Source organism: Lutra lutra, chromosome 9, assembly GCF_902655055.1.
Source record: "Lutra lutra chromosome 9, mLutLut1.2, whole genome shotgun sequence".
Classification (NCBI taxonomy): domain Eukaryota; kingdom Metazoa; phylum Chordata; class Mammalia; order Carnivora; family Mustelidae; genus Lutra; species Lutra lutra.
Genome location: NC_062286.1, coordinates 122295391 through 122365914, shown reverse-complemented (window position 1 = coordinate 122365914; position 70524 = coordinate 122295391). Strand labels below are relative to the sequence as shown.

The following is a 70524-nucleotide window of genomic DNA, read 5'->3' as shown; positions in this document are numbered from 1 at the left end:
CGAGCTTCAGAGGCTGTGAGCGCTGCCTCTGCCCCCTGCTCCCAGCACACCCCAGCTCCCAGGGACATCATCCAAGTCACCGCAGGCTAGTGGAGGGGGCCTACGAAAGTCCGAAAGTCTGTGCTGTGCCAAGGCCAAGGCTGGGCAAGGGGAGGGGCTGGGGGTGGGGGAGGTATTTCAGGGAGTGGTTCTGGGGACAGAATTGGCAGGAAGCCGTGAAAGCCAAGAGCAGGTGTTGGAAGGCAAGAGGCAAGGAGGGGGCCCTGCTGGGGGCTGACAGCATGTGACTGGTACCGGCCTGGGGAGACCCCAGATGGCTACTCAAGAGGGGAGTAGTGGGGTCCCTGAGACAAGGACTGGGAGGGAGCTGGGCCAGAGCCCACCCTGGGACTCCTGGAAACATCAGCAGCTGTGCACACAGACATGTTCTCATCCAGGCCCAGTACGAGCCTGGAGCTGGGAAAGAAGTTGTGTGTGGAAGAGGGGGTGGGGAGGAGAGAGGGAGAGGCATGTGAACGGGATCTGTGATTCAGGCAGAAGAGGGGAGGGCAGCTCGGACGCAGCCAGAACTGGCCAGCGAGTTGGGAGCCCTTGCTGCAGGCCCAGCTCTGTGCTAAGCATTCTTTACATGAACATTTACATTTGAGCCTCAAAACTCTAATTATCCCTATTCTTCTGTCGAGGACACTCGAGCTCCAAGGAGGTCACTATTCCGAGGGCCATAGTAAGATGGGAACCAGGTGTCAGGCACCAAAGTCCAGAGGCTTCTCTACTGTGTTCCCTGAGAAATAGAGACAGAGCAGGAATGGAGATGAGAGCCCTCGAGGCAGGTGCACTTGGAGGGAGACAGCTTTGTTCTCAGAGGGAAACAGCCTGGGCCTTGGGGAGAGGCTGTGAGGGTCCAGGCTGCCCCACTCCTGATCCCAGGAGCCATGTCCCACTTCCCAGCCCTTACAAGGGGGGAACAAGAGGCAGGCCCTCCTTGCCCAGACCCCGCTCCTCTCCCACCTTTGTCTTGCAGGCTGCCCAAGGAGACCTTCCAGAAAAACTGCCCAGGTTCCAGCTTCCCCTCGCTGGAGGAAGCTGTGCCCTCTGCCTGCATTACTCTACCCGCCCTCCCTAACCCCAGCCTCTAGCTCTTCTTCATTCTTAGGGAACTAGAGAACAAAAAGACAGGCAGGAAAAGGAACAGAATGGCACAGGCAGGCCCCCCATCATAGTGGGTCCTGCGTCCACAGCAGGACAAAGACAACTAAGAGAGGGGAAGGGACATGGGCTCTCTCTCTGTCTCTCCTCCACCCCATTTCTTTCTGCTCACTTTCTCTGTCTAGCTCTCTCTCTCTCTCTCTCTCTCTCACACACACACACACACACACACACACATCTGATAAAGCCCAAGAGAAAAGTAGGGAAGAAGAGAGAAAGGCAGACTGTCAGACAGACAGACCTTCCCAGACAAAGACATCCCAACTGTTCTGCTGGACTTACAAAGACATATGGGGGTGTCCCAAGTGGGGGGGCGGGGCCCAGATGCTTTTGAAGGAATGAATGAGTGAGAATACAGTGAAATAGAGTGCAGAGAGAGACACACACGGTGAGAAAAGGTACCCAGGCACCTGTTAAAAGACCCTCAAAATTAGCAGTGGTTTCTTTCTCTCTGGGAGGTGAGATTACAGGGAATTTTTATTTTATTCTGCACGTTCTTTTTGGTATTTTCCACCTTTTCTGCAGTGAACGTGTATTACTTCTGGAACCAGAGGAAAACAATAAATGTCATTTCTAAAAGAAAGAAAATGTCCAAAGATGGGGAACAAAGGCTGTCAGAACTACAGAGGCAGCAAGGCGTGGGGGAGGGGAGTGAGCACACGCTCACACACACGCTCATACACTTACACACACTCTTGCTCACGCGCCCACACACAGTCTCTTGCTCGGTCACACACACCTACACAGGTACACATACACACACACACACACACACACACACACACACATACAAAAACCCATTCTTTCTGCTCACAGCAGGAGCAGCCAGAGTGAAATTCCAGAAATCTCCAAGGTAAAGGGTAGAGAAGAAAAGAAAGAACAAGCGGACCAGGAAGACTAGAGACGGATGAAAAGACAGACACACGCAGATCAAGCCCAGGGCATGATTCAGCCTAGATGTTAACAATGGGCATCCTATACCCTCGTTCTTACGGTGGTTGTGGTTCTAACTTGAATGCGTTTCTCTTATTACAAAGGTAATAACGCAATTTGTGTTCCTGACAGACACCTTTTTTTTAATGATGCTCTGTTTTTTGAATGAGCAAAAGAACTTATGAATGAGAGTGACCAACAGAGACAGAGGGAGAGCAAACTGGGAAGAAGCCAGCAAGGAAGCCAGCAAGGCAAGTACTTCATGGAGGGAGGCACACATATGTGTGCATGCACACATGCACACACGCACACACACACACGGGATGAGGCCAGAACAAGACAGCAATTCAAAAAGGCTGCAGAGAGAGGGAGGTGGCAACAGACAGACAGCCTGATGGACGTCCGGGGAATCAGACCCATGGACACACTCCCAACAGGCACCCCAAGGTGCTCACAGAGTGGGGACAAAATTCAGAGACCCGGACAGTGGGAGGGGCACCCTCTCTCATAGACACACATTCCCTGGTCTGCAGAATGAGTTTTATGAATGAATGAAAGTGAGTGTGGATGGAATCCCCAGGGCAGGGCAGTGGGACAGGCTGTGAGGGACACAGAGACAGACCAGAGAGTGCCAGCCGCAGGCAAGAACCAAGTGCAAGGCAGAGAAGAGGGACAGTGGAGGGCATGCAAGGGACAGGCACACATACGGGGTGAGGTGTCCAGGGTACAACCCTACCCTGGGTCCACTCCCCAGTATGCACCCAGGAGCCCCTTCTCCTGGGAAATGGGACTTCTATTGTTCCTCCGGTGTTCTCTGTATTTTCTAAACTCTCTATCATGAAGATGGATGCGTTACCTTCGAGATCAGGAAAAAAAACTTGTGCTTTGAAAGAAAATGAAAAGAAAGAAAAACTAGAGAGAAAGAGAGTAGAGATGAAGCTAGAAAGAGGGAGCAGGGGGAGGTGATCAGGTGTGCACACACGCGCGCGCGCGCGCGCACACACACACACACACACACGCAGCCTAAAACCGTGGGGAGACAGGAGGAGGGGAGCAGGGAGGCGGGGAGGGGGGGGAAGTGGGCAGACTGAGACACTGAGCCCCAAATCCCCACACATGCAAGCTCCCGCAGGGAGAACACACCCCTGGAGACTGGCAGTGCTCCCAGGGTTCAGTTGGTGCTGCGTGCTGCGTCTGGGCTGACCCAGAGAGGGGGCAGGGGAAGGGTTCTGGGGCCCAGAAAAGGGTTCTGGGGCCCAGGAACTCAAAGCAGGGCTCTGGGGGAGGAAGAAGTCTTGGCGTAAAGGTGGGCCAGCTGGCCAGGCAGAGGGCAAGGCTTGAGCACAAGGGGAAGAGTGAGGCAAGAGGGAGAGAGAGAGAGAAAGCGCGTGCGAGAGAGAGAGTACGGGAGGAGGCTGCAGGGACAGGCAGGGCCTGGAAGCTGGCTTTGTTGCACAGTGTTTAAGATCTAGAGGTGGAGGGTGTTCCTGCTCCCTGATGGCAACAGAAACAGAGAGACCACAAGGCAGCCCAGGGAAAGATGGGGCAGAGAGAGGAGTCAACTGAGAGCTGCTTAGGGGACAATATCTGCATGAAGGTTTTCTATGGGTGTGGGGAGCAGAGGAGGAATGATGAAGGTCCCCAGCATGGAAGCCCTTGGGACCAAGTCTCAGAAGGAGAACATGAGTTTAAATTCATGGCAAATACGAGGGTGTGAGGAGGGGTGAGGTGACGGCTGGGGAGGGGGTACAGGTGGGAAGATAAGACTCCCAGGCAGTGCCCCCTTGTAGCCCCAGCAGATTGGGAGCAGGCAGAGCGGGTGGGAAGAGGCCCAGATGGGAAGGCACACTGATGGGGGGCACGTGCACGCGAGCACACACGCACACAGGCACACATACACATGCACCAGAGACCAGGAGGAAGGGGTGAGGACAGAGCCTGAGAGGAGGGAGGGAGGGAGACACTTGGCATGAGACAGAGTCAGACATGGGCACATCTGGAAAAATCAAGGAGGAAGGAGAGGGAGGCCCAGAGAAGGAGAAAGAGGGAGAGAGCAGGGGAGCAGAGATACGGAGAGGCAGAGAGGCACAGTGGGGACAGAAGGAGCAAGGGATAAAGTGAGTGTGGAGGAGGAGAGAAGGATAGACCCAGAGAGTCAAAGACAGAGCTGGAGAGGCCAAGTGCCTGAGACCTGGGCGCCAGCACAGATCTCAGTGTTGCTTTAGAGAGGAGAGAGGGCAGAGGGAGGGAAAGAAACACTCCCTCTCCCTCCCTCCCTGCCCCCTTCCTACACACTCGCAGTGGGGGCGCAGCCCAGCAGCCCACGGGTGTTGACTGAACAGAGGGATAAAAGCCAGTGACTCACAGACCCACTCACAGACCAAGCACAAAAGTGAGAAGCCAGCAGAGAGGGGCTCTGCAGGGGGCTCTCTCTCACCCCCTCTCTCATTCTGGAGGGGCGGGGGTGTATGTGTGCGCGTGCATGTGTCTCATACACACACAGGGAGTGACAATGACTCCTGGGGCTAGAGCAGGGAAAAAGCAAGACTGCAGTATGGAGGGACAGTCGGATGCACAGACAGACGGACCTAGAACAAGAGGACAGTGTGTGTGCGCAGCACAGTGAGACAGACACACGCGGGAAAACATCGGATGCTCAAAGTCCGCTAGTGCTCCAGAGAAGGAGGGGTGACAGACAATCAGATGGACAGAAGACACCCTCACACAGGCGCAGAAGAAACTGGGGCCTCGGGCTTTCAGAGCAAGAGGGGAAGACAAGGGAGAGCAGGGGCTAAGGCGCCAGGCACCACGGCCACTCTGCCGTCCCTTCTTTTCCTCATCCACGAGTCGCTCCCGCACCTGCTCGCCCCGAGCGCCAGCCAGAGCCAGGGTGACCCAGAGCCTGGACCAGTACACAGTAGGGCAGGAGTTTTTCTGGAAGCCCCTTCCTTCCAGAAGCCACAGACAGAAAAGGCATGCCAGCCCAGGGTAGCCCAGATTATCCCAGGAACATGAGGGCCAGAGAAGGGAGAGTCTGGCCTTTGACAGGGGACCCTTTGAGACTCAAAAGCCATTGCGGACCAATTGTACCATGCATTATTCTTCATTCCATAAAAAAAGGAATGAGTCTTGATGTGTGCCACAGAGTGGGTGAACCTCAAAAAACTTAACGCTCAGTGAAAGAAGCCAGACTCAAAAGGTCATGTTTTCTCTGAATCCTTTTATATGAAATATCCAGAATAGATAATCCACAGAGCAGAAAGCAGATCCATGGTTGCCAGGGACAGGAAAGGGGAGGAGAAACAGGGAATAACTGCTTAATGGGTATGGGACTTTATTTGGGGGCGATAAAGAAAGGTTTTGGAACTAGACAAAGGTTGCATAACATGGGAGACACACTAAATGCCACTTAGCTGTTCACTAAAATGGTTAATTCTGTTGTATGAATTCCACCTTGATAAAAAAAAAATGTGTTTCATTTTTTAAAAAGTAGGAGTTCGCTAAGCAGATGCTCAGGAAGGAATTTCCAGGTGGAAAGACCAGCACGTACAAAGGTGTAGAGGCGTGAAGGCAGGGGAGCGGGGAGGTATGGCCGAGTCGGGGGAGGGGTTTTGAAGCTGGAGACTGTAGAGGAGGTTGGCGGGGGCACTTGACCACTTTTTGGAGGTGGGAATATATGATCCATGCTGCCTTGCCAGGAGAATGGGGGAAAACCCGAGATGGGGAGACTGAGAGGAGGCTGGGGTCTGAGCCACCAAGTGCAGGCTGCTGGAACTAGTTAGCCAAGGTCAGACTGGGAAAACCAGGCTGGATCTAAGAAATGGGGTGAACAGGGAGAGGCACTCTTCTGCATTCGGGCCAGACTGGGCTTAGAAATTCGATTGGTCACTCAGTCATCAAACGTGAATGCCTTCTGCTTGCAGGACAGTGTTCTAGGAGCTGGAGACACAGCACTGAACAGAAAGACTCTCCCTGCCCTCCTGAGGCACACAGCATCCTAGCAGGAAGGACAGAAGATAAGCCAATATATCATATATACATATATACATACATATATACATAGGATGACACCCAGCAGCGAGAAGCGTTCTAAAGACAAATCGAGCACGGCAGGGTCAGAGAGGCATGGGGGATGCTATTTTAGACCAAGCGGTCCAGGAAGGCCTCTCTGAAGAGGGGACTTTGGAACAGAGAACTGAAGGGCATAAGCAAGCATACAGATCTCAAGAAAGAGCCCTCCAGGCAGCAGGGACAGCAAGTGCAAAGGCCCTGAGGCGGAAGCAGTGTGTTACATTTAGGGAAAGACAAGGGCAGGGAGGCTGGAGCAGCATGGGGTGAGGAGGGAAGGCAGAAGAGGAGCCAAAAGATCTTCCCATAGGTGGAGGGGAGTGGTTTTGATTTGGTTCTACAGAGACATGCCCTTGAGGGAGGTGGACCCTAGTGAGGACAGGAGGTAGAAAGGACAAAGGGAGTCACGTCAGGCTCCCAACCCCACCCTCCCGCAGGAAGTGAGAGCAGGGAACTTCAGATAGATGCCCGCACACAGATGCAGAGCTGCCACATGAAGGAAGAGGAAGAAAGCTCAGGGAAGGCTCAGACAGAGGGCGGGGGGGGTGGGGGAACTAGAGGAGTGCCTGAGACCTGGGCGCCAGCACACAGCCAGGGGCTCCAGGATGACGCATAAGGGGACAGTGGTGGCAGCCGGGGCTCTGCACGAGGTGTGACGCACGCCGCCTGCTTGCAGGCTTGCAAGGCGGCCAGACACAGACGGTGACGTGCAGCCCCAACAAAGCCCCCAGGAGAGGGGGGGGTGTAGAGAAGGAAGAGCGGGGGATGGGAGCCATGAGGTAGATAGAAGGGCAGCGGGATCTGTGGCCAACTGGACAGACAGGAAGCCCGTGGCATCTCCAGAGCCCCCAGAGAGAGGACACATGGATAAAATCACCCAGACAGACCCCTACCCTCCGGGAGACACAACCAGAGACACAGCAATCCTCACAACACAGGGAGACGTGGCCAGGAAGAACTCTCCCTGACACACAGACAGACATCCCCGCGCGCTCCTCACTGCTCATGGACGGGACTAGCCAACACACACACACACCCCGCGCGCTCCTCACTGCTCATGGACGGGACTGGCCAACACACACACACACACACAGGAAGAACAGCTCCTCACACACTCTGGTACATGGGGACAGGTGACCAGGCAGACCTCAAAAAGCCTGACATGAACAGACTTGTAAAGACCCTCCCTCTCAGACAGACGGAAAGACACTCTCTGACTCTGGACACAGATTAGGGGGGACTGCCAGAAGGGTGAGACGGAAGGAAAGGGAAGTTGGTAGAAGAGAGATGAACATGAGAAAGAGTAGCAATGGCCACGTGCCGCACCACAGCCTCCCCACCTCCCAGCTCTGGGTCCCCCTGCCACTCTAGGGTACCAGGCCATGCAGAGGCTTTGACCCTGAGGCCTACCCCACTGTGGGGGCACAGTCACTGTTTGTTGACTGAACACGTGACCGAATTTGCCTGATGTCTGAAGGTCACTCTGGGAGGCCAAGTGCAGACTAGATCATGGCCACAGGTGGCAGGGGCAGAGAAGCCAGTGAGGACACTGGAGCATAGCCCAGGGGAGGCGACAGAACCCAGGTGAAGGCAGGGTGCTGGAATGGAGAGGAAGGAATGGGGCAAGGTCCATTTGGGGGACCATGTGAACAGGAAGGAGGTAAGGAGGGGAAAAGGGAGCGAGGACAAGGCCTGGGGTGGACCTGGGTGCTGGATAGACGGTGGTGCCTATGGAATGTCCTGGAGGCTAGTATATAGGAAGATCTGCCCCCTGGGGGTGGTCCCGCAAAGGGAGTGGTGAGGTCCAGAGTGAGTGAGGTCAGCAGGCTGGGGCGGGAAGGGAGAAGAGGGCAAGACACAGAGAAAGAGCCATCTGGGAGGTAGGGGGAGAGCATGGGGATGCAGAGTCACCAAGGTCTGCAGAGGCAGGACCCAGGTTTGCTGGCAGGTGGGAGAGGTCGCCATGGGAGCTGTTTTGGGGGGTTGGGAACAGAATACAGCTGGACAGGGAAGGAGAGGGAAGTGAAGTGCTGACATGAAGACAGCCCTGGGACGGGAAGGGGAGGAGAAGGATGGGGCCTGGAGGAGGCGGTTCTGCCCTGGGAGATATGGACCTGGTGTGTGGACAGGTCAGGGGCTTAGCTCCAAGATCCTGGCTAGAGACCCAGTGGCAATGGGTTGACTGTGGGCAAAGAGAATTTGCAAAGGGGGCTGGGGAGATGTGAGGGACAGCAGGCAAGGGTGAGGCCAGAGCTGGAGTGGACACACACCCTCCCCCAGCACCAGCCAGCTCTCAGCCACCACTCGGAGACAGCGAAGGAAGAAAGGAGGAGAGAGAGAGAGAGACAAATAGAGCCAGACTCACCTGGAAAAATCTAGATGGAGCCCCCAGGAGCAGGAGAGGAGAGGCAGAGGTGGGGGAAGCAGTGAGCGAGGGGGAGGCGGTGGATGAGTGGGGACACACACACACACACACACACACACACACACACTCCTGTAGTGACTCACAGAATGGAAGCAGAATTCAATAATGGCTTAGAGACAAAGCAGGGGGAGCGGGAGAGAGGGAGGGCGGAAGACACACAGCCTGGTCTTAAGAGGTACAAACAATTGCTGAGGGAAAGAACAAAGATGAGGAACTCTGGGAAGGGAAGCAAAACTAGGGAAGTTCTCAGACAGTCAGAATGTCACCCAGTGAGAACCGCACCGCCCCCCCTGCCCCCCCAGTAAACAGTAACAGTAAAAACAGGACAGGGTGGGGTGGTGGCAGTCATGGAGGAGGAGGCTGTTGGGCACTGGGAGATCTGGGTCTTACTCAGGAAGGTGGATCCACAGGTGTAGACACATGTAAAATTCACTGAGGTTTTTCATTTAAGGTTTGTGCATTGTGTGGTATGTAAGTTATTTTATTTAATTTTTACTGAGAGAAAGGATAAGAGAGGGAAGGAAAGAGGTCTGTGTCAGACAGGGAGAGAGGAACAGAGACACACACACACCACAATGCCCAGGTAGGAGCAAACCCTGACAAAGTCTGATGAAAAGGGACATGAAAAGGTAATGGGACCAAGGAACACTGACGTCTAGACCCTCATATGGAAAGGGTGGGAGACTCCAGGAAAGACTTGAATGAGGTGGGGGTCCCACAGGGCAGGAAGGAAATCACTAACACTGGCCCCTGAGCTAGGGGCACCAAGGATGGAGTCTCCTGGAGCAAGTGTCTATCCCCGTGGCATGGCCCAGCCAGGGTGACCTGCTCGGGGCAGTGCCACAGACATGTGGGGCCAGGGGTGGGGATGGTGCTGAGGCTGGGGTAGGCCTCAAGGGGTGCAAGGGGTGTGTGTGGGGGGTGTTGGCGAGGGGCCCAGGAGCTCACCCAGAAGGGCAGGGGGGCGATGGAGGCTGATGTGGGGGCCGAGATGGCTCAGCAGTGTGCAGGGGAAGACAACAGGGGGCCCAGCAAGGGGGGTTAAGAAAAGGGCCTAGAACTAACTCCCAGACACACAGACGGACGGATGGATACACAGACAGATCACCGTATGCTTATCCGCAGAGTGAAAACAAATGCCGGACAGAGCATGGACGTGGAAGGAGAAAAAGAGAGTTTGGGGATGTGGGAGAGAGACAGAAAATCCAGATGGAGCCGGAGAGGGGATGGGGAGTAGAGAGCAAGAGGGTGAGAGGAGATCTGTCACACTCACACATACACACACACACACACACACACACATATACACACAGCTGGGCAGGAACAGCTGTCTCATGATGAATGTTCTAGAAAGAGCCGAGGACGAGGACCTCCCGGGCGGATGGCAATGACCGTCCAAGTGCTGAAGGGGCAGCAGCTGCCCACCCTGGAAAGCCAGCAAGCCTGCAGGGACGGGAGGAGGGGAGCAGGTTCAGGGACCCCCGACTGGGCCACACAGATGCGAGCCTAAGCCTGCGAGGCTCCGAACAAGTGTTGCAGGCCGAGTAGATGAGGGGAGAGCCTGTTGCGGGACACAGCCACACACGTGTGTGCACGCGCACACGCACACACACACACATGGCTGTGTGGTCACATCTGGGTGGGAAAGCCTACCTCCTGCTGGGGAACGCAGACTCACTCTAAAGCTCAGAGGCAGACAGACGGACAAAGAAAGACAGACAAAGAGAGGGAGAAAGACCGAGAGGGGGAGGGGGAGGGAACAGACAGACACAAACACAAGCAGGACACAGAGGTCTCAAACCAGGCTGTGCGACGGCCCTGAGGGAGGAACTAAGAAAGAGAAGACCGAGAAGGAGACTGAAGGAAGGAGGATGAAGAGAAAGATCGACTGAGGAGGAGAGAGATGCACCCGAGGCCCCCTGGGCCGCCTCTTGGAGCGGCTTGAATGAGGATTTTATATCCGAATGAATGAAATGTCTGAATGCATGTGAGGTAGAGCCTGTGCTGGATTCAGGCAACAGCGAGGGAGTTGGGGGGCCATATGCCACACACAGCACCCTTCCTCACACACACTACACACCACACACACACACACACACACACCCCACACATACACACACCACACACATAACTCCCCCTCACACACCACCCCTCATGCACACCACACACATGTACCACACACACACTCCTCGTCACACAACGTCCCTCATGCACACCACACACACACACCACACACAATCACACACCACTCCTCCTCACACACTGTCCCTCACACACACCACATAGTACCCTTCCTCGCATACACCACATACACACACCACACACACACCACTCCCCCTCACACACTGTCCCTCACGCACACCACACACACACAGTACTACCCCTCAAACACTACCCCTCATGCACATCACACACCACACAGCCACTCCACCTCACACGTCCCTCACACACACCACACACCACACTACTACCACTCACATACCGTCCCTCACACACACCACACAGCACCCCTTCTCCCTTCTCACACACACCACACACACACACCACACACACCACTACCCCTCACACACTGTCCCTCGCACACACACCACATATATCACCCCCCACACATCGCTCACACACCACACACCACCTCTCACACACACACATCACTACCCCCACACACCACACCCCCACACACCACTACCCCTCATGTACACCACACACACACCACACACACACACCACTACCCCTCACACACTGTCCTTTACACACACCACTACCCTTCACACACTGTCCTCACACATGCCACACACCACCCCTCACACATGCCACATGTACCACACACACTATACTACATACTTGCCACACAGATGTTATGTACACCCCACATGTGCTACACCACACGTGCCACACACATGCCGCATACACACCATACACATACCACACATGCATGCACACAGACAAATGTAGGAAGCTCAGAGAAAAGACAAGACTCAGATAAGCCCCCGAGATAAAAGGGAAGGAGAAAAATGGGAGATAAACACAGAAAAGCAGGAGACTTCCATGGGCCTTTCTCTCCCTCTCCCAGTGTCCATCTGGATGTCTGTCTGTCTCCCTCTTGGGCTTTTTCACACACCGTCCCAGCCCCAGGACTGAGAAGATGTGGTGACTCGGTGGCCATCCCACCTTGGCTCTGCTGGCCCCCACCTCCGGGCCTTTGTCCCCTCCCTTGCCTGTTGCTCCTCACCCTCAGGCCTTGCTCGGCCCTGCCTCCTTGGGGAACCCCTGGGCCCTCTGTTCACACTCAGGACCCCATCCCTCCTCTCCCGGGACCATCTGCTCTGCCTGCTCATCGGTCCCAGACAAGGAGTGCCATGTCCAGCCTGCTTCCCAGCGAGGAGGGCAGAAGGCCAGAGGGACAGACAGCAGGACCACATGTTTATTGGGGGGATGAACGAATTAGTGGGGGGACCCCAGAGAAAGGGACAAAGCTGCTAGAGCAAGAGAGAGCTGGACAGACAGAGACAGAGACAGCGGGGAAGTGGGGGACACACTCCACTGAAGTCAAGGGCAAACCACCGGGGGTAGAATGGAGCAGGAATTGCCAAGAGGGTAGAAGGCGAAGAGGACACAGGGTCTGCCAGAAGCAGCATTTACCAAGGCCAGGCACAGAGGAGATGCTCAGGAAGCCCACAGCCCACAGTACTTTTAGGGACCCACAAAAAAAAAAAATTAATTGCTCTTCAAATCAGAAGACAATCTTTTAGCTCAAATTTTTTTAAGTAAACCCTGCACCCAACATGGGACTCAAACTCATGACCCCCTGAGGGTGCGACAAAGAAAAAGATGAACATTTAATGAGACCACCGCAAGGCGGAGGCCTGGGAGGGAGCAGAAGCAGACAGATGACAGACAGATGGACACACAGGCAGAGCTACATGGAGAGACACAGACCCAGGACCCCATGGGTCACCCTCGGAGGCCGGCACAGGTCTGGACACTGGGTGGGACGAGCCCTTGGGTAGGAAGGGCTGGGGACACCGAGGGGTGGAGGAATGACAGACAGATGGACAGAGCTCCATCCACCCCCCACCCAGACCTCCTTTCCCAGCTGTTCCCATCTCTGTCTCTGTGTTTCTCTCTGTCTCTGTTAGTCTCTGTCTCTCTGCAAACCACAGCTTCTTGGAGCCCGTGAGAGAAAAATGGGGAAAGATGAGATGAGAGCAAATGCAGACAATAGGCCTCATGGGTGGGTGTGTGTGTGCACAGGTGTGGTGTGTGTGTGTGCGCGCGCACAGGTGTGTGTGTGTGCGCATATGTGCGTGTGTGTGTGTGCACATGCCTTCAGCACAGAGTCTGGTCAGAATTTCAGGAGGTGGAGAGGAGATGAAAGGAGCAGAGGATGAACGAAAGAGCCACAGCCGGGAGGCAGCAGGGAGCAGGGACGTGCACGTGCCCCACACACACCCCCGCCCCACACATACATGCACACACTGCATGCATTGGAAGTGCAGCAGTGGAAAGGAGGCTGGTGAAACCACGGGGAGCAGAGGCAGGGAGGGGCTGAGAAAGACACACCCGGCACAGAGGGCCTGCCACAGAGACGCAGGCAGGCGCAGGGGCTCACATCTCTGCACGGGCCACGGCCACATGGGCCACGGCCACATAGGCCCAGGACAGATCTTCACTCCGAGCTTTCCACATGAATGTCTGACCGAATGGGCCAGTAACCCACAGCAAGAACCAGTGACCATAAGCCAGAGCACAGACAGACAGACACATTCTGAGAGAGAGAAGAGGACACGGGGGCCAATGGGCAGAGAACAGATTACAGACCCCGATTGACACACACACAGACACATGCCCCACCCTCTCTAGGTGGGAGGGGATGGGATGGGCGCACCAATTACGGTGTTTTTGTGGGGGGTTCTCTGTATCTTTCCTACTTTGTGATGAGGATTATATATTATTTTTTTCATGGGGAAAATATCTAATTTTCCTCCAAGAAAAAAATGTATGCAGAGTAAGAGGTAAACCACTGAAGGTGCCTGGGGGGCTCAGTCAGTTAAGCATTTGCATTCAGCTCAGGTCATGATCCCGGGGGCCTGGGATCGAGTCCCATGTCAGGCTTCCTGCTCCACAGGGAGTCTTCTTCTCCCTCTGCCCCTTCTCCCTCTCCTTCTCTCAATCTCTCTCTCTCAGATCATTAATTTTTTTTTAAGAGAAAAACCAGTGAAATCAGGAAGGGAAGGTGGAGAGGACAGGGGGTACCAGGGTCCCCGGTCCCCTGGAGTGGGCTCAAATCTGGACAGTGCTGTGGGAGGAGCAGGCAGCGGGGCTGTGAGACAGTGGTCCCAGGGGACTGCACACCTCTCACCTCTACATTCTGTCTCTCTCACGACAAGTCACGCAAAAGCAAACTGGACAGAGGCCCAGAGGAGGGAGTCAAAATCAGAGAAGGAGCCAGAGACCAGAGGTGGGAGAGAGAGAGGCTTTCCTGCCTCCCTTCTCTGATCGGACACCATCCATGTGAGACCATCTGGGTGCATCAGCTAGAATTTCCCCAGTCCTTTAACTCTTGTTCTAGTCGGTGAGCTTCGTGAACTGATTCAACAACCCTTTCAAGGTCCAGGGGGTTGGGGAAAGCTCCAGCAGGTGGTCTGTGGCTTCTGAGATGTGTTTTGAAGGATGAATAGGAGTTTGCCAGGTTGCAGAGAGAAAAGAAAGGGCATTCTCCATGGGCAAAAGCATGGAGGTGTGGGAGCACCTGAGGAAGAGTCAGAAGCTAGAGAGATTGATAAGGAAGAAAATCTGTGCGACAGAGACACAGAGAAACTGGAGAAATAGACAGCGGCCAGGCACAGAGAAGAAGAGAAACCAGCAATGGCCCGAAACAGAGAGACACATATAGAAACAGAGATAGAAAATCAGAAGCACACACAGCTGCACTGGAAACTATAGAGAAGTGGGGGAAGGGGGTGAGTAGGGAAGGGAATAGAAAGAAACAAAGAAAAAAGTGTTGAGACTGAGAGCAAGGGCCAGACAGCCAGAGAGAGCTGGTGAGGCAGACAGAGGAAAGAGATGGAGAGAGACAGAGAGACACAGAGGGAGACACATGCAGAGAAACGCAGAGCGAGATAGAGAGGTGCAGAGAAAAGAGGCTCCGACTTCCCCCACACCCTGGGAATTGGAGGGGGGTCCTGACCACCCTCCAGCACTGTGCAGGTGCCCTCTCCACCTACCGTACGGGGTGAGTGCTTTGTCCCTGTCCCTATTGGGGCTGAGACACATCCCTGGCCTGCTGGTGCCTTCCTGAGCATGGCCCCTGACCGCCCCAGCACACATGGGCCCTTCCAGGAGTGGTCAGTGCTGTGTATGCCCTCCATGCCCACAGAACCAGCTGTACACTTTGGGGTCCAGGCCCCAGGAGCCCGGAGCTGAAGCACCAATTTCCTGGATTTGTGTTCACGTGATACACACACCACTGGAGAAAACAGAAACATGGGCTTCGTACCCCATGGATTCCCAGGTCCACGCTCACCCCAGGAGCCTGCAGGCTATCAGACACCCAGACAGGTGTGCATACAGACACACACAGCCCTGGGCAAACAGATGCCCAATCTCCCAGTCACATACCCATGTGAACAAAAGGTTGACACCACGAGACACAAAGTCCTGGGAGCCCAGACTCACAGAAGACCTGCACACATGCCCACACATACCCACACAGCCGCACATGAATAAACGGGCCCACGCACACAACCTCATGAACATGAAGGCATACACGTCCTAGGCACACACTCCCAGGAGCAAGCAGAAGACACAAGCCACCAACATCCATGTTCCCATGGTCCCAAGAGCGCACACACCCATGGTGTCTCTGGGTGTCCATGCTGACCTGGGTACCAGGGGATTCAGCCTGTGAAAATCCTACTGCAGAGAGACATGTCCGAATTTTGAAATTTGCTTTTAATTAGACCATTATTATGGCCAGAGGTGACACACAGATGCACGTGTGCTCTGATGTAAAAGAAATTTCTTCCTATAGGCTGTTGCACAGAACTACCCAGTTGGGTCCCTTTGTGGTGGGGGAAAAGGGGAGGAGAGGAAAGGTCTTTGGATTTTTCTAGAGGGCCCAGGAATTTTTGTGGCTCCAGCCCCACGCCACCCCAGCACTCTGCGGGAACACACAGCAAACCCAGACACATGACCCCTTAAACACACCCACAACCCCACACCGGCCCAACCGTCCCACCAGGCCCCCAGGGTGCTAACTGCCACCACACACCCAGGGCATCTGCGACCTAAACTGCTCATGCTCTGGGAGTCCTGGCTTCGTGGCTCACACAAAAGCCAGCCTTCCACCAGGTGCAGATACCTACACACAGCAGCCACATTCCAGAGTGGCTCTCTCCAGCCTGATTGTGTCTCCCCCTGGCCCGGAGCCCTCTAGCCACCAGTGGGGCCTGAACAAAGGCCCCTCTGACCACAATCAGACCTCACATCCTTCCCCACTCACTCTGCAGCACACGGTAGATGCTCAATAAACCACTGGTCAAATTCTGAGGTCTGTTTGTGTTTAATCAGACAATATGCAAAGTATTTACAACCAATTCTGGATCCCCCCTCCCCACCAAGCCTGGGCCGTGAAATGTGGGACCCCCAGGCCCCACCCAGCACTGGGGGGGGGGTCCCCTAGGCCTCTGCATAGTCATCTGAAATCTACAAAACACTGTTTATTTTTAAAAAAAGAAGAAGAAGAAGAAGAACAGTTTTAGGACACCTTATACAAAGGGCCCCGGGCAGCTGGAAGGGGGCTTGAGAGTGCACCGGGGTAAGTGAGCCCAGATTTGACCGGGACAGACAGCAGACTTGCGTCATAAACATGGATGAAAGGAAAAGTTGAAATTTCATGGGCAGGCCCCACGTGGCCTCCTTCCCTGCTGGCGGGGCCCGCCTGGCTCGAGAACCCCCAGCAGCAGGGGTGTTATTGCTATGGTGGGGGGCTGTGTGGGGGGAGAGGCACAACATGTCCGGGGAAACAGAGCAGGGGAGTGTTTTTACATGTTAAATATGGACACACATGGAGGAACACACACGTGCACACACACAACACACATACACATACGTAGGGGCCCTGGGCAGCAGACCCACAAACCGTCAGCCACCCATTTTAAGATGGGCACACTGAGGCCCAGGGAGAAGCCACCACATACCCCAAGGCCAAACACCAAAGCGAGGGCCAGTGCGCCTCTGGACACCCCCGGCTGGGCTCACCAGCTGATGCCAGGCCACAGGGGTCTGGAGCAGAGCAGGTGCAGGGCCCACAGCCTCCAAGGAAGACAGACACTGCAGCCCAAAGAGGATGCAGGGGCCACCCGCAGTCCCACAGCCAGGTCTGGGGCCTGGCAGCAGATGCTCACCCTCTCATTAGGTACTCCTTTCTCTACTCATGAGTTATGGGGTGCCCCCCTTAGGGAGGAGAGCAGGCGCCAGGCATTGAAATGACACAGGACACACTGGGGGAAGGAAGACTAGGGGTTCTCTCCTGAGGCCACGGCCTCCCAACCACTTGGATCTTCTATTTCTGTTTGATTGCCTCCAGAGCCCGGGAGCTCACTCTCTTTCATGGCTGGCTAGCTCCAAGGATGAAAATCCACCCACGTTCTGATTGACATCTGCTACCTGACTCCTGCCTCGACAGCCCTCATTCCTAGCTCCACCCTCCGTCTGCCTCCACTCTCTCCCTGCACTACAGGCCTGCTAGGCGGGTGGTGGCAGCAGCCTTGGGCCCCTGGTCCCCTGGGCTGCCCCAGTCTGTCCATGACACCTCCAAGAACAATCTTGTTGGTTCCTGAGGAAGACAGAGGGAGCACTGGGTTCCGAACCCACCTCAACCCTGAACTGCTCTGTGGTTTTGGGCAAATCACATCCCCTCTCTGGACTGTCTTCCCATGGGTACTGTGAGGACAAGGAATTGGTGATCTCTAAGGGTCCCTCGGGTCTAAGAACAGGACTCGAGGGGGGTGCCTACGCTCCCCACCAGCATGAAGCCAAGCTACACTTCAGCTGCCCAGCCTGGGAGCCACGGCAGAGGAGTCTGGACCCAGCAGCTTCCACCAACAGGTGTTTCTGAAATGGACGGCAAGGGGCAGGGTGGCAGACAGGCTGAGGGCCGGGGCCTGCCGCTCCTCTTTGGAAAGGCTCTTCGGCCAGCTCTGGAGGCAGACCTGGGGGCACATGGAAGTGGGAAGGGGCCAACGCGAGGAGCAGGCTGAGGCTGGGAAAGGGTGTCATCAGCCTGTCCTTCTCCCCGCTTCCTCCCGCTGAGCTGCACAGAGCCCCATGAGGGAAGGCTGGGAGGATGCAGGTGGCTGGAGCAGGAGCCTGGATGCAGTCACCGTGCCAGCCTTGGACCCTGTACCCAGGGCTGCCCCGGGCCCCAAACCCTTCTGTGCCACAAAAGAGGGAGGGGCCTCATCACTGGCGAGTCAGCCCCACAGAGGGGATCAACGTGGGCAGGCAGAGGGAGGCAAGACCTGACATCGGGGCCCCCCAGCCCAGGATCCAAGCCAAAAAGCCCAGCTGGCCCTGCAGCCTGCCCCCTATAGGTTCTCTCCGGGCTGGTACTGGGGCTCGGTGGACGTGAAGTAGTCCTCCAGGAAGGCCTGCAGGTACTCGAAGGTGGGCCGTTCCTCTGGCTCTTTCCGCCAGCACTGGCACATGAGGTCGTGCAGGGACTCGGGACATTCGGGCGGGCAGGGCATCCGGTAGCCCCGCTCCACCTGGTCCAGCACCTCTCGGTTGACCATCCCTGTAGGAGGGGGGAGGCGTGAGGGGACGGGCTCCAGTGAGGAAAGTCGGGTGGGGGGAGGAGGATGAGGACAACAGAGAGGGCCTCTCGCCCAGGATGGGGGAGGGTGACCATGGGTAACTCCCCTCCCCAAGGCTGAGAGCCCCGACCAGAGAGCTCCTAAGATCAGATGCTCAACCTCTTTGTTATACAGATGGGGAAACAGGCCTGGGAAAGGGTATGGCTTGCCCAAGGTCACCAGGGCAGAGGGGATTCAGGGATCAAAGATAGGGCACGAGGAAGCCCTCTTACCAGGATAGGGCACCCGTCCCTTTGTCGTGAGCTCCGTCAGCAGGATCCCAAAGGACCACACATCTGACTTGATGGTGAACCGGCCGTAGAGGGCCGCTTCTGGAGCCGTCCACTTGATGGGGAATTTGGCACCTGCAGGAGGGAGAAAGGTCAGGGGAGGCTCAGGAGAACCTTAGGACAGCGCTGCCAGGAGATACCACTTCCATCCCCTGCTGGACAGACGCAGAAATAGGCTCAGAGAAGGCCAGATGGCCCTGACCCGGACCCTGCGCACCTTGTCGGGCTGTGTACTCGTTGTCCTCGATGAGCCGAGCCAGCCCGAAGTCAGCCACTTTGCACACGAGGTTCTCTCCAACCAAGATGTTGGCAGCACGGAGGTCCCGGTGGACATAGTTCATCCGTTCCACATAGGCCATGCCTGAGGCGATCTGCAGGCAGAACGCCAGAAGCCCAGCTCAGGGACCATCCCCACCCCCGCACCACCCCCCATCCCCGCCCTGCCCGTCCCACCCCGCTGGGTCACCCTATCCTTCCCAGTCTTCTGACTAGGGAAGTCAGCTTCCAATAAACACCGCTGGCAGAAGAGGCAGGACCAGCGCTCGGCAGAAAGAGGAAATGCAGGACAAAGGGCAAGGGCAAAGGGGAAACACCGTCAAGACCAGCCTGGAAGCAGGGCAACCGTAAAAAAGAAGCCCCAGAGGCCCCACAGACGAGTGCCAGGCCGTGCCTGCTGTCCCCAGTCCCCCCTCTGAGCCTGTTTTCTCATGTCAAATGGAGGGACAGCCATCCCCGCCTCCCCTGATTGGGAGAAGGATTAATGAAGAAATGACTGTTGAGCACCACCTACAGCAAGCAAGTACTAACGCATGTTTGTTGAGTGACTGAGTAACCTTTACAGAGAAGAAAACTGAGGCCTGAGGTCCTACAGCATGTTGCTGACCTCTGATACCCAGCGAAGGGCTCTTTCCTCACCCAGGGTTAAATGTGGTGGGGTCAGAGGTGGGGGGGCAGTCAAGGCATGCCGCCTGGAGAGGGCGCTCAAGAGGCAGCAGCGGCGGAGGTGAGCGGGACTGAGGCTGTGGGAGGTGGAAGGGGCAGACTCACCTGAGCAGCCATGTCCACCAGCTGCGGCAGCCGCAGGTACTTCCCTGTCTCCCCCTTGAGAAAGTCCAGCAGGCTCCCTGGACAGAGAGGAAGCAGCACTAACTAGCCCCTGCCCTGCCCTCCCAGAGCCAGGAAGCAATGACTCCCGGATCCCGTCCGCCCGGGGCAGGTCAGCCTCGGTGTAAGCGGCGCTCATTTCAGGCAAACCCACCTCTGAATAAAGTCTCCCTCAGTATCTGTCACTCAGCAGGCAAAGCGGGATAGGAAGCAACCAAATGTCTCCAGGAGAACAGAAACTGTGGTCTGTCCCCATCACAGATATTACCCAGCAATTAAAAAAGGGACAGACCACGGATACATGGGACAAGGACAAACCTCGGATGTAAAAGATAGCAATGTGAAGTTCTAGAATAAACACACCTATGATGGCAGAGGGCATGAGTTACTGCCTGGCTCTGGGGCTGGAGGCCACTGCCTGCACGGGGCAATGGAGAGCTCCCATAGCTCGACTGTGGTAAGGGATCCCCGGAGGGTCCATTTGTTAAAACTCACGGAACTGGACCCTTAACATGGTGTATTTTATCATTTGTAAATTATGCCTCCAAAAGGCAAATTTTGAACAACTGAATTAATTTAAAAATTAAGTACAGGTCAAGCCAGGACCTTGACCTAGATGTGGCCCAGCTTGGACGGCTGGAGGACTTCTCTTTCAGCCGCAAAGCAGCAGGTGGCGTTGGAAAACCAGCCAAGGGGAGGAGACAAAGTACATTGTGGGAAATCATTAAAAACAAAAGGAAATGAGAAAGGCAACCATTGGCGTGAGAAGTTGGTTCTACTCCATTCCACCTTTTAAAACATACACCCTAGATCTGGGGGGATGGGAAGTGCATGCCCCCCCCCCATCTGGCAAGGGGCTGCCCCATGCATCTTTGTGCCGGTCACCTGGGCCTTACCCTTGCTCATGTACTCCGTAACGATGTAGATGGGCTCCTCGGACACCACAGCGTACAGCTGCACGAGCTTCTCGTGCCTCAGTTTCTTCATGACCTGGGCCTCCTGCAGAAAGGCCTCTGGAGACATCGTGCCTGGCTTCAGGGTTTTGATGGCCACTCTGGTGGTTCCGTTCCAGGTCCCTGCGGGGGCAAGGGGTGCAGCAGGCTGCCTCAGTGACGGTGTCCTTAATCCCATCCCACGGGGCCCCAGAGGGGCCTGCCTAGCCATGTGACCAGTCCAGCCGAGGCCCACGGGACACTCCACAGGAGGCTATTACAAGGATGAGATGAGTCTCTGGTACACGGTCAAGAAACAGCAGTCGCTGAGCTGTTGCTGGGGCTGCCGTCAGTGGGAGTGTCCCCAAAAGCCACACAGGTGCCTGACAGATGGAAGATCATGGCTCTAACTCAACCACTGTCTCCAGAGAGACCACATTCCTTCCAGGAAGCATGCAGAAGGTGAGTCGGGAGTGAGCACATGAATGGGGCTGGGGAGGGGAGGCAGAGCCGGCCTCAGAACAAAGCCACTGCAACAAGAACATGTCTTGAGCCACGCTCTCAAAAAGTAAGGCCTGACCTGGGCCAGGCCCACAAGGGCTCAGAGGTCAGACCAGCCAGGGTCTGACTCCCAGCTCTGCCTCCTGACAGCCGTGAGACCGTGGGGCGGTCCTTTCCCTCCTCCGGGCCTGTTTTCTTGCCTGGGAAATTTGGATGTTAGAGTGTCTCCCTGGGGGGCTGTTTGAGAATTAAGTGAGATTCTAGGCACTGGGCCCAGCCCGCCATGAGGGCTCCATAAATAAGAGCTACACTTGTCATTTGATTATTATCACAGTTTTCAAACTGTGCGGCTTTAGGGGAAGCTGTGTGCCAGCCCAGCGTGTTGAATCCGAGTTCTTGTGCTAACTGGACCCAAGGTGCTTTGATGAGTGGCCCAAGACCAATTCCTCCCAGTCTCTGGGCCTCCACCCGAGGGCTGGGGCCCAGGCCTAGCTCTAGGGTCCTTGCAGCACAGGATGTCTGGGGATCTGTACCTGGCTCTCCCTGAGTTGGCCTGCTGCTACCACACACACAGGCCAGGAATGCATTTTTCCAGCCCCTGGAACATCCCTCTCCCCTCTCCCCGGCTCAAAACCAGCACCTCCCCTTTCCTGACTTGGCCTGACCTCCAGCCTGCAGGCCTTGGTCCCTGCAGGGCCTTCCACCCAGCAGCCCTCTCTGCTCTTCCCCGAAGGGAGGAACATGGATGCCAAGTGCACGCCAAGTGCACGCAGTGGCTTACGAGACTGGCGCATGGTGATTCCACGGCAGAAGCCACAGGCTCCTACGCATCAGGCCTGCCTCACGCCAGCCTCCCCGATCCCTCCGCGTCAGCAGGAACCAGGCAGCAGAAGGTGGCCTGGGTTTTGTCAGGGCTGCATGGTGTTTGTTTTCAAAAGACAGTTTGCCATTTCTCCAGGGTTAGACAGGAGAGAGTGAACAGGCCCAGAACATGCCAGACCCTGGGCTTCCAAGCCCTCCCTCTGTGAGCAGAGGCGTCTCTTCCCATGGCTAAGTGCTAACGTGTGGATGCATGGGGCGGGGGGCAGCGTTCGCTCACACCCCATAGTGGATCCTTTTATCCCCGCCCCCATTTCACACTGAGGAAGACAGACACAGAGTGGAGCCAGCTGGCCCAGACCACACAGCGTCTTCGGGGAATCGTGATGCCCAGCCCCATGCAGCTCTTGGCAAACAGGTGCCATGGTCTGCAGAGGTGTGGGGGAGCTCCACATGTAAAAGAGAGCCCAGTGTTCAGTAGGGGCAACAGAGATTCATGGTGGTAAAGCACGGGGGCCTCGGGCTGTCCCGTGGGATGGACATCCGCCTGGTTCTCTGCTGGGGACACCAAAGCCCCCCCACAAGAGGACCATGGCTTCTTCTGGGGGGCAGGGTCAAGGTCTTACCCATCCACACCTCTCCGAAACAGCCCTGGCCCAGCTTGACCTCCAGCCGTAGGGACTCCCGAGGGATCTCCCAGGCATCCTTGGCCAGGCCCTGAGTCTGGGGCTTGGATGTGGGGCACACGGTGGTGAGGCGGTGGCACAGGCCGTCAGCATGTTCTGAAGACAGAGGAAGGGAGGTAGAGTTCAGGCCAGGCATCTGCTCTGGGGCCTCTCTGTCCCACGGTGTGACATACACATGGGATGCACGCAGGCTCTGGGGACACGTGGGCTGCCCTCGAGGCCAGGCAGGTGTCACCAGGGGGTGTCACCATCCCCTCACACTGCCTCGCGCTTCTGCTCCCGGAGTTATTCACTTATTCATTAATCAGACTTTAAGGGGCGGTCACCTCAGTGAGCACCAAGGACACAGTGGGGGACAAGTCCAGGGGAATCCTGCCCTCAGGGAGCTCCCAGTGCAGGAGGAGCCCAGCTTCCCTTCATCATCTCCCAGGGCCACGAGTGCGATGGAGGAAAGCAGTGTGTGCAACAGCAGGTGAGCTGGGTGGAGTCTTGGAAGGCTTCCCAGAGGAAGTGGCACCTGAGCTTGGAGCTGCAGGAAAGTGAGTGGTTGACTAGGGGCCACTCCAAGCAGAGGGCACACCACCTCGTGCATGTGCCAAGGTCCCGAGAGAGAAACAAGCCTCTAGGTTGCATGAACAGGAAGGAGGCCACAGGGGCTGCAAAGGAGTGAATGGGAACAAGGGGCCCTGGGGAAGGCAGGGAAGCCGGCCAGGCCTAGAGCACCCACAGCCTCAGAGGCCACGTGGGGGTCTTTATCCTGAGATTCCCAGGTAACCTCGGGAAGGTTTTGCTGTCAGGACCAGTGTTCAGAATGAACTGTGCAATGACAGCCAAGGAGGCAGAGGGGTGCCAGGTGGCGGAGGGTGTCAGGAGGCCCAGTGGACAGAGAAGGAGGTGGCCCAGGATGGGGAGTAACTGGTGTTCTCGAGATAGGCCATACCTGCACATGGAAGCCACGGCCACAGCCACGTGGGGACTCACAGAGACCCACCCATATGAGGACACACTGACCCTTGACCTTCAGGGCCCCCAGGGAAGTCCTGAGGGTCCAGATACAGCACGCATGCCCACCCCCACGACCTGCACCTGTGTGTATGTGTGTGTGTATGTGCGTGCGTGTGTGTGTGTGTGTGTGTGTGTGTGTACACATACTGGGAACCCTCGACCTGGCTCCCTTGCCCTGGCTCCCTCGCCGGCCTCCTGCGCTCCCTCCCCCAGCAGCAGCCTGGTCTAGCCACCACCTCCTCTCCCAGTAACCGGTTCAGACCGGTCTTAGCGCTGCAGAGACAACCAACACCAGCCTAAGCCCCCACCCTTCCCTGCTCCCCTCTAGGCAGCATCCCCCTCCCCAGCCAGCTGCAAAGGAGGAGAAAAGAGGAGGGTGGGCATGGTGGGGGGAGGGGACAGGGAGGAAAGAGGAGGAAAAAGAAGAAGGAGGAGCGGAGGGGGAGGAAGAAAGTAAAAGGAGGGGCGGGGTGGGGAGAAGGAGCCCCACACTCTCAGGATTATAGAAGCCCAGGGCCTTCTTGGCCCCAAAGCACCACCCCCCACCCCCAGACCCTGTGTGGAAGGTGGAGCCCCCAGCCCAGCGCCTGCCCCGCCTGGCCCTCACTGGAGTAGTAAGCCACCAGCTGCTGCAGACTGTTGAACTGGGTGCGGGAGGTGATGTAGAAGCCGCCGCTGTCCAGCTTGCGGATCTTGTAGTGCTTCACGTTGAGGCCCTTGGCATTGTCGAAATCAGACACGGAGAGGCAGTAGGCTCCTGCGGGGCGGGGACAGAGAGGAGCAGTGACCCCCACGCCCAGCACCCCCCACCCCTCCAGGCCACAGGACTAAGTGCCCTTCTGGGCCTGCCCAGCACTGGAGGACTGGGAGGCAAGAGTGGCAGCCCCAGCCCCGGGCCGAGCAAGGTCTGGTCTGCCCTCTCTCTGACCACCCAGTCCTGGGGTGGCCATCAAGGCAGGACCCGGTGAGCCGAGGGGCCCCTGATCAGAGACCCTCCCCAGGCATTCCTGACCCTGGCAAGACCTCCAAGACTGAATGTATATCCCAACTGTGTGACCCGGACAAGTCACCTGCCCGCTCTAGGGCTCAGTTTCCTCCTCTGCACGACAGGGCGACTCCCTCGGATGCCAGGAAGATCTGAGACCACATGTGAGAGGACCTGGCACATAGTAGGTGCTCAATAAATGTTTGCCAGGAGCCAGGAATGGCCCTAGTGGCTGTGTGTCCCTGACTTACCTGCTTCCCCTCCCATGGGAAAACTCTGGGCCCCACACCTTCCTGGACCCCAGGCTCAGGCAGGAGCGGGTGGTTGGCTGAGGCTGTGGCACGGGCAGGAAGCCACACACTAGGTGTAGCCTACATGCCACCAAGGCTAAGAGGGGCCATCCCTGGTGACCCCCTCCCTGCCTCTCTTGAGCCTGGAAAAGCTTTTGGCTGGGAAATTTTCCTCCTGCCTAGCAGGCCTGGCTAGGAGCCTCTGTTAACCAGAGTCCAAGAGAGCCCTGGGATTGAGGCTTCAACAGCCAGAGAAAGCCCATTCCAGAAGGTACAGCCCCCCACAGCCCATGGCGCTCTGGGTAATGCTCAGGTGCAGCTTACCATCTCCAGTATAAAGAAGGGGAAAATGAGACCAGAGAGGGAAAGCAACTTGCTTCAGGTCACCCAGCAAGTCAGGCACACAGGACAGCAACCAGGTCTCTAGAGCGTACATCGTGCAACCATAACTAACAGATGGCCCAGCCATGTACACGTGGATGCCCGTGGCCTGAGCTGAAAGCCAGGTCCTGCCCATGTGTGTCTGTGCACACACACAGGCATGCCCACTCCAGCGGCCCCACGCTCATACAGGGACACACTCCCCAGGCCCCTAGGCACAAAGGCAAACCCACAACAATCCATTCCCACACAACAACACCCAGACAAATCCCCCTCCATGTGCACACACACGCCTGGACCCACACATGGCTTGCACGGCCACACAGCTGCTCACATGTGCACACACGTAGCAGGAGGCCCTGCTTCCCATCTCCCACTGAACCCTAAGCCTACACAACATGGCCCAGCTTTGTTTCCATGCAGCTGGGTCACCAGCAACCCACTGGCCAAGGGGCTAAAGAGAAAGAGGGTGACCCGTGTTCTCTGGCTGGGGGAGGGACAGAAGGGGAACAGGGACCCGGACTGCCGCGGAAGGGCAAAGCCAGCTCCTAGCACCTAGTCCAGCTCTAGAAGCCTCTGGAGGAGACCAAGAGGGGCCTACTTCATCAGCACGCACCCAGGGAACAAGTCTTTTGCTGCATGACCCTCAGGCCTCCCGAAAGCCTGCACCCATACGTCATCTGAGGAAACTGAGGCCAGAGAGGCTAAGTGTCATCGTTTGCCGCATCTCTGGCCACCCCCAGCTAGCTCAGTGTTCCTCAGCTGTAGCTCCCTGCCTCTCCTGCCACTTTCTCCTCCTGGAGGGCTCTTCCTACTCCACTCCAGGTACCAACCTCCTATTCACTCCACAATACCCAGCTCAAACAACCCACAAAAGACTCCATTCCCAGTGGCCAGCAGGAGTGCTCCTACCTTTCGTGGTCTCACTTTCTCGCACCAGGAAGGTCCCTCTTGGGTTCTCCGCATTGAGCAGTAACCGCTCTGACTCCCGTCTGGTGATCTTGCCGAAGTACCACCTGGGGCAGGAGGAAGAAAGGTGGCTTTGGTGATTTTGGCTTCCATAGCCCAACTGCGCCTTTCTCTAGGATGTGGCTGGGGCCCAAGGCAACCAGACCACCCACTGCAGCCCGGGAGAGAAGCTCCCAACCAGCAGGTAGGGGGCGGGCAGGAGTCCAGGTTGCATACTCACTCTTCAGCCTGGATAGAGTCGGAGGGCGCCACATAGTTGCTGGGGATGTAACCCGTCTGTCCCGTGCTGAGCGAGTGGGCCAGCCACCAGTCACCCTCTCTAAGGAGGGGGAAAGGGAAGGAGCAGAGGAGAAGGAACCATCAGTGGGGGGCCCCAATGCTATAGTCTTCACAGGTGCTGTGCTGGGGGTCCCCAAGGCCAAGTGAGGGACTGGGAGCTGCAGGGCCAGCTTGAGCTTTCGTGCTGCCAGGCCAAGCCTGGGATTCTTTCTCTCCCCAGCCCAGATGCCTCTTAGCCCAAGCTGACTCAGACGGACTTCGTCCAGGACTATGGCAGGACTGACCAAGGTCAGCCTGAGGCCTAAATTCACAGGGGCAGAGTCCTGGGATGGGAAGTAATTTGCTTCCCTTCAGCTAGACCAAGCCGTCTCCAGATGCCAGGAGCTGTCTCGGGAATGAGGGAGGGAGCTCCCTGTCTCTGGGAAGCAAGCAAGTTGTAACAGGAGAGTTGATTCCTGCCTAAGACAGATATCAAGTCAGATCTTCAAAGCCTCCCCAAGCCCTGAGATTTGGAAGCAGATGAGACCTGGGTGGAGGTAGGGGATGGCCCTTTGGGGGATTGGTGACAATCCAGGCGCTAACCCCATCAACTAGAACAATGCTTGCCTTTTGTCACAAACCACTGGCCATCCCTAAGGGGCTCCTCGGCTAAAAGCTACAGGCCTCCCCCTGCAGCCTACCTGTCTACAGGGGAAACTGAGGCCAAAGGGGGTTGGGGCTTGCCCAGAGTCACACAGAATCATGTCAGAGGGGCTGAGGTGGCAGAGCCCCAATGCCCAGGGCACTTCTACACTAATTGTCCCACGAGGAGGAGATGGGGACAGGGGCAGAGGAGCTCCCCACACGGTCGGGTCCCCTGGGCCTGGGTGGGAGTGGGGAGGGGGCAAAGTACCTTTGCAGCCATCTGAATGTGAACCAGGTCTGGCTGGAGCGGGGGTCCAGAGACACAGAGGAGAGAGGAGAAAGCGAGAGCCCAATAGGAAAGAAGAGGCAGAGATGGGGGTGGTGAGAGAGAGAGGCAGAAAGAGTAAGGAAGAGAGCAGGAGAGCAGACCGGGAACAAGGCGGGGCAGCCACAGAGGCCTCACATCCAAAAGCAACCAAAGGGGACAGGGACGGGTCCAGAGGGAGTGAGTGAGGGGAGGCCAACGGGAAAGGCTGCCAGTGGGGAATAGGGCTCAGCCCCTTCCATTCCCACCGTGCAGATGGGAAGACAGGCCAGAGAAGCAAAGGCCTCTGCTCAAGGTCACACAGCCAGGCCCAGGATCCTGACTCCCAGGTCAGAAGGAATCTTCCCCTACAGGGTATGGTGGGACCTGAGAGCCTGTGGAGCTTCTTGCTCCAAGGCTGCCGTTGGACCTCACCTTGACCATGACCCTGAGAAGACACATAGCCAATGGGATATGCTCCCCCTTCCTCACTGCCAAGGCCCAGAGGAAGAGGTCCTTGCCCACAGTTGCACAGTCTGGACTTGAACCCGGATCCCTGGCTCCTGGTTCTTCTGAGCTGCCTCTGTCATAGTCTTCAGCCCATTATGAAGATTGAGAAGTCGAGGCAAGGAGAAAGCAGGCTAGGAGAGCTCTCCAAAGACCGGTCAGAGTACAGGTGAGCACCCAGTCCTGGGGGCTCAGTGGGGATGGCTCGAGGCTGAAGCAGAGGGTTGAGGGTGCCTTCCGGACAGCAAAGGGAGTGTGACCAAGGCCATGAGGAACACTCAGCCGTGTAATTGCTGCACGCACGCTCAGACAGGGGCACGAGCTCACATGGTGGTCTCTGCTGGAGAAGGGAGGCTCTGGAGAGAGGTGGCATTGGAAGCCCAGGACAACCAGCCATCTCCCTGTTGTACAAACACCCGGGGGTGTCCACATCTGTCTGCCCCATGTGATTCTCAAGGCCACCCTGTGAGGAAGGCAGGCCTCAGCCCCTAGATGAGGAAACTGTCTCAGAGATGTCAAGGGACCAGTCCAAAGCCACCCAGCACCCAGGCTGGAGTAACCTAATACTTTCTTTGTGGGGAAACTGGGGCACAGAGTTGGGCAAAGACTTGCCCAAGGCTACAAAGCAAGAACTCAAGTCACAGGGAATAGCTGAGATCTTCCAGTCAAAGCCTTCATTTCACCAATGAGAAAATAAAGCACAGAGAGGGGCAGGGATTTGCCGAAAGCCACACAGCAAATCAGTGGCAGGGCAAGGGTGAGAACCAGGTCCCCGAGTGCCCACAGCCAGACACACAGCAGGCCCCCTGGGACACCTGCAGCTTCCCCAGGCCACTCAGAAGCTCAGAGACCCTCAGGAGAGCCAGGGGAAGCTAGAAGAGGAGAAGGCAGCAGGGCTGGGGCAGGAAACTGGGCCAAGCTCTAGGTCAGAGGCTACCAAACGAGACAGATTGACTAAGCCAGAGTCTGCAAACTGGCCAGCCTCTAGGGAGCCTCCATCCATGCACTCGGAGTGGCAGGCCGACAAGGAGCAAGGTGCGCAGAGGCCAGCCAAGCAGAATCAAGGGGCGAGGCAAGGAGGGGCAGTCCTGCTGGCATTACCCAGACTTCAACCTCAGCCAGCAGATCCTCCAGCTGACATCAGCCCACATGAGTTTGGGGTTTCAAGTCCAGGCTTAGGGTTTTATTTAGTTCACAAGGCCAGGTGAGGTGCAGCACGATCTCACAATGGACCCAAGGTCCAACTCTGACCTGGCCCCAGCGTGAGAGGCGTCTAAGAGCTTGAGCTCCAAGAGTCAGACCGTGCTGGGCACCATCCTGTTCACCCCCTTTAGGCTATGTGACCTTGGCCCTGCCTCCATTTCCTCACCTATAGGATGGAGATACTCAACGCCTCCCTCCAAGGATATAAAATACCAGCAGAGGGCCTGGCACACAGTAAGGGCTCAACGTACATGAGCCGATAGTATCTTGATTTGGCTTTAAAAAGAAAAACAATGAAATCCGTGTCTCTATGGCACCCCTCCCCACTCTCCAAAATGTTTTTAAAAACCGAAGCAACAAATTTAACTAACTAATTAAATAAATAAATAAAAACCAAACCCGCTCAGTCCCAGTCTCCAATAAAGATTTGCTGTGTGACTTTGGGCAAGGACCCTACCTTCTCTGGGTCTTAATGTCCTCGTCATAAAGAGGGAATAATAGCCACCGAATCTCCCTTGCAGACAAAGTGTATAAATCTGTCAGCCGCGAGCTGGGCTTCGGGTCAACAAGGATCATTAGTGTGGCCGTCATCTAGGCTTCCCTGTGAAATGGAGCTGTGCAGACACATCTTCCTATGTCAGTGGTCTGGGAGGCTCAAGTCTGCCTTGGGTCCCACATGAAGGGCCCCACAGCTTCCCAAACGGGTCCAGTCCCGCAAGGACACCAACCTGAGCCCACACTTGGAAGTAATCTATCAGGCTGAGCAGACTTACTACAGGCAGTGCCTTCCCTGGGGTCCTGGTCCTTATCAGAGGGACTGGAAGAAGGGAAGGAAGGAAGGAAGGAAGGAAGGAAGGAAGGAAGGAAGGAAGGAAGGAAGGAAATAAAACATATTTCCTGCCGTACCCGTCGCCTTCCCACAGGTGGCCGGCAGAAAAGCACTGGATCGGGGTCCTCCAGCTACAGTTTTACCTCCCAGCTGCTGTTCACTAGCTGTGTGACCTCAGACAACCAACCTCACCTCTCTGAGCCTCAGGATCTTCTTTTCAGACCCTAATCCTTCAGCCAGCCAGGCTGGTGTGTAGATCGGGGGTATGGCAGCTTCAGGACCCGGGAAGTTACTCTGGTTTGGGCACTTACATTTAAGTCCCTTGGGTTGTTGGGACTGGTCAGACAAGCACTTTGGGGACTGTGGGCAAGCCAGGGTTCCCTGAGGCCCGGGCCCACGGTCAGCGGGGCGGCGGCAGGCTGAGGCCAGGGGAAGCTGAGTGGGGAGGGTGAAAACGTGTCCCTTGCCCCAGGGTGGGAAGTGGAACTGGAGTGCCCAGAACAAGGGGGGAGACATCTGTACCTGCCCGATGGCTCCCCCAAAGAAGCTGCTGGAGTCTGAGTTGGAGGAAATGTCAGTTTGGGGAACAACCCAGAGTCGGAACCTGAAGGGCCCCGACTCCTAGAGACTCAGACACCAGGGCTGGGGGTCCGGGACAGTCAGATGTCAGACCCCAGTGGGCTTCCTCAGATCCAGGCCACATAGCACGTGGGATTCTGCAACCCAGGGCCATTAGGCGTTAAGATCCAGGGAGCAGGGTTCCTAGGATGGCTACTGTGAGGACCCAGGCCCAGTAAGCCCGGGCCAAACCCTAATGACAGGCAGACTAGTCCTTAAGCTCTCCTGTCCCCGACAGCCAGTCCAGCCACCGGCCAGCCTCAGGAAGTCCCTCACTCAGACTGGGCCGGGGCTGGTGGTGGGAGTGGGAATAAATCATGGGCCCTAGGCAACAATGGGGGAAGGACATGCAGTGTAGTGCCTGGGTGGCTATGAGGCCTGAACACCTCAAATCTGGGTGACTCATCTGTCACTAAGGGCTCCCCATTCCTCCCCTTCCTCTGTTGTCCCAACCCCACCACCACTTGACTTCTCAGGCAAAGGGGTGGCTGAGCACCGGTCCCCCTCTCCAGTCACGGTGCCTCACTGCTATCCAAGGACTTCCCATGGAGAGGACTGAACCACTTGTGGCCCCAGGCCTGGCCCAACACCCTCAGCCCTACTTGGAAAGCAGGAAGAAGGGAGGGAAGGGGCCAAAGGACAGGGGAGGACAGCCCTCTGGCTCTAGGTGAAAGAGGTAGAACCAAAGCTTCCAGAGCCTTCCCCCCCACCACACCCTGGTTGCTCAAGCTGTGGCCCCAGCCTGAGGTGCCCTTCCCATCACTGCGGGGAGAGATTCTCTGGAAGCAGACACCCCTGCAGGGCCCTTTCCTCCCCTCCAGGGTCCTTGGGCTGCTAAGGAGCCCCTCCTTCAAGGGCCGTGGGTAGGAGGACCTGCCCGCCCCTCCCAGCTCTGCCACCACCAGCTGTGCGACCTCGAACAAGTCACCTCACCTCCCGGGGCCTCAGTTTCCTCCTGCACAAAAGAAAGCAAATCAGAGTTTCCAGCTCCCAGGGCTGTGGGGTCCCCACGACACCAGGCTGGCACATGGGGCACAGGAAACGGGGGATGAATGCTAGTCGTCATCTTGCTCGACAAGTCCAGGGAGGCAGCCCCCACGGTGCTGAGCAACAGGTGATCTGGGGACCCATGAAGGTGGCAGACCTGAGAGCAGCCCCCCAGGAGCTCCCAGTCTTGGGGAGGCCGATGCAAACCGCTGGAACTGCCAGGGCACCAAGGAGCACCAGGACTCCAACACACAAGGGGCGGAAAGATGGGGAGAGAGCTGCTGCCCAAGTTCCCATCCCGGCTTTGCCACCTGCTAGCTGTGTGACCTTGGTCAAGGGCCTTCACATCTCTGAGCCTCAGTTTCCTCACTTGCAAAATGGAGACAGCCCCTCCCCCGTCACCAGAGCCCTGGCAGGATTGCATCGAGAAGTAAATACAAGGACATGGGTAGAAACGCCTGGCACAGCACCTGGCACCTCTTTTCCCTTTTGCCTCACAGAGAAGGCCATCCGGAGCTGGATCTTGAAGGATGAATAGGAGTTTGCCAGGCAGAGACGGGAGAAAGGTGTTTTAGGCAGAGGGAACAGCATGCACAAGAGTCAGGAGGCATGAATGAGCGAGACACACTCGGAGCTGCTGATGTCCAGCCTTGTTAGCCAGGCCTTTGAGGATGCTAAAGGACCAAGTCTACGCTATCCCTAGCACCTTCTGGCCTTTCCACACGCCTAAGGGTACCCCACTCCTCCCAGCCCCACACCCTCCCACAAGCTGCCCTTCTGAGAGGTACTGTGTTCCACCACTTCTACCAGCCACAGACCATCACTGTCCTTCCTTCGAGGACTTGCTTGAACCTTCTAGTCCCTGCAGTCCCCACTACAGTGGGGGGCACATAGCAGGGACCATATGCCCGAGCAGACCCTGGCCCTGCCCTCTGCCTGGGTCTGGACCGGAGCTGGGCACCAACCTCCCCGAGCCAGCTGGCTCTGGGAAGGTCCCTTCTCCCCGCAGACCTCACCGGGCCAGCACTGGACCCTGCATGCAGCTGGACCTCAGCGCAGGCCAACTCGGCAGGATGGAGAGTGGGCAGGCTAGCAGGAAGGTGGATGGGGAGGAGGCATGATGCAGTGAGTGACAGGGGGATGGCAGGACCCTCCCCAGCCTCAGCCCACGGTCAAGGTCAGGATCTGGTTGCACTGGCTGGGGGGAGGACCTCAGCTGGGGAAGCTGGAGGGGGGCAGCCCGGGCAGCCAGGATCCGCAGGCAGGGACATGCAGTGGAGACACATGCAGACAGCAGCACCCCCACCCCCGACCAGCGAAGCCCCCCAACCCCAGCCCGCCGCCTATGAAATGTTTACACACCTGACATCCACCTTCCTCCTAAGGGCCAGCGAGAGAGAAGCAGAGAGAGGGAGAAGCTGAGAGGGGACTGGAGGGAGCAAGCAGGAGCCAGGAATTGGGGGGGTCCAATGGGATGTGGGGGTACACAAGGCCCTGCCAAGGGCAGGATGCAGCAGGTGCTGAGCTCTGCCCCCTAAACTGGCAGTGCCTGCAGGAGCGACCCCGCCTCACTGTGCTGCTCCCCACCCCTCCCCACTGGACACATGGCCAGAGCCTGCACCCCCCAAGACAGGCATTGCACCCCACCCCCCGTATGCTCCTGACAGGGAAAGGAGAGAGGAAAGTGGAGAGGACTGACCCCCACCCCGTGGCTAGAGCCTTACCCATGACTCACGAGTTCCCTCACCACTGCCCACAGGGGCCCCAGGGCCGACCTGGCCCTAGGATGTCCCACCCCAAGGCTGGAGTCTCTGGAGGTGAACTGGACGTCCACACCCCATCCCACTGTCTCATCCCGATGCCCAGTTATAAGCCCCTTAAGCTGAGCGCCCAGTATGCAGGCCCTGCCCCCTCCCAATCTGGGCCCCACCCCCTACAGCTAGAGACTCCTGCTCAACCAGCCTGTCCAGGCCCTCCAACACCAGGTCCCTAAAGAGGGCACCACTGAGGGCATAGCCTCCAGCTTGAGGCTCTGTTTTCTGCAGTCCTGGGTCCTGGGCCCCATCCTGCCCTGACTGTATGCCCCTCTTTGAGTCTGGGACACTGTGCTGTATTGAGTTACTGAGCCTGGATCCCTTGCCCTGGGAGCCCTGACCGCCACCACCGGTCTCATCTCCCATCAGGCCAGGATGGTTCCCTGGACCTCGGCCAGCCCTGACACTAGCCAGGCCCACTGCCCATCACACTGCCCCTGGCTCTGGGATGCTCAGAAGTGGCTCCAGCCCAAGACTAGGTCCAGGGGATAGAGTCCCAAGGGAAGGTGGGGAAGGGGGTCACTTACGTGTTGTTGACAATCTGGAGCCGCTCCCCTTTCTTGAAGGACAAGTCGGTCTCTGTCCGAGACTCATAGTCATAAAGGGCCACAAAGGTGGTCACTCCACCTGCAGAGACGGGTGGGATGTGTCAGAACAGCCTGAGAGGGCTGGACAGGAGGGTCTCCCACAACCACCACAGCCCAGCCCAGAGGCGCAGTCACCCTTCCAGGGGTTGGGCCTGCAGCGTGTCCGCCTGTGTATATGTGTCTGGGCACCCCCGTGGGGGCACACAGCATGCGTGTGCATCTCTTCACACGTGAATGTCCCCAGTGGGCTCTAGGTTGATCCTGAGTGTCGGCTTCAGGGGAGTGCCCAGCTTCCCCACAGTCTCCGCAGCCCCCAATCACAGGCCCCTTTGTGTTGTTCCCAGAGCTTGGCACACAGTAGGTGCTCAAGAAACAACCATGGGCAAATGAATGAACCAGTGAATAAAGGAGTCTGCCCCTGGCTGGGTTATTCTGTTTCTCCGTGTGACTGGGTGCCTCAATGTATCTGGGGGAGATCTTGGCTCCAGGTACTATCCCCTCCAAGAGCCCGTCTCTGTCCCCCATTTTAGCCACAACCTTCACCCCACACACCTCCCCCCAAACCCCTCCCTGCCCTTTTGGCTCCTTCCCAGCAGCCCCACCTTCGAACACCCTACACATTTTCCAAGCCTTGCTCTGTTTTTCTCCCCCATGATCTATATACTGCCGTGTCCCCAGCACGCAGAAGGGACACCACGAAGGAATGGGTGTGCTTGTGGGTCTGTCTATCTCACTCGGGGATGTGTCTGTGTCTCAGGCATCCATGAGTGACCCTGTGTCTGTGCATGTGTGTGTTCTCACTGCAAGTGTATTCATTGGGAACCTCTAGGTGTCGGGGATGGTGTGGCTAGCCGAGCCTGTGTCTGAACCCTGTGTGCGTCTCGATCTGGGAGTTGGGGTTATTGTGCATGTGTGTTTGTATTTGCTTATGTCTGCATAGTTGTGTGTCTGCGCCCAGCCGAGTGTCCCGAAGTGGGTCTCTAGCTACACGGTGTGTCTGTGAGTATCTCTGACGGTGTCTCCAGCTCAGCTTGTTTAAGTGTCTGCATAGGAGTCTTAGGAGTTGCTGACTGTGTTTGGCTCTTTGTGCATCTCTGGGACCGCATCGTCATCTTTAAGCATCCCTTGCTTGGGGCTGCCATACCCCTGAAGCGCCAGCAGAGGGCGCAGAGGTGCATCACCGAGTTGGGCCGCCCCCGCCACCCCCACCAGGGACCAGAGAACTCCTACCTAGGCTTCCCTGTCCCCTCTGCCACCCAAGGCCTCCTCACCTGACCCATCTCTGGGCTGACAAAAGCAAAAAGCAAAGCCTCAGACCCAGTCCCCACGCTGCCCTGGGCAAACAGCCCCCTGAACCTCTGGGCCTCAGTTCCCCCACTAAAGTCCCATATCTCTAGACCCCTTTATACTCTACTGCAGATTCGCCCTCAAAGGCAATGGATATGCACCACACTTTCCAGTTTCTAAAGCCCTTCCCCACCCACAACCTCCAGGAAACCCCCAACAGTCCCCAAACCCAAGAAACCCACAGACTCTTCCCCTTCAGCAGCGAGAGAAGCAGCAGCCCGGAGAGGCCCCGCCCACAGGCGCCCACACTCCCAAGGCCCACTGACCAGCCAGCGGCCCCGCCCTCTGCGGGGAGGTGACTGTGTCTGAGGAGTTGAAGCCCCCGAACAGCTTGGGCTCAGCAGCTGCGGAGGGGAAGGCCGTACTGGGGCCTCGGTGGCCATCGGCGGAGGCTGGCTTGCTGGGTGTCTGTGAGGTGGGGAAGGCGCCCCCGCCGCCACCGTGGGTGTTCTCAGTGGGCTCCAGGCTGCGGCGCCGTTGGCTGGCATCCTTGGGCTTGCTCTTGTTGCTGCCCATGGTCCTGGCTGGAGAGGAGAAAGCACGTTGGGGTGAAGAACTGCTGGGCCTGGGCCCTTTAGACAGTCTCCACTCCCCTACCCATTCTACAGATGAGGACACTGAGGCCCAAAGAAGGGTACTGGCTTTTTTGGATAAGTTAGACTTTCAGAGCCTCAGTTTCTTAATCTGTAAAGTGGAGATAGTGATGGAACCCATAAATGGCTTCCTTGGTACAGGGCCAAGCACAGAAGAAATGACTCATAATCAGAAGCCCTAACCTCCCCCACCTCCCCCTGACTCCGTTTCTGTCCGTCATGGGCCGGGATAGTATCTGAGTCATGTCTATCTCCCATGCACACAACACATGGGAGAGGGCTCACTGAGGGTTTGCCGAGCAAACACACGACCGACTGAAATGGTTTCACGCCAGGGTGAAAGGCGCTAAAAGCTGCAGCCGAGGCAGGGATGCAGCTGGAAGCTGGAAGAAGGAAAGATGTCTGGGGGCTCACCCCAGCCATGGGGCCTTTGCACATGCTGTTCCCTCTGCCTGAATGCTGTTCCCTGACCACTTCACCAGAATAACTCATGCCTCCTTCAGTTCTCAGCTCAAAAGTCACCTCCTTGGAAAGTGGTCCCCAAGTCCTTTCTGGCCTAAGTCCCCCTGACTTTTGTACCTCTCCTTGATAACACATGGCTCAGAAAAAAGCAAACTGAAAACTCTTCAGTGGTGCCCACTGCCGTGCCACCCCCTTTTGCCTCCTACCTCCCAATCCATATATCCTGGTTGGCCCCATTCCCAGTGAGCCTGGCCAGGATCTTCCCAACCATCAAGATCACCCCTCCCTCCTCCCTCATCTTGCAGCTCTGATGCATCATCACCTCACCTGGTGGAAGGCAGCGGCTGTCCCAGAGGACCTGGGAAGCAGCCTGAGGTCTCAGCACGAACACCAGGTGTGGAATCAGGGGTCTTGGACTAGAGGCCCTGCTCCACTTCTCCCCGTTATGTGACCCTAAGCAACTCACTTCCCCTCTTTGGGCCTCAACGTCTTCATCTGCAAAACAAGGATAAAGCAGACTTCTCAGGGCTGTTGTGCGGATACGATTAGAAAGAGAAATCTCCATGGCTCTGACTCTTGGGTCACACTTTATCAGGCTCTGACTCCAAAAGTTCCAATGCTAAGAACTTCTCAGACCTTCTCTTCCTTCATCCCTCCCAAAGCCTGTTATGAGCATGAGCAAGGCAGGGTATGACATAGTGGTTAAGGGTGGGCTCTGGGGCCAGACTCCCCAAACTCACATCCCACCTTTACCCCTAATTGGCTGTGTGACCTCAGGCAAATGACTTAACCTCTCTGTGCCCTATTTTTTCATCTGGAAATGATGGGGTCATCTGGGTCCCTCATAAGTGATTGAGACAAGTCACCCTACCACATCAGCTATGACTGCTACTGTGTAGTTCTGGACATACTGGCAAGGTGGGTTTGGAATATTCTCCAGGAAATGCTGGAGGCCCTGGAATGAGTCCAGAATTTCCTCTGGGAAACTGTGGGTGGGGAAAAGTACTCTTTTTTTTTTTTTTTTAAGATTTTATTTATTTATTTGACAGACAGAGATCACAAGTAGGCAGAGAGGTAGGCAGAGAGGCAGGCAGAGACAGAGGAAGAGAAGTAGGCTCCCTGCTGAGCAGAGCTCAATCCCAGGACCCTGGGATCATGACCTGAGTTGAAGGCAGAGGATTTAACCCACTGAGCCACCCAGATGCCCCGGGAAAGTGCTCATGACTGGTTGAGGCCTTAGGCAAGATCACTGGCCCTGAGCACCAAGCCCAGGTCTGCAAGATCTCCTCCCTATGGGAACCTTAGCCAGTTCCTGCACCCCCCGGGCCTCACGCTGCCAGGCTTCACAATGTGGGCACAGCCAGCCTGCTCCCTGGGGACCATCCAGCTCTGAGAATGTGGGGCTGGAGAGGCCAGGAGAAGACCTCCTCAACAGCCCCAGGGATTACCAGGGCCTCCTGAGGGACCAGCAAATAGGCCTGGGGACAAAGACCAATTTCTATGGCAACCCAATCCACTAGGGTCATATGAGCACTCATATAGCCCATGTCCCGTGGGTCCTACTGACCCAGTTTCCCGCAGCCCCAGGCTTGATGAAAGCTGGGCCCCAACCACGGCATCCCCTACCCAATGGCTCCCTGGTACAGCATTCACAGCCCTGACCGTGCAGCAGGTGATATGTCAGTTAACAGAGGGACACAAAGATGAACTGGCCAGGTGTTGTGTCCAAGGACACATGCGCTAGCAGAACACTTGTCTGTGGGACTCTCAGAGGAAATAAAAAGTATATTTTTTAGTTATAATTTTTAAAAGTTTTTAAGTGATAGAACTCTCTAGGAGCCTGAACTTTCTTTAGAATGAACTAAATGATGAAGGGTGAGCCCCCTGTCACTGGAGGTAATCAAGGAAAGGAGACAGAGTCATTGGTTGGTGTGCTGTGGCAAAAGAGGGAGAGCCAGGCCTGGACCTTGGGAACCGCCTCCTACCCAGCACCTAGAAAATGCATGTTCCCTCTTGGGTGGGGTTGAGGGAAAAAAAGACAGCTCTTGGTCCCAAACTCTTATACTGACCAATACCACTCCCAGTAGGGCACTCAGAAAAAGTATGAGAGAGCTTTTAAGACCCAGGAAAGGTGACCTGGTCTCTGGTTGCAATGTTTTTCAGTTTGTGGGGTTTCTGTTCTGTTTGTTTTTGGTCTTTGTGGTTAAATCTGATTATCTAAGTAACACGTGTTTATGGAGAGGCAGGCGTGTGGTGGTTAAAAGCTAAGTACCAGAGTGTTTGAATCCTGGCCCTGCCACCCCAGCATGGGACCCTGTGCCTCAGTTTCCTCCTTTGTCAGTCGGGGAGAACAGCAGTGCGCATGTCATAGGGCTGTTGGGAGAACCAGCGAGGAAGGCATATGGAACACGTTCAGGACAGAGCGGCACGTTGCTGGCCCTGCCCCGGAAAACAAGCAGCTGGGCATCATGGGATCGTATGATGGTAAACAAAACAGGGCTCCATCTAGTGCCCTTGCCCACGTTCCCTGGAGGCAGGCCTGGGTCATACCCACCTCCACCTCCCCGGGGGCCAGGACAGACCTAGCATCTACTAATTGCTCTGGAAATATCTGCAGACCAGACAAAAGACGAAATGAGCACAGACACGATTTGCCTCCTGCTTTGTTCCTACGATGCCACACTGTGGACACCAAGTATCATCACTCCTGGATATTCAAAAACTCCCAGGGCCTGGCCTGGGCGAGGCCTTGCTCCAAGCAGTCTACAAATCCTCATTCATCCAATTCTCATGATAACCTAGAAGGTAGATCTAGCGGCGTTCTTGTTTTACCCATGAGCAGACTAAGGCACAGGGAGGTTGAAGAACTTGTGCAAGGTCATCCCTCGAGGGTGAAAGGGGACAGGGAATCACCCTGGGCAGGCAGGAATCAGGGGCTGCTCATGGGGTCTGCTAGGGGGACCTGTGGGCCTACCTCGCCCTCAGGACATCTCTCACGTGGAACTGCCAGATGCCCTTGGCGGATGGAGCATGGGAGAACAGCCCAGCCTGTTCTCCTGGAAAAAGCCAGAAGTTTCTAGCTTTGACAAAGCAGAGTGTCCTCAAGGAAGGACAGGCATATTTAGGGTGGCGTCTAGTCCCTGCAGGGCTGCTGCTGTGCTGTGTGACCTTGGGAGAGACCACCCTCCCAGAGGCAGGACCCTGTCTCCTAGCCTTTTGGTTCTGGCCCAAACTCCAAGTCACCATGAGTTGCCCATTGGAGAGGAACCAATCCCCACATCTCTTCCGCCACTCGCACACTCTGAGGTACAGATAGACCCTTGGGGAGTCTAGGGGAAGTGGTGAGGCCTCCACGCTGGGGTGCCTGAGGTTCCCAGAGGAAGGAGGCCCCTTTCCTCTGGGGAGCCACTCCTAACCTCAGGCTCCCGACCGCAGTCCCCAGACTGAGGGCCCGTGCATGAGAAGCACCAGGAAGCCGGCCAGCAGCACTTCCCCCTCACCGCCCCAGCCCTTCACACTCCAGGGGTCCCCGACTGACTTGGCGTCTCCCCATAAGGCTGTAGCCCTAGCCCCACGGCCTGTGTCACCATCTCCGTGCGGGTTCTCCCAAGTTCCCAAGTCTTCCTCAAACATCTCCCTCCCCCACCCCCGCATTGGTCCCCTGGGTGGGGCACCTGTCTTCCAGGGCCTGGACACTGGAGTCTGGCCAGCAGGTGTACCCACCTTCCTGCAGCCAGGGGCATCTCTGTAAACCACGTGGACAATGGGGGGCTTCCTCTGCTTGGTGTGCTCCACAGGAAACCAGAAATGACCTATGTGCTCGTGAGAGGGGGGCCGGGTGAGCAAATGACGCCTGTGCACCGCGGGGACAGTCGCACAGCTAACCAGCCGGAGCCAGAGCACAGCGCCGCCAGAGAGAGAAATCGGCCAGTGCAGAATGTCCTCTGGGCCTCTTGGGACTTTTTCCTCAACTGGAAAAGGGGGACAACAACAATCCCTACGTCCCGGCGTTGGTCAGAGGACTAAACGAGCTGGCGTTTACCATGGGCTTGGTGCCGTGCTGGCGTGGAGTAGGCCTGAGTTACTGTGGTTCTAGAAAGGAAGCTGGCACGTGCATGTGTATGTGTGTTTGAGAGAGCATGTGCGTCTACTGTCCGAGGTGCAGAGAAAGTTCTGGAAGGATTCCAAATGCTTCACAGTATTTCATCCAATAGGTGTGGGACAGGGAGAGGAAAATGCCTTTTTTACTTTATATCATATCATGGGACATTTAGAATTGACATTGTCAAGAATTGTTTTTTGGGGCGCCTGGGTGGCTCAGTGGGTTAAGCCGCTGCCTTCGGCTCAGGTCATGGTCTCAGAGTCCTGGGATCGAGCCCCACATCGGGCTCTCTGCTCAGCGGGGAGCCTGCTTCCTCCTCTCTGCCTGCTTGTGATCTCTCTGTCAAATAAATAAATAAAATCTTTAAAAAAAAAAAAAAGAATTGTTTTTTAATCAGACACACACACACACACACTGAAGAGCTTCCCATGACTCCCCTCTGGACGAGGCCCAAACTGCTCTCCGGGGTCCACCAGGCCCTGCACAGTTGGTGCTGTTGTGCTCTCCCATGGCCCCTCCGCTGGGGGGAACCACATTCTCCCTTACCTCCTGACCTGCCCATGCCCCCTCCCTTCTCAAAAATGGGAATCAGTGTAATTGTTCCCACATAACTAGTCTTATTGTAAGAAAACATAGAGGTGGGGCACCTGGGTGGTTCAGTGGGTTAAAGCCTCTGCCTTCGGCTCAGGTCATGATCCCAGGGTCCTGGGATCAAGCCCCGCAACAGGCTCTCTGCTCAGCGGGGAGCCTGCTTCCCCCACTCTCTCTGCCTGCCTCTCTGCCTTGTGATCTCTTTCTCTGTCAAATAAATTTTAAAAATCTTAAAAAGAAAACATAGAGATAATACTTATAGAGGGCTTAGCAGATAGGAAGTGCTCCATAAATATTAGCTACCATCATCATTACTGTGCAAGACCTTTTTTAGATCCTTGCTCTTTTTTTTTTAAAGGTTTTGTTTACATATTTATTTTAGAGAGAATGTGCACGTGAGCGAGGGGAGGAGCAGAGGGAGAGGGACAAACAGACTCCACACTGAGCACAGGGCCCCAGATGCGGCTCAATCTTACAAACCTGAGATCAGGACCTGGGCCAAAATTAAGAGTCGGACGCTCAACTGACTGAGCCACCCAGGCGCCCCAGATCCTTGCTCTTTTGTAATCACTCTTACAATGAGGCAAAGGCTTCCCAGATTCCTACTACGTGCCAAGCTCAGTGCACAGCCGTGGAGGGACTATCTGTTGGGGTTCATTAGGAGCCCAGGCCTAGAAAAGCCACTTCACAGGGAAAAAGTCCAAGAAAGACGAGCATGCCCACTAGTTAACCTTGCTCTGAGATCCTTGCCAATCCAATGAGCTAAGAATAAGAAATGGAAGTAATAAGACAAAATTAGAAAAGAGAAGACAAGGATCATCATTTGCAGATGTTATCAGCGCAGACCTGGGAAATCCAAGAGAATCCGCTGCAAAACTATGAAGCAAAGAGCAAGTTAAGTAAAGTGGAAGGAAATTAAAAGTTAACACCCCCAAATCAACAATGTATCTATACACCAGCAGCAATCAGAAAATAAAAGCAAGGTAGTCTTGATTTTAGCTCAGGTCATGATCTCAGGGTTATGAAATCAAGCCCGCATCAGGGCATCAGGTTCTGCAGTCAGCGCGGAGTCTGCTCTGCTCAAGGATTCTCCACACCGCCCCCCACCGTCTCCCACTGCCCCTCTCCCACCTCACACTCGTGCACTCACTCTCTCTCAAATAAATTAACAAATAAAATCTCTTTTAAAAAAGAAAAGAAAATCAAAGAATGCTTAGCATTATGAAAATATCGATCCGTCCTAAATTCATCTCACAGTTGAATGTGATCCCAATAAAAACCCCAACAGGATTTTTTTTTAATCTAAGCATATCAGTTTTAAAGTTACAACTAAAAGTAAATGTATATGAGTAGCCAGAAAAATCCTAAAAACAGTAATGACGGGGAAACAGCCCGACCAGGTAGTGAAAATTACTGTAATTAAAACTGCGTCAGGGCATCTGGGTGGCTCAGTCGTTAAGTATCTGCCTTCAGCTCAGGTCATGATCTCAGGGTCCTGGGATGGAGCCCCACATTGGGCTCCCTGCTCAGTGGGAAGCCTGCTTCTCCCCACTCCCACTCCCCGGCTTGTGTTCCCTCTCTCGCCATCTCTCTCTCTCTCTCTCTCTCTCTCTCTCTCTGTCAAATAAATAAATAAATAAATAAATAAAAAGCTCTGTCATATCAGCACAAAAACAGGAAAACCAATGCAACAGAATAGAGGGGGGTCCAAAAATTGCCCAAAACATACAGGAATTTAACACATAACGAAAGTGGCATTTCATGCTGGTGCAAAAAAAGGTAGATTATTTTTAAGATCGAGCTGAGATCAATGACCTGCCATGGGAAATAAAGTTGGGTTTTAAACCTACTCCATATCCCTATAAATTCCAGATCAATCAGATTTAAAACACACAAAAATAAAACCAAAAAGCTTAGAAAGGGGAGCAGAGAATAAATTTTCTAATCTCAAAATCAGGAAAACATTTCTTAACACAGGACAAAACCTAAAAATCGTTCTTAAAATGATATATCTATCTACATAAAAATCTAAAATGTCTGCAGGGCTCAATAAATATAAACAAATTCAAAAGGCAAGAAACAAACTAAGAAAAATATTTGTAACTCATATGAGAGACAAGGGTTATCCCCTTTATATATAATGAACTCCCACAAAATAAGAAAAATAATAATAGTCTATAGCGAATGAAATGGCTCTTCAACATATGACAAGACACTCACCTCACTTATAAGATTATGCAAATTAAAAGTACACAATTTCCCCAACCACAGCAGAATACACATTCTTCTCAAGGGCAAATGGCACATGGAACATTATCTGGGACAGACCATATTCTAAGTCATTAAGCCTCAATAAATTCAAAAGGGGTGAAATCATAAAAAGTATGTTTCCAACCACAATATGATGAATTAAGAAATCAATAACAGAAATTACAAATATGTAAAAACTAACACACTCCTCAATAACCAATGAATCAAAGAAATCATCAAAACAATAGAAAATGCTTTGAGGTGAATGAAGATGAAGACACAACATATCAAAATGTATGGGATGTAGTAAAAGTAGAACTTAAAGCTTAACTTATAGCTATAAATGCCTATATTAAAAAAGAAGAAAGAAAAAATAAATAAATGAAAAAGAGGAAAGATTGCAAACCAATAACCTAACCTTCCACCTTTACACAATAGCAAAAGAAAAGCAAATTAACCCTAAAGCAAGTAAAAGGAGGGAAACAAAGATTAGGGCAGAAATTAAAGCCACAATTTGCGATGACGTGGATGGAACTAGAGGGTATTATGCTTAGCGAAATAAGTCAATCGAAGAAAGACAACTATCATGTGATCTCCCTGATATGAGGAAGTGGTGATGCAACATGGGGCGTTTGGGGCGTAGGAAAAGAATAAACAAAACAAGATGGAATCGGGAGGGAGACAAACCATAAGAGACTCTTAATCTCACAAAACAAACTGAGGGTTGCCGGGGGTGGGGGGGGTCCTAAGGAGAGGGTGGTGGGGTTATGGACATTGGGGAGGGTATGTGCTATGGTGAGTGTTGTGAAGTGTGTAAATCTGGCGATTCACAGACCTGTAACCCTGGGGCTAATAATACAGTATATGTTTATAAAAAAAAAAAAAAAAAAAATATTAAAAAAAAAGAAATTAAGGGCATAGAAAATTTAAAAAACAACAGAGAAAATCAACAAAATTAAAGGTTGGTTCTTTAAAAAGATCGACAAAATTGACAAACCTTTAGCTTCACTGAACAAGAAAATCAGAGAGAAGACTCAAATTACCAAAATCAGGAACGAAAGAGAGAACAATACTATAAACCTTATGGAAATAAAGAAAGTTATAAGGGCATGCTATAACTACTCCAACAAATAAGATAATTCAGATGAAAGGGACAAACTCCTAAAAAAACACAAACTATTCAAAAGTAAGAAGAAATAGGAAATCTGAATAAAGCTAAAACAAGTAAAGAGATTGAATGAATAATCTTAAAACATCTTACAAATAAAGACCCAGGCCCAGATGGCTTCACTGGTGAATTCTACCAAACATTTAAAGAAGAATTAATATACCAAGTCTTTACTAGGAACAGCACCCTAATACCAAAACCAGACAAAGACATCATTTAAAAAAAAAAAAAAAAGGGAGACAACTACAGACTGCTATCTCTTATGAATATAAGATATAAAAGTCTTTTAACAAAATACTAGAAAACTGGATTCATCAACACATAAAAAGAATTATACATCATGACCAGAATACAACGTTGGTTTAAATTCCTAAAAACTAATTAATGTAATATACCATACCAAATAGAATAAAGGACAAAAAAACACAATAATCTCAATAGATGCAGAAAAGGTATTTAATAAAATCCAACACTCTTTCATGATAAAAACACTCAACAAATTCCCTGGAATTTCCTGAATCTGATTAAGGGCTTCTGCGAAAAACTCTCTCTAACATCATACTTAAAGGTGAATCGCTGAATGCCTTCCCCCTAAGATCAGGAATAACATAAGGATGTCCAGTCCTACAACTTCTCTTTATCACTGTACTATAGGTTCCAGGCAGGGCAATAGAGAAGAAGATGAAATAAAAGGCAACCAGATTAGAAAGGAAGAAGTAAAGCTATCTCTGTTTGCAGAAGACATGATCTTGTATACAGAAATTCCTAAGGATTCCTATAAAAAATTATCAGAATAAACAAGTTCAGCAAGGTTGCAAGGTATAAGATCAATATATAACAAATAAATTATATTTCTAAACACTAGCAATGAATAATCCAAAAATAAAATTAAGAGAACAATCTACAATATCAAAGGAACACTTAGGAATAAGAGTAACCAAAGAACTCTAAAAAACTTCAAAAACTGTTGAAAGAAATTAAAGAAAATCTAAATAAGTGGAAAGACATCCCATGTTCATGGACCAGAAGACTAAACACAGCTACAGTGGCAATATTCCCCAAATTCATCTACAGACTCAACATAATCCCTATCAAAATCCCAGCTATCTTCTTGGCAAAAATTGACAAACTGATCCTAAAATTCATATGGAAGGTCAAGGGACCCAGAATAGCAAAAACAATCTTGAAAAAGAGAAATAAAGCTTGAGGGCTCATTCCTCTCAATTTCAAAACTTGGGGAAAAGCTCCAGTAATCAAGACAACATGGGGACACCAAGCTGACTCAGATGGCAGAGCACACAACTCTTGATCTCTCATGGTGTGTTAGGGCCCCACGTTGGGGGTAGAGATTACAATCAATCAGTCAATCAATCAATCAATAACACCATGGTACTAGCATGAAGACAGATGTATAAATCCATGGGAGAGAATTGAGGGACAGAAATAAACCCTCACATTTATAGGCAATTGAGTTTTGGCAAGAGTGCCGACACCACACAACAGAGAAAATACAGTCTTTTTCAACAAATGGTGCAGGAAACACAGGATATGCACATGCAAAATGTGGAAGCTGGATACCTTCCTCAAGCCTTACACCAAAAATTAACTCAAAATGGATCATGAACCTAAATACACAAAGTAAAGCTGAAAAAAAAAATCTTATAAGAAAATCTATGTATACGTTTCATGGCCTTGGTTTCCTAGATATGATACCCCGAGCATTAGCAACAAAAGAAAAAATGGATAAACTGGATGCCACCAAAATTAAAAACCTTTGCATCCAAAGGACACCATCAAGGAGGTAAAAAGAATCCACAGAATGGGAGAAAATACTTGCAAATCTTATCTGTGATAAGGGATCTATACCTAGGATATATAAAGAACACTTACAACTCAACAACAAAAAGACACGACGTAATTTTAAAAAATGGGCAAAGAGGGGCGCCTGGGTGGCTCAGTGGATTAAGCCGCTGCCTTCGGCTCAGGTCATGATCTCAGAGTCCTGGGATCAAGCCCGCATCGGGCTCTCTGCTCAGCGGGGAGCCTGCTTCCTCCTCTCTCTCTGCCTGCCTCTCTGCCTGCATATGATCTCTCTGTCAAATAAATAAATAAAATCTTTAAAAAATAAATAAATAAATAAATAAATAAATAATGGGCAAAGGATTTGAATAGACATTTCTCCAAAGGGGAACTACAAATGGGCAATAACTGTATAAAAGATGTTCAACGTTATTAGTCATAAAAGAGATGCAAATCAAAACCACAATGAGCTACCCCTTCACACCCACTAGGAAGGCTATAATTAAAAAGATAACTGGAAGTTGTTGGAAACGTGGCTGATGGGAACGTACAGTGGCGTTGCTGCTTTGGAAAACAGCCTGGTATTTCCTCAAAAGATTAAATATAGAGTTACCATTATGATTCAGAAGGTCTGCTCTAGGTATACACCCAAGAGAAAAGAAAACCTTCACATAAAAACCTGTACACAAATATTTATAACATCATTATTCGTAATAGTCAAAAAATGGAAACCACCATATGTACAGCAGCTGACAAATGGACAAATAAAATGTGGCCACTATATCCAGACAATGGAATATTATTTGGCAAGAAAAAGGAATGAGGTACTGATAACATGCTATGACACGGACGAACCTTGAAAACATGATGCTAAATGAAAGAAGCTAGACACAAAAGACCACATTTATAGTAAAGGTCCAGAATCAGCAAATCTATAGAAACAGAAAGATAGGTTGTTGCCTGGAGCTAGAGGAGGAACATCTGAGGGGGAGTGGGGAGTGACTAATGGAAACACAGCTTCTTTCTGGGGTGATAAAAATGTTCCAAAATTGATTGTGGTGATAGTTACACAACTCTGTAAGTATACCAAAAACCATTAAATAGTACATTTTAAATGGTTGAATTGTTTGATATGTGAATTGTATCTCAGTAAAGCTGTGATATTTAAAAACAAAACACTACAGCAGAGGGCCACTGTTCAACTATTAGATTGGCAAAGACCCCAAAATTCTACAGCAACCTGCCTGGTGAGAGGGAGGAGACACCAGGGGGTGGGGGTGGGCATCGACACAACCCACTGGAAGGACCATCTAACAATCACCATCAAAATTATGACTGCATACACCCTCTCACCCCGCATTTTGGGATCAATCCTTAAGGAATCCGTCCCACATGGATACTAAGTGTATAACTGAGGGTCTCCATCACTGAGCTGTCTGTAAGCAGAGACTGGAAACAACCCAAGTATTCTTCACAAATTAAATAAAGCATGGTCTCCATCTACACAATGAAGACTAAGCAACCATGAAAAAGAAAGCAGCACCCAACAATCCCCAACGTACGCTGTCAAGAAAAAAGTTATACCACAGGCTACGTGTGTGTATGTGTGTGTTACACGTTTATTCACGCCTCTCCATCTCCCTGGAAGGACACACCAGAACCCCTCCCAATGGTGGTCTCTGGCAAGGAGACCTGGGTCCAAGAAAGGCTTTTCCCTGTCTTCCTTTGTACTTTGAATTTTTTTTTTTTTTTTTACTCTGTGTGTGTGTGTGTATGCTTTTTCTTTTCCTTTTAGGAAAAAACACAGGCTTACCTGGTCTCGAATCCTGGTGCACTCTCTCTCATAGCTGGCAAAGTCCCCTCGCTTCTCTAAGCTTGTGTTCTGCAAAGAGAGGGATAATCGTATCAGCCTTCAAGGTTGTTGTGGAGGGGCAAATAAGACAGCCTGTGCACAGGGCTCTCTGCTCTGCCTGTTTATTATTTATTGTTTATTAATAGGTCACCCTCTACTCCAAGGTGGATGGTACCAGGTGGCAGCAGGGGGCCTCGGACCACACGTACAGAGCATTGGCCATCCTCTCAGACTGGGAGAAGCCAGGAAAGGCTTGCTGGGAGAGGCAGCATTTGAGAAGGACTTCAAGAATGAGAAGGAGTTCCACAAGCAGAGATGACTGGGGACAATGCTCCTGGCAAAGGGAGCCATGCACTCAAAGACCTGGAGATAGGAAAGCCCTGGGTATTCACTCAATTGCGCTTTTGTTGGTTCCTTCCACTAAGCTTAGCTGAGCATCTGCTAGACGCCAACCACTGTGGTGGGAAAGACAGGCAAAAGCGAAGGGGCTAAACCTTCCAAGGGAGGAATTATAGTGATGGGGACAAGGAGGGACTGGGGCAGAACTACACATCCTACTGCTCAAAGAGCAGACCAGGAAAAGAAGGCTCAGAGAGGAACAGGGGTGGCCTAAGATCACACAGCAGGATCTCAACTTCTGCAAAGACCTCCACCCTCTCCCTCACCCCACAGGCCTGGAGAAGAAAATGCCCGCAGGGGGTCCTCCTGATGTGCACCCCTCAGAAGGTGGAGAGATACCATCTAAACAGGGGGGCCCACGAAAAGGAGAGACAGTTGGTTCTCAGATGACAACAATGGCCAGTTGATGAGCAGAGAGACTCCTGTGTGTCAGACATCATACTAAGAACGGCATTTCGAGCATGAAGCCCGATGAGCCCACGGCAGCCCTGTGTGGCCAGCCCTGTTTTGCAGATGAGAAAACTGAGGCATACGGAGGTCATGGTGCTTGCCGAAGGTCACAGAGCCCATAAGACGCAGCAACAACAAGTGGACTTGAATCGTCTGAGTTCTGTGACCTCATGTCTCAAGGACCCACCTCCAAGGGAGCCAACAACAGGATCAGTATCAGTGGTCACAACCCCTCTCAGAAGCATCCAAGCTGGGAGCTCTTCAGCCACTCCAGGAATGTCTCCTGATAACAGCGACCCAAGCAGGGGTGGGGAAGAATGGGCGGTGGAGGTTGTATCAGGAATGTGTTGGGGTGGAGGGGGAGGAGGTGGTGAGGAGGTGAACAGCCCATCAGCAGCCATCAGTCCTGTCTCTAGAGAGAGGGACTGGAAAGGCACTATCAGGCACCTACCGGAGCCAGGCAGGCTACCGCATACAGTAAAGAGTGCCCTCCACCGCGGCCCACAGGCGGACCGTGGAAAAATTAACCAAAGCCTCCTTCGGTACCATGGAGATGCCCATGGTCACCCCCAGGCAGCTGCAGAGGCAAATGAGCTAACCGATGCAGAGCCCAGAGCGCACAGGCCACGCTTCATAAAAGGGGACGTCACTGTTGGAAACGTGATCACTTCCATTATTGCTTAGTTCCCTGGGTCTCGTTAGGACCCAGCTACGTGGGGGCCATCAGCCCTGTCTTGCAGAGGAGGGGACAGAGGGAGGCTCAGAGAAGCCAAGTCAGGTGCCCAGGCCACCATCCAAGATAGAAGTGGACCCTTTGGGGTTCCTGGGACTCAGGGCCCTAGGCCGCCATCAGCCCTTCTGTCCAAGGCCACTGGTCCCAGCTGGCCTCCAGCAGGGAGTTCATGCACTAGGGACTAAACAGGGCTCCATGGCCAGTCCACTGTCCATACAGGGAAATGGGAGGCCAGGACAGAGGGAATGGCTGATGTATAGAGTGGCCACATATGGAGTGAACATGGGACCCTTCTGAACCTCCGAGGCCGGGTCCCCAACTGACAACCCCCCTGTCCCTCCTCACAACAGCCCTGTGGGGAAGGTGCCACCAGCACCATCCTGTCCACAGAGGAGGCCGGAGGAACGTGGCGAGGGTGTCAGTCCAAAGTTCCCATTTCACAAACGGGGGCTGCGTCCCATTCCAGCCTCCCCTCCGTCCTCCCACACCTGAACGGAAGCTCCCCTCGGGCAGGGATCTTCACCTGAGTCCTTCTTTCCTTTCACACTCTTGAAAGAATCACCTATCAAACAGGGGTGTGTTCCCACAGGTGGTTTGGAATATGGAAAGGACTCTGGCTCCAGACGGGGGGATATGAACAATGACAGTAGGAAAAGCTAGTACTTATTTAGGATCTACTGTGTACCGTTCTCATTATCCCATTTATAAATGAGAAAACGGATACACACCAATTAAACAATGGGACTAAAATCTCTTAGCAGTTCACCGACAAGTCCCTCCATCTCGGAGCTTCTGCCTACAGGGAAGGCCCCGAGGAAGGAGCCTTGGCTGGGCTCTTCTTGGTAGGGTCTAGGGCCCCCTTGGCTCCCTCAGCAGAACTCAGTGCCATCGGCTGATCCAGTGCAGGCTGGAGGGGTGGGTGGGGCATGCTGATGGCCACGTTCCCCTCCCCCAACCTCCCTCCCAAGGTTCACACTACCCCTTCAAATGTTCCCAAAAGCCCTGAACTGAGCCATGGCCACACTCATGTCACATGTGAGGACGTAAAGTCTCCAGGAAGCTGCCAAGCCAGGAAGTGGAAACCCAGATGCCAACACAGATCCAGGCGATACCAAAGCCCATCCTGCCTCCACAGGACCTATTAGGAAGCATGGGAAGGGCAGTCTAGGAGGGTTGGCACCACATGTGCCAAGATCCTGAGGCAGGAAGGCCAGATGTACAGGGGGTTATTGCGTGAGAGGTCTGGACTGTGTGGGTCCCAGCTTAACTGGGTCACTGCTGGTGTCTGGGCCAGGCCTGAAGAGGTCTGAGAGGGATAAGTCTGGCAATTTAGATCAGAAACGTCTGAAAAACTGAGAGGGGAGACCATGAAAGTTTTCTCAGGCCCCTAAGGGTATGTGATGGGGCAGGTAAGGTTAGTGAGTCTTCATCACACAGTGATCCTATCAGAGCACAGTAACCTCCAGCTCCAGCAGGCTGGAGGGACAAGAAGGATCCTAAACCATGGTGGACTTCCAAGAGGAGGGGACATCACAGCTGAGGTCGAAAGGCTGGGCAGTGTGTGAAAAAAGGCAGGGGAAGTATGATCCAGGCAGAAGGGCCTACTTGGGCAAAGGCCTAAAGGTGGGGTCATTAAGAGAAAGGAAGGGAGCCAGTCAGTGTTCAGTTTGTAGCTTCAGTCTCCCCAGCAGCAAAATGGGCAAAAAGACAGGCACACAGTGGGTGGCTCCAGTGTTCCCATGTCCACTTCCCACCATCCCCCATATCAAAGGCCTAAGAGATCAGTCACTGGAAAGCTGCTGCTGGGTCCTCCTGCCCATGGGAGCATCTTGGGGCTGGTGAGGTTCCCCCTCAACCCTACTCTGGCTTCTACCCTAGAGCCTAGGCCGGGCAGCCAGGCCAGCAGGTGAGCAGGGCAGCCCACAGGCCAGGAGACCACAGTGCCCATGCTAGGGAGCCTCTGTGAGACGTCCCCCTTCACAGACCAAGAGCTTAGGCTTGGGGCAGGGGGCGCCCAGACCGGCATCACAGAGCCAAGTGAGTCTGGCCCCTGACCAAGGGTGTGGGCACGGGGAGGGTGAAAGTCTTCAGTCAGAATCGCTGTGTGATCTTAAGCAAGTCACACCCCATCTTGAGGCCCGGTGTCTGGACCTGGACAGACGCCCTGGCATGCCAAGGCTTCCTTAGCAGATACCACTCCCGACCCCACCGCCACCCCGTGCCACTGAGGCTTCAAGTTTTGTTCTCCCCAGGCCTCTCCAAGGTCGACCCCTCCGGGCTGCCAACTGCCCCACCCTGGCTGGAGGACGGGCCTTGGGGGGACAACTGGCAGCCAGCAGCCTCTGCCCACTGTACTCAGGGGCTCACAGTGTTCATGACTCCCTGCCAGCAGCTCTGCTTCTCTGCTCTGGGAACACAGAGTGCCCCCTCCTCGCTGCCACACCCAGGCAGGAACTCCGCAAGGGACACGAGTGGGCAGGAGCACCTGGTGGCCTGGTCCCCTCCACACAGTCAACCCTGAGCTCCATCCCCTCCCCCAACTGCAAGGCCCACACACAGGTGGCCCCCCACCCCAGATGCATGGCTTTGGGACGTCCAGCTCTCCCTTTACTTAACCCATGAAATGATGCCTCTGTCAGACCCGAAGGGAGGAGCCTCTGAGCCTGAGGCTGATGATGGGCAAGATGGGCCTTAAAGCTTCCACCTGCGGCTCGCAGGATGGAGGCCCGCTGCTTTCTCCCTCCTCCCTACCCCTCAGCCCTACCCTCAACTCATAACCATGTAACCACCACCGTCTGGCCTTCAGGCTTGGCACGTGCAGCCCCCTCCTCCAGGGCCTCCCCACCTACCCACCTTGACCCTTCACAAACTCCAGTACAAGGAGGGAGGGATGGAGGGAAGGAGGGAGGAAGAGACAGGGGGAGGGAGGGAAGGATGGATGGGTCCCACCCAGGGCCTGGAACAATGAAGAGGTACAGGCCTCAGTCTTGGGTCTGTCCTGCCCCACAGCCTACACCCCAACCAGCCCCATCTCCTACCACCACCTGAGGGGTCCCTGTGGCCGGGCTTCTGACCTCCCTGACCTACACAGGGCAGTGGGCAAGCCAGAGACAACTCCAGGCCCCCAGCCCCACCCAGCACGGGCCCAGGCATAGAACGAGGTTCAGGCACAGAATGGGGACCAGGGGATGTTTGCTGAGTGAGCAAGGGAAGGGGGCCAGGGACCATCCATGGGCCAGGGCTGCCACAACACGTCTGGTCCCATACTCGTGGAGCAGACACGCTCGGGGCTGGCAGGCCTCAAACCGGCTCCGCCAGTGCAGCCGGGGTGGAGCGGGGGCTGCAGGCTCGGGCTGGCACCAGCCGAGGGGTGCAGGGGTGATGCTGGGGGCAGGACCCGCAGCCCAGGGAAGGCAAAGGCTAAGTGGACCCTGGAGCTCCCACTAACCCCAGCCCCACAGAGACAGAACCATGCCAGCTCCTGCCGCTCTCGGATTTCTTCCTGGGCAGGAAGGGGACCTCTTTCCCGACTCCAGGCCCTGCCCCGCCCTGCAGAGGGCAGGATCCCTTCCCGCTAGGACCTGCCTCCACCTGCCCACAGCCTAGAAGCCCTAGAGGGAAGGGCAAGGCCGGGAAGTGAGTGGCGCAGGAGCGGGCCGAGGCAGCAGGCAGTGTAAAACCCCACTCTGTCCCTAGCTGCCCCGTGGCCAGCTTCCCCAGGGACCAGGACAACCCTCAGTCCTCTGGTGCGGAGTCACCTAGAAGACACCACCGGGCAACCGCAGGTCTGCCCCAAAGCCCCGCGTTGTGGGTGGACGTAGCCAGAGGCCAGACGTACACACATGTCCTTACTCCCCACAGAAACAACAACAATAAAACTACCTGCTGATTACTTCATGTTTACTGTATGCCTGTCATCAGGCCTGGCACTTGACATGCCTCGCTTTGTCTGGTCCTCCCAGCACCGCTAGGAGCTAGGGACCCCCAGTAGAGGAAACCAAGGTCCAGGTCACGTGGCCAGGGAGAGCCCAGGCTCCTGACCCCACACCAGAGGTCGCACTGAGCAGCCTCTCTCTCCCCAAGGTAGTTCAGGGCAGGAAAGAAATCTCGGGTACCCCCAGAAATCTGGAGCTGGAACTGGGGAGGCAGGATCCATAGTCCCCAGATCCACAGATCCACGGAGTCCTGAGAGGGCAAGCGCCAACCCTGCCTGGCTGTGTAACTCAGGCAGTGGGTATACCACTTTGAGCCTCGATTTTCTTATCTGTAAAATGGGCAGGGTCTTGACGATTTCACCTCATGTGTAGGAACTGGACAGCTCAGTCCAGCCCTCAGGATGAGGTGAAGGAGGCACTGGGAATTTGTGCCTCCAGATGGGCTGGGGAGAGGAAACGATCATAAACCAGAAACCACAGTTGTCTGTGACGGGGACTCGGGCCCTCATCACCAGCAGCCCAAGAGAGGAGAGACGACTCCCCCTGCCCCCATGCAACGAGTCCTGTTGGTCCCACCCCCAAACACATCCTGAAGCCACTTCCTCTCACCATGGCCACCCCCCTAGTCCCAGCCCAGTCTCCTCCTCCAAGCTGGCCAACTGGGGGCAGAGAGCCTTTCTGGAATGTCAGTCTTAATCACCGCTCCTGCTTCACAGCCCCAACAACACAAAGGACAAAGTCCTCCCAGGGACCTCCCATGGCCTACAGAGGACTCTCCCAGGCCCACCCCCTTCTGATCTGCTCACACTGTCTGCTGTTTCCCCTTTCCCTGAGAACCCGGGGCACACACACACTCGGGCCTTTGCCCCTGCTGCTCCCTCTGCCCAAAGCACGCGGTCCCAGACCCGTCCATACCTCCCTCCTTCACTTACTTCAGGTGCTTTACTCAGATGTCACAGGCTCAGAGGGCCTTTCCTGGCCACCTGTTTAAATGGCAACACACCCAACCAGCTCTGCCCTCTCTCTGAGTCTCATTTCAAAAGCTACCTCCTCACACAAGGCCTCTCTTGACCTCCCCCAGCCCAGGCAAAGACCTTCAACTTCTCCTTCCTAGCACGGCCCACAGCTCTGATGACACAGCTCACGGCGAGAATGCACAGCTGAGGGATACAGGGACCACTCCTGTCTCACAGCTGAATGTCTACAGCACGTGGAACAGGAGAAACAGTCACCAGCCGGGATGCCTGGCTACCACCCGGCCAGAGTGGACACTAGCCGAAAGCACAGGACCTAGCATGGGGTGGATATCTGGTAATTACTGAATGGGTGGATGGATGGACAAATGGATAGACAGATGGGTGGGTGGATGGATGGATTGGTGGGTGGATGGATGGACAGATAGATGGCTGGACGGACGGACAGACGGATGGATGGATGGACGGATGGATAGACAGATGGATATGTGGATGGATGGATGTATGGATAAGTGAACAGGGCACACACAGGGGGCTTGGGACTTGCCAAGGTTGCCCAGTCCCCTGAGAAGGTGGCCCAGAGAAGGGAGGGATCCGCCCAAGCTCACCAGCCAGGCTCTGGTCTCTGCAGCTGCAGCCAGCCTGGCCTTTCCTCCTGCACAGCCCAACTTTCATTTCCCATCTTCTCTGTCTGAGGAAGTTCCTTCCCCCGGGGGAACTGGATGAGGAGGAGGGGCGGGTGGCCCGAAGACGGGGGCTCCCAGGCTCCATCTGTCCCACCACAAAGGGGCTTTGTCTTCAGTGCCTCTGCTGAGCCCAGGCAGACCAGAAGCCACCCCTTAGCCGCCCAGCAGGTCCCACCACCCTGGTCAGCCCGGCCAACGGCTCAAAAGCCAGACCCCAGGGGCGGGCACAGTACTGGGCACAGTCCTCTGAAATCTCATTCAGCCCTAGGAGACTCTAGGGTGACTCCCATTTTGCGGATGGGGAAACTGAGGCGCAGAATGGCAAAGATACTTTGCCAAGGTCTCCTGGCCCACAGAAAACAAAGCTGGGTTTCAAACCCATGCCCATCTGGTACCAGAATCTTCAGCCATGGTTCTCAACCCACCTCATCTAGAGTACAGACCCTCTGGGTTCAAGAGGGGGGAGGGGCCTTTCTGAAGGCAGAAATGGACAACCATGCCTAGCCCTGCACCCAAGCAGGGAGACCTTTGCCCTGGCAAGGTTTGCCAACAAGGCAGGGAGGTTGGGCCCTGAACCCAGAGCCCTTGCCCCATGCCCAACCCATGTCTCAGGCACCTTCAGAATCGGCCAGCCAGGCCCCAACACGTCTCCACCACTTCCTGCCAGGCGGGCTTCTGCAGGGAAAGGATGTCCAGGCAGGCAGAGCAGGGGCTGAGGACCCCACCCCTCACCTTGCTGCTCCCCCATCAATCCCAGGCCTCCCATTTGTCTGACCGGTGCCCACCTTCTCTACAGGGCCACCTCACAAAAGCCACAATGCCAAATGAATCAGTTGTGCCCAGCAGCCTCTCCTCAGGCCCAGGGACAGCACAGAGACTCCCCGAGCAGGTGCTCAGGGCTCTCCGTGGACAGGCACCAACACCTCTCAAGTCAAAACCCCACCACTTCTTGGGGTCCAACAAGAGGAGCTGCTCATCCCACACCTTCAGGCCTTGGTTCAATGTCCATCTCCCCACAGAGAACTATCCCATCCTTTCAGGTATGTTATGCACCACTTCCTCCAGGAAGTCCTCCCTGGTCTGCTCCCTCTAAGGCCCCAAACCAGCCTCTACCTTCTGCCCCAGATAGGGGTTCTTGATCCCTATCTGGAACCCCAGCCTCCCTGGACTACCTTCACTTGGCAACAGTAACTGAGCACTGAAGAGCGGGGTCTGACCCTCTCTATCTCTTCCCTTCATACCTTCAGCAGGAGGCCTCAGCAAAGCCTGGCAAGGTATTGAGGTCTTGCCTGGTTAGTCTAGTCACCTTCTAACTACCTTGTACATGAGCTGACACTCCCCACCTTCCCAAGCTATGCCTGCACCCACCAGATGAGTTCCTACCTCCAGATCTTCACCCAGGCTCTCCTTTCTGGCATGCCCTCACCACTTTTTCCCTTGTGAGCTCCTGCTCATCCTTTAAGACTAAAGGTGGCACCTCCTCTAAAGGTGGCCTTGTAATGGGCTGCCACAGTTCCTACAGTGCTCACCTTGTGGTACGGCAATGACCCTGATCATTGTACGGGCTGGTCCCAGGGTGCAACCCTTGGGGTCTCCAGACCCCAGCACAAGGCCCAGACACCAGCAGTGGGTCATCAAGAGTCCAGCTGCCAATCCCTACCCAGAGAACCCAGGGACAGAGGCCAGGAACAACTCCCAGAGGCGGTAATGAGCCCTATTTTGCCATGCTTCCCACAGATCTAAGGTATGGGCGGAGTGGTGGTGGGGGGTGCCTTCTGCAAATGGCCAACTGGTAACCAAGCCCACGTCGTTTCTAAAACTAGGGCACAGGAGAGAAATGGGAACAGCAGAATTGTCCCCAAATAGAACTGTGGCTCATCTGGTTCCAGGGCCTTCGGGAACACCTGGCAGGGAGGGGGGGTGGGGAGAACAGGTGGCTGCTCCCAAGGCTCTGAAAGGAAATCTGAAGTTTGGAGGGCAGGAAGGTCAATGTCACCACAGTCACTGCTGACACCCTGCCCCCTCCCCTCGGGGTCAGTCCAATTCCTGGAAAATGGCAGTCCACTCCCACTTACCCTCCCCTAACTGCAGGGTGTTCCCTAAACTGTCCTAACTCTGAGCCTTTGCTCACATGGGTCCTCTGCCTAGAATGCTGTTCCCCCTTCTTACCAGAGTCCTGCCCATGGTCATAACCATAACCACTAGCTGGGGCCTTTCTCTAAGCCTGGTGTGGGCAGAAATCTGGAAGAAAATGAGCTTATCCAGTCTTCCCAGCAGCCCAGTGAAGAAAGAAGTCTGCCCCCATGTCACCAATGAAAAACTGAGGCTCAGTAAGAGAAGCCACTTGCCCAGGGCATACAACAGAGGCGGCGGGTGGACCAGCTGACATGGTGGGACCCGGATGCCGGTAGCCACAGGGCCTCCAAAAGGCCTGGCCGAGCCTGGTTCAGCCTCCTAGGCAGGCCCAGCCTTGAGAATTTGGCATAATTCAGGGACAGAGTGCACAGGGAACAGCCCCCACCAGACTAGACCAGAGCCCTCACCTCCCCCAACCCCCACCCTAGGGTGGCTGCTGACTAAGAAACCACACTGGTTTGACGTGACAGAACTATCTCCCCCACGATAGGCACAAACCCACTGCACAGATGAGAAAACTGAGTCCTGGGAGGGAAGAGTTTCCCCATCTGGAAAGTGGAATCTGCCCCCAGGAACCTGACATCTCTCTGTGGCCTGGTGGATGCTATTTCCTTTCTCTGAATCTCAGTTTTCCTATCTGGAGCATCTGACTGTCAACCCTTTCCTCTTCAAGTTGATACAAATGATAAGAAAACAGCAGCTAAACTTTGTTGAGGGCGTACGATGTCCTGGCTTTGCTGACAGCATTGCGCACCTCACTTGATCCCTGGAACAAGCCCATGACATAGGTCATTAGGCCCATTTTTGAGGTAGGGAAGCTGACACACAGAAAGGTAAACTGACTCACTACAGTCACACAGCTTGTGGGTGACAGCAGTCAGAGGTAGAGGAGAAGCCCTGGGGTTGGGGGCTGGTAGCTTCCCAGAGCAGTCTCCTGGCCTTGCCACCCTGAGAGGAATGCCAGGGAGGGGCTGTAGGAGAGTCAGGGGTCAGTCAGGAGGCAGAGGAAGGCTTGGCCTGGATGAGGCGGGGCTGGCCTGTAGAGTTCACAGGGTCCTGGGTGCAAATTTGTGAACTGCATGACCTTGGGCAAGTCTCTTTGCTTGTCTGAGCCTCAGTCAGGTGAGAGGGGGCCAGAACGGCGGCCCTACGGGATGCTGGGAGGACCAGACGCAGGCACTCGCTGGGAATAGACCCAGGGCCCAACCATGCGCTGAGGGCGCCAGTGACTTCTGAAGGAACCCCGGACGCTGGTCACCATTCCCTCAGGATCACAGCTGCATCTCGTTCTCCACTCAGAAGGGATGGGAACGTGGGCACAACCTGTCCCTGAGTCCTAGAAGGACCCTCCCCGCTCTGCCAGCCTTGCAGGCCATGTGACCTCAGACAAGTCACTTAACCTCTCTGCACCTCCAAATCCTTTCATGGGGCTCTGAGAGGGGCTCCCACCTCGGCAGATGGTGGGTTCATGGGGTGGGTGAGGGGTTAGTCCCATCCTTGCAAGCAGAGAGACCAGCCGGGGTGACCCTGACTTGGGGCCTCAGTTTCCTCATCTGCCAAATGAAGAGGATTACAATGGTTCTACCTCCCTCCTGGCCCTGCCGGGGATGCTCAAAGGGGGCTGTGGCAAGCGCTTAGTAAACTGTCAAGGGCGGTACCCAGAGCGATGGTTCCCGCTGAGGCAAAAAGAACCCCACGACTTGCCATCTAGGGCAGAATGTGTCAGAGCCATGAGGGAAGGCAGAGAAGAGGCAGCAGAGCACAGAGCAGGAACGAATGGACTCAGGTTGGGGCACAGAGGGTGGTCACTAAGAACTTTCCAGAAGCAGAGGTATCTTAGCCACTTAGACAGGTATTGAGAGGGACAGTCAGTGGGCAGTGGGCCCACAGAGGCCAGGCACAGAGGCTGGACAGACACACAGGGAGACAGCCAAGCACTCTGAAAGGCTAAAGTGCCACCTGAGTACAAGGGAAATGGGGGTGCAGCCACAGGTGGGTGAGTCACAGGTGGGCAGAGGCAGGAGCCAGGCTCAGGGAGGCTGGATGATGCTGGTCATTTCCAATCCACCCGGTCACAAAAAAAGTCTGTTTCTCGTTAACCTTCCCCTCAGCCACATCCCATGGGACAAGCCTGCCACAGGCACAAGCAACCAGTGGGAGCCCCGGGGATTCCCCCAATCAATTGGCCCACAATTCCCATCCAGAATTCCCGCCTTGTCAGGAAATTGCCTTCATAAGCACAGGCACTCAGAACCATGAAGCACACTTGCCGTGTGCGGACTCAGCCAAAGCAGCCATACATTAGCCCAGCTGACCCTCACACCACCTTGTCGAAGCTGGCCCTGGCACTGTCATCCCCGTGTCACAGACAGGGACACTAAGGCCCCAAGCAATTGTTTTCCAACAATCCTACCCAGCAAACGCAGAGTCAATATTTGAACCCAGAACCAATGGGCTCCAAAAGCCTTTTGCTACATCTACTCCCTTTATGCCACAATATCCACTGAGTAAACATGAGATCAGTCCAAGGACCTGGGAGCTCCCACAAGATCCAGTACTCCAGATCTGAATGGAGATCCATCAGCCAGAACCAGAAGCCCAGAAAGTCAGGACCACCTGCTCCCAGCGACACACCAACCCTATACCTGGGAAAGACTTCAGGCAAGCTGGGTGCCCACTCCGTGGGAATCAGATGTTACAAATCATCCAGTAGCCAGAAGTCTGGGCTGTGCTGGGAGATGGTGGCCCCAGCCCTTGTCCCCTCTGAGCCTCAGTTTCCTTTCCTGTGTAATGGTAACAAAAGTTCTGCCCACCCCACGCCGGGGCAAAGGATGGAATGGGCCACCTTGCTGTGACCTGGCTGGACGGGGCATGACATGAGAACACCGACATCAGATGGAGTAAAAGGCAGGCCAAGGGAAGGTAATCAGGCCTGAATAGACGGGCTGAGTTTCCAGACACCATCACCACCCCAACCTCCACCCCCAGCACCAGGAGTCAGCCTGTGCCAGCCTCGCAGCCCAGCGGGTCTGGGAACCCAGAGGACTCATTCCCACAGTCTCTAACAGCCCCACATGGGCTCAAAGAGGACTCCGTCAGGCTTGCCCTGGAGGACCACCCCCCACCTAGGATCCCCACCACACAGCCTCAGTGAGGGAAAAGTCCTCCCCACACAGAGCAGGAAACTGAGGACCAGAGTAGGAGACACTCTTCATTTTATTTTGGAAACCCCTGGGTGGTTCTGCTGGGAGGAGAGGGAATGAGGCCCAGGTTAGAAGGATGTCACTTGCTCAAGCTCCTATAGCAGGGAGCTGGGGAACGGGGGTTTGGCTTCTGGCCGTGGACTCTGGGATCCTCCCCATTCATCTACCCCTTGACTCAGCCCCACCCAAGCTGTCCCGTGGGAAGGGGCAGGCTGGCTGAGTCGGGAGAGGCCTGGATCAAAAGACAGGAGACAGGCCTTTTCCTCCCAGCTTGGATAATATGTCCTGGGTCTTTCTGGCCTCAATTCCCCCATCTGTGAAAAGAGAAGGTCAGAACAGACCAGGCATGACAAACCCATGGCGTGTGTACAACATGCTCAAATCATCTGCCAATAGCAGACATTACAAATCCCTTACAGCAGTCCTTCCCGGGAAGCCAAGACTGGGCCTCAGAAGCCTTCTCAACACAGCAGCGCAGGCCTGGGCCATCCTAAGACTGAATACTATCTGAGTCCCCACGAGGGAGGGGAGGGAGAAAGATGTCCCACTTACTGAGCATCCAGTGGATTTGAGGCACCGAGAGAAATTAGCAGATTCCATCTTCACAGGGGAGGTGTACCGAGGCTGAGGCTCCTCTGGACATACAGTGGGAATGGGACCTTGACCACCAGGGAAGGAAGCATGCACTGGGCCTGCTTTTCACCGAATTGTGATGCAGGGCCAGCCCCCAGGTAAAGGCAGATACAATCTCATCCCACTCTCCCTTGGACCTTATCAAGGGTGAGCCCCAGGCCCACTTTGTAGCTTCAGAAACTGAGTCACAGGAAGGGGTTGTCCACTGCCAGAGGAGGAAGGACTTGAGTAGGGTCTGGGTCTTCCCCACCCCTATTCATCTAGTCAATGTGTGCTAAATGCCTTATTTCAGTCCCCTTGGGGCATCCTAGAAGCCATGACTCATATTATCCCACTTCACAGATGAGGAAACTGAGGTGCCCCAGAGGAAGTACCCGCACCCCCACCCCTGCCCTGCCCAGTGGCTTGAGTGGAAACCAGGGTGGTCAGCTGTGGAGATAAGAGGGTAAGAGCGGTGGGGGGGTAGGAGCAAAGGGCTGTAGGGATCCAAGGGGAGAGAGAGGTGTGGGAGCCACACGACCCAGGCAGAAAGTGGCTTCTCCACTCTGGGTCTTAGTATTTATATCTAGAAAATGGATCAATCTCACCTAAGGCAGGCTTTTCTGGAAGCTGGGCGGAGGCAGACCAGTAGTGCTCTCCCCAGCTGAGCCTCCTTGCACAGAAAGGGCAGAGCAGGACTCAAATCCCCCAGCACACGGGAGGCTTTCCCAGGCCACTCCCGCCCAGACCAGCACCTTCAGACTCCACGAGCTCATCTGCTTAAAGCCTTCACCACACAGACAACGATGCCAGACCCACTGGGCCCACTGAGCCACCCAGTAGAATACCACTCAAGGCAGGTCCCCCTCCCTAAGCATCTGCTGGCCCCATGCACTGGGGCTGTACAGCCCTCCTTTAACTGTCAGCTGATAGGGAGATATTTATTGTCTCCATTTTCAAGACGAAGAAAATTAAGTTTCAGAAGGTTACAGCGAATGACCCAAAGATATACGACAAGCACAGACAGTCAGAATTCAAACACAGACCCGTGTGACTCCTGAACCCTTATCATACCTCTGGTCTCCAGCTGCCTGCTTCCCACCTCACTGCTAGCCTCCGGCCGCCCCGGCACCACCCCAACAGCTGGCTGCCCTGCTCTCCTGCCTTCCTGCCAGTGAACTCCTACTCCACTTTCAAAGCCCAGCCTCAAATGCCTCCTCCTCTTGACTCCTGATCTAGGCCCCCACAGAATGCTTGGAGTCCAGCCCACAGATTTATTCCTACCAGGTGCCTTGAACAGCTCCGTACCCACTGCCTCCAGCATGAGGCTGTTCACACAGGGGACACCGATTAGCCTCTTGTGTGAAGATGAAGGTCAAACTCCTCCCCAAGGCCCACACAGCCCCATATCATCCAGGCCTGCTGATAACAACCCCCATAACACCCCCCACTTCACCTTTCACCCACTTTCCTTAATTCTCCACACTCTTAGATTCAGAGGCCTTCCCATTGTTTCTCCATAACAAGACACACTCCCCCACCTCAGGGCCTTTGCACATGCAGTTCCCTCTGGTTGGCAAGCCCTTCCCCTAGCTCCATGACTGGCCAGCTCCTACATACTTCCTTCTAGATTCCCCTGCATCCCACGCCTCTCTCTCTATGCCCTTATCGCATCTGTGATTATATATTAATTTATTTGGCAACTTGTTTGCTACTTGGCTCACGCTCTAGACTCAAATATCTGAGAGGCCGGGGACCTGTTCACAACTCCACAGCAAGGACCTACCCAGACTGACCAAACTCCACAACCCCAGAGGCCCTGGGAAGTGTCTGAATAGAAGGGAAGAAAGAACACCCTCCCTCCTTCTTTGTTGAGCAAACTTCTTGCTCTCCCTGAGCACCACCTCCTGGAAGCCTCCTGACTGATGCCTCCTACAACTCCCACTACTAACCCCATCATCACACTGCTCAGCCTGAGTTAGAAGCTCCTAGTATACAGCAGAAGCTCATACAGGGTCATGGATATTTGCATATAAGCAGGTTTGGGAAAATGGGGTCAACTGAGGACTAGGGGTTTGGGGTGAGGGGGTAGTTGTCAGCAGGTCACTGAACCATCTACTCCCTGGCTCCTGGGGCTTAGGGGAGCCAGACATCCCCCCACCTACCCACCAGGTCACAATCAGGGAAGAAGCCAAAGCAGGCACAATGCTGTGAGCTGGAGAGAGTTCGTGCTCCAGGAAGAGGCTGGGGAGAGGAGGCAGAGCCAGGGAGCCTTCCTGGAAGAGGAGGGCCTGAAATTAAGCTTTCAAGAGCAAGAACAGATAAGCAGCTCAGAGAGGAGAGGGCAACGCTGGCAGGGACACCTTCAGGATAAAAGTCCAGGGGCCACCCAGGAGGGCCTAGGCAGGCAGTCAGCTGAGAGAGGTGACACATTGTAAATCACTTCCCTGTGTGGAAAGACCACATCACCAAGGCACACCACATCACTGCTCCACCAAAAGGGCCTCACGGCTTCCATGTGATCACTCATCCATCAGGACAGTCTTTTCCAACACTGTTGTGGGCCCGGCCCCAGACTGGGAAAGCCCTGCTCCCCCAACACTGGAGAGGGGTACAAGGGCAGTCAGACTGGGGTCTCTGAAGCTCTGGGGTCAAACTGTGTGAGCTTGGTCAACTCATCTCCCCTCTTTGAGCCTCAGTTTCTCCATTCAGCCTGTTTTATACCTAATATGACTGAGGCCTGAGGAAGCTGTGAGCGGCTTGAGGCTACACAGCTGCTGGCCGGTAGGACTGTGCTGGAGCTGTCTCCTTCTCAAGGGGTGATGAGATGGCTTCCCGGACACCAATCCATCCTCTTCTGGACACGAGTCCCACAGGACCTGCACCCTCGGCCCCACCCACTTTAAGCAATTCATCCAGTGAAGCGCTCATTTATTGAGCACCTACTACATACCAGGTTCCCACGTGTAGATCCCCCCATTCCACATGTGGGGCTCAGAGGGGTCATCCCTTGGCCCAGGTCACCCAGTGAGACAGGAAGTCTCGGTGTCTTGTCTGCCTGGCCAGGGGGCTGAGAAGAGGGTCAGGAACAGGACCAGCCTGGCCTCTTCTTGAAACCAAGTCTGATGTCAGCGGCACTGTGGCTGGGCCTGGACTCCCCGCAGGTAACCCAGGGACCACTGCCCCCATTGTGGAGGTCCTGAAACTTGGGGACCCCACCTGGCCAAGCCTCACTTGTTCTGCCCACTGTCCGCTCAGCCTGAAGGCCCCAGAGGCAGACCTGATACCCCACAGGTGAGCCTCTTCTGTCCACCCCCATCCTTCCCCAGGAGTCACAGCCAGACCCACCTGCCACTGATCCGGACCCCGAGATCAGAGAGGGTAGGCAGTCCTCTGACCACACAGAGCTGGGCAAGTGGTTGGCCCCGTTGGCACTCAAACTCACCCCCAGCCAAAGCCCAGGCAGAGAGATGGACCCCGCCTGGTGGAGAAAACCCAAAACTTTTGCCAACTTCTGATCAGGCAAGGCTGGGCCTGCCAGGGGCGAGGCTGGGGGGCTGGGGGCACCACAGATCAACAGTGTGGCCCAGTCCCTTGCAGACCGGCGGCACCAGGCCCTACCCTAAGCCCCAGTAGGATAGGGAGGTCCTGGTGCCCGGGCCCCGCGCCCCTGGCTCTGCGCCCCCAGGCCCACCCTACCCGCCCCCTCTCCACCTCCCATCCCCGGCCGGGGGCGCCAGGCCCGGCAGCCGTGGCCAGAGGCGGCGCCGACAGGCTCAGATTTCAGATTTGGCCTAGACCTGGCCCGGGGGCTCGGCCTGGCTCCTGCTCTCAGGGGGTCGCAGGAGAAGGGTGAGCTGGAGGTGGTCCCCGCGCCGACAGGACCCCCGAGCCCCCCGCCCAGCCCCCTCCCCCCGCGGCATCACAACAAAAGGCCGCGCCGGGCAGGTCCCCGTGCGCCAGCCCAGCGCTCCGGGATCACGGTTCGGACCCGGGGGTGGAGGTTGGAGGGGTGGACAGGAGCCCCCCGCGGCCCGGCGATCCGCCACCACGGTGGTCCCTGGCGGGGGCTCCCCCATGCCGGCCGGGACCGGGGGTCCGCGGAGGGGCGGGGGGTGGGGGGGGCTCACCTGGACCGGTCGGTAGGCGGGCGCACCGGCAGACAGACGCACGGGGTGGCAGGGGCAGACCGCCGGACAGCCAGGGGTCGGGCAGACGGCGGCCTGGCCGCTCCGGCTCCCAGGCCGGAATGGATTCCGGGCCGGGAGAGACAGATCGAGAGAGAAAGGGAGGAGGAGGAGGAGGCGGCCCGGGGAGGGGAAGAGGAGGGAGGGAGCGCGCGAGCAGGGAGGAGGGGCCCGGCAGGCCGCCGGGAGGAGGAGGAACGAGGAAGCGTGCGGGGACGGATTCCCCGCCGGTGACCTAGGAGAGACCCACATGGGGACCCCCCCACCCCACCGGAGCCGGGGGTCCGGGAGGGGCAGGGCCGGGGTCGGAGGCACAGAAATCCTGCCCCCACCCTGCCCCGTGAGAGCGCCCCACCCTGTGGGACCCCAAAAGACCCTCAAGCCAAAATGCCCTCCCTAACAGCCCCCAACCCACCCACCCTGTTTACCCCAAATCCACTTTTCGCAATTACCGATGATAATAATAATAATAATAATAATAATAATAATGTCAGCGCTAATGAAGCCCTCACTCCTTGCCAGGCACCAGGCTAATAGCTCAGGTCGACTCTAGGATCTATTCCTAACAACACCTAGGCTGGGCAGACTGATGATTATCCCCATTTTACAGATGAAGAAACTGAGGCACAGAGAAGTAAGTTGAGAATCAAGCATTGGACCCTGGCCTTGACCTGTTTCCCAAAGTAAGGATTGAGGATTGGGGAAGGAAGAACAGAGTGGGGAGGAGGAACATTTCTTTTTTTTTTTTTTTTTTTTTTTAGATTTTATTATTTGAGAGAGAGAGAGCATGAGCAGAGAGAGGGGGAGGAGCAGAGGGAGAGGGACAAGCAGACTCACCACTGAGTGGGAAGCCAGATTTGGGGCTCAATCCCAGGACCCTGAGGTCATGACTGGAGTCAGATGCTTAGCCAGCTGAACCACCCAGGTGCCCCAACATGTGTTCGTTTTAATGTGTATTTAAAAAACGAAACAGTAACTAAGGCAGCTCATCAGAAGTCATTGAGTTCTAGATATTCCTGCTTATGAGGGGGCTGAAGCCAGTACTTAGCGGCAATCGCACTTCCAAGGAAATAAGGAGGCAAATTATATCTGGATGCAGGGGGCCAAGAGTTCAGCAGAGAAAGGGGACATAAGGAAGTGCTGCTTTATGCCACAAAGACTCCCCCAAATGCTATGCCAGCAATGTTACCCCCAGCACCTCCCAGCCCGTGCTCCAGAGTGGCACCCCACATTTGGCTCTTCACTTGTCCTCTGGGAATCATGGCACAGGGAGGGGTGGGTCTGAATCCAGCTTTAAGCACTTCCACCTGCTTCCTCTCTCTTTCTCTGAAAGTTCTCCCATTTCACAGATAGGAAACTAAGGCCCAGCCAGGTCCAACAGCACCAGGCCTAGGCTTCTCCTCCTGAGAGAGGCTGGGAGGCGAACCCTAGAATATAGGAGGCAAAGGCCTCAGAGCACAATAGAGCCTCCAAGAGACCAGGAACGAGCAAGGCCTAGAGCCAGCCTGATCTGGGTTCAAATCTAGGCTAGTTGCCCACCTGGGGCATGTTGTACAAGCCCATTGACTTCTCCAGCCCCATCCCCTTGCCTGCAAAACAGAAGTAAACGTGGCCACAGAAGACTCCTGTGAAGGTCAGAATGGACAGGGGTGAGGGTGACCAAGCTTGCACTCAGCTAATGGTATCAGCTAGTGATAGTTCATATGGTTGGTAAACTGAGGCCAGAGGTGGAAGCAGCTGCTGGAAGTCCCACAGCCAGTCAGAGCCAGCACCTGAAGCCAGCCTGGGCGGGGAGAACAGCTGTTCCTGTTTGCAAGGCTGACTTAAAGATTAACAGCAGCTTCCTGGGATTCTGGGCGGGCCCCGGGGCTGGAGGAGCCAGTTTCTTGGTTTCTCTTATTCACTCCTGAAGGCCTTCACCGGCCACACAGGCCAGATGGAGATGGATAGTCACCAGGTCGGTGCTGCAACTGACTCTTAGCACTTGAAGCAGCTAATTGTGCTCATCTCTCCAACTCCAAGGTCCATGACGTCACATGGGTAGCTCGGTATTAGCCACCATTGATGGGAATAGTTACGCCTTGGAAACAAGAGGGGGAAAGGCTTTTTTTCCTTCCAGTGAGCTAAATGTTAAATATTTGCAATCACAGACCACTCATCCCGAGGAGTTCAACCGAAAGTTCTGGGCTTCTTCTGGACCTGGGAGGACAGAGGGCTTTAAAAGCACAGACTTTGGATCCACAGACTTGGGTTTGAGTCCCAACTCTGCCACTTCTTGTATATGGGATGGTTAGCGTGCTGTTTCTCTAAGCCTCAGTGTGCCAATCTGCAATATGGGCTAAAGATCGTGCTTCTCTCAGAAGGCTCTCCTGAAGATGAAACAGGTGATCTACACTTAGTATGTGTGAGCCTTCAGGATTCATACCCCTACACACTCTCTTGAAGGAGGCAGGGGCTACTGGGACACGTCTTGGGTCCGTAAGCACAGGTTCGGCCTTCTGCCTGGAGCCACCACTGGCTTTGAGGGTGGGCTCAGAGGCTGAGGTTCTTAGGAGGCCCTTCAGGAGGATATGGTCAATACGATGGTTTCATTATTGAGTGGTGGAAGTGTTTGTAATTTTCATACCGCATAGCCTTGGGCCTTTGCTCAGGCTGTAAGCCAACCAGGAATGCTTACCCCATATTTTTAGCTTCCCAACGCCCCCTGCTCATTAAGGTCCTGAATAAATGCCACCTCTTTCAGGATGTGCTTCCTGACAGAGCCCTGATGGAGGCACACTGCAGATCTGTCCCCACCCTCAGGGCAGGGACTATGGTCTGACCCATGCCAACATAGAGCAGCTACCGCCCAGCTGGCTGGAGAGATCAGACTAGGGACGTCCACATACAAAAGTTCAAATTCCAACTCTTCTATTCATTGACTGTATGGTCCTGTCCTCTCTTGAGCCTCAATTTACTCATCAGTATAGTGGGGGCAACAACTGTACCAGCTTCTGTGATTATACAGATACAAGAGTCCCTGGTTTGATGGATAAGTAACTCTTCATGCATTATTCTGTTTAAACCCTTGTTAGTAAAACAGTGACTCATTGTTTAATACCTGCAAGTTATTCATCATTAACGGGCAGCAAACATTTATGGACCACCAATGGTATACAAAGCCCTGGGCCTGGCCTGGAAACGCCACAAGGTCAATCTCCCAAAGCAAAGCACCCAGCAAATGAGAGATATTAGTGATGTCAACACGTTATATCTCTGGAAACCTCCTCTTCCCTCTGACACCCAGCCTGGGTCAAAGCTACATGGAGGACAAGGTAGAAGGGGTCAGGGAGGCCTGGACACATGCAACTGGCAGCTTTCCCGTGACATGGGATATGAGGCCCCATCTGTACTTTACCCAAGGCCCTGGTGGCTCTGGTTCAATGGTTGCCTAGTGGCCACACCCACCCCGGGCCCAGGTCACCCTTGAAGCAGCAACTGGGAAGCCAACCCATCACAGACTCTCAGCGGGAAATTCCAGACCAGCCCTGTCATTCGCCAGAAGGTGGCCTGCAAGTTGTCTGTTCAAAGCCACAGGGCTCGGGGTGAAAGAACAGGGTGAAAGGGAGGGCAGGCTCTGGCTTGAGGCTGTGGAAGGGGCGTGGCCCCTTCCATGGCACTGCACTTGACAGGTGACACAGAGATGCCCATTTCTTCAGCGCCTCAGCTGGATCTGTCCCTTTCCAACTGCTTAGGCCTCCCACACAAGCCCTGCTCACCTTCCCTCCTTGTCCAGCCGGCCTCCCTACAGTCACCCATCACAGCAGATCATTCCACCTGGAGGCTTTGCAGCTGCTGGTCACTCTGCCGGCAAGGCTAAGCTCTACTCTTTCCTCCTCTGGTCAGTCCATATTTACTGAGCATCTACTAGGTGCTAGGGTCCGTGCTAGGGGCCAGGGATGCAGCAGTGAAGAAACCAAGTCAGGGGCACCTGGGTGGCTCCGTTGGTTAAGCCACTGCCTTCAGCTCAGGTCAGGATCCCGGAGTTCTAGGATCGAGTTCCACATCAGGCACCAGCTCCACGGGGAGTCTGCTTCTCCCTCTGACCTTCTCCTCTCTCATGCTCTCTCTCACTGTCTCTCTCTCTAAAATAAATAAATAAAATCTTTTAAAAAAAAATGAAAGAAAGAAAGAAAAGAAAAGAAACAAAGTCGGACCTCTGCCTTAGAGTTGCTCATAGCCTCAAGGAAAGGGAAGTTCGACCAGTGCACCAGGCACGGTGATGGGGCAAGCACTGGGGGCTGGGTGGGGGGGCACGGGTGGCGGTGCTCAGAGGAACCCTCCCAACCCCCGTCCAGAGTGTGTGGTGGAGTAGGAGGCTGGTGAAGAAAGAAGGTCCACTATGGAGAGTGTAGAAGCCTAAGGACAGCACTGCTGGTGAAAATCAGATGGAGATAATGTTCCAGGCAAGGGGAACAGCATGAGCAAAGACACAGAGGCCCAAACCACCGCTGTGTTTCAACTGGGATCAGGGCAGGTCAGATGGAGCAGAGCATGATGGGCAGGCTGGAGTGGGGGAGGCGAGGGGAGATGGGCAGCTGGGGTGAGCCCTGAGGATCCCTGAATGCCAGGCTTGGCTTCTGTCCCGGAAGCCTTGGGGAGCCATGGAGGGTTGTGAGCAGAGGAGGGCCTGAGGAGATGTGCTTTCACTGAATGGAAGACAGGCTGGGGGGCAGGGAAGAACAGTCTGGAGGCCTCTGATGGTGGCCACAGTTGAGGACCAGCTGAAGCCAAGCCCCGGGCCTACCTAGTGTATATATAAACACAGGAGTTCCAGGGAGTGAGTCCAAATCAGCCCGAGGACA

At 54.7% G+C, this 70524-nt stretch overlaps 1 protein-coding gene across 4 annotated transcripts; it reads right to left on the bottom strand.

Moving 5' to 3' along the window:
* Positions 1–15564: 15564 nt before the first annotated feature.
* SRC (SRC proto-oncogene, non-receptor tyrosine kinase) lies at positions 15565–65820 on the bottom strand. 4 transcript variants are annotated; one of them, XM_047745417.1, is made up of 16 exons: positions 65624–65818; positions 64842–64974; positions 48327–48395; positions 36930–37097; positions 35814–36071; positions 34141–34240; positions 33162–33179; positions 26669–26767; positions 26392–26495; positions 24431–24580; positions 22759–22914; positions 20777–20956; positions 19824–19900; positions 18994–19147; positions 18720–18851; positions 15565–18428 (listed from the first exon to the last, which is right to left on the bottom strand). In XM_047745417.1, exons 5-16 carry the CDS (start codon positions 36061–36063, stop codon positions 18220–18222), a joined length of 1629 nt encoding a protein of 542 aa, XP_047601373.1. In that variant the 5' UTR covers positions 36064–36071; positions 36930–37097; positions 48327–48395; positions 64842–64974; positions 65624–65818; the 3' UTR covers positions 15565–18219. The 4 variants fall into 4 exon arrangements, with proteins under 4 accessions (XP_047601373.1, XP_047601372.1, XP_047601374.1 ...); XM_047745416.1 differs by lacking the exon at positions 64842–64974; XM_047745418.1 differs by lacking the exons at positions 36930–37097; positions 64842–64974 and having other exon boundaries at positions 65624–65820.
* Positions 65821–70524: the final 4704 nt, after the last annotated feature.

What these genes read in the sequence shown, in the direction of transcription:
- SRC (XM_047745418.1), bottom strand. Translation starts at nt 36,063, where the DNA reads ATGGGCAGCAACAAGAGCAAGCCCAAGGATGCCAGCCAACGGCGCCGC. An exon ending in GAGGGCGGGGCCGCTGGCTG is followed by an intron (nt 34,241 to 35,813) that starts GTCAGTGGGCCT and finishes CCGTCTCTGCAG; the next exon opens with GTGGAGTGACCACCTTTGTG. An exon ending in GACTCTATCCAGGCTGAAGA is followed by an intron (nt 26,496 to 26,668) that starts GTGAGTATGCAA and finishes CTCCTGCCCCAG; the next exon opens with GTGGTACTTCGGCAAGATCA.